The 56,313-nt window shown below is 42.8% G+C and overlaps 2 protein-coding genes across 5 annotated transcripts; one reads left to right on the top strand and one right to left on the bottom strand.

Moving 5' to 3' along the window:
- Window positions 1-10,481: 10,481 nt before the first annotated feature.
- LOC109873104 (tryptophan 5-hydroxylase 1-like) lies at window positions 10,482-21,114 on the bottom strand. Its single transcript, XM_020464640.2, has 11 exons — window positions 20,925-21,114; window positions 17,958-18,113; window positions 17,101-17,293; window positions 16,624-16,724; window positions 16,034-16,101; window positions 15,543-15,739; window positions 15,226-15,361; window positions 12,412-12,538; window positions 12,202-12,297; window positions 11,962-12,095; window positions 10,482-11,825 (listed from the first exon to the last, which is right to left on the bottom strand). Exons 1-11 carry the CDS (start codon window positions 21,024-21,026, stop codon window positions 11,651-11,653), a joined length of 1,485 nt encoding a protein of 494 aa, XP_020320229.1. The 5' UTR covers window positions 21,027-21,114; the 3' UTR covers window positions 10,482-11,650.
- Window positions 21,115-35,965: 14,851 nt separating this feature from the next.
- LOC109888409 (AP-2 complex subunit alpha-2) lies at window positions 35,966-52,770 on the top strand. Of its 4 annotated transcripts, XM_020479579.2 has the most exons (24): window positions 35,966-36,247; window positions 37,559-37,627; window positions 39,414-39,556; window positions 39,745-39,938; window positions 40,115-40,244; window positions 40,514-40,615; window positions 40,759-40,867; window positions 41,012-41,162; window positions 41,287-41,455; window positions 41,616-41,753; window positions 41,927-42,109; window positions 44,858-44,955; window positions 45,246-45,477; window positions 45,871-46,044; window positions 46,306-46,368; window positions 46,738-46,916; window positions 47,059-47,130; window positions 47,329-47,411; window positions 47,533-47,622; window positions 47,771-47,894; window positions 48,070-48,186; window positions 49,378-49,447; window positions 49,756-49,890; window positions 50,051-52,770. In XM_020479579.2, the coding sequence occupies exons 1-24, from the start codon at window positions 36,181-36,183 to the stop codon at window positions 50,126-50,128; spliced, it is 2,970 nt and encodes a 989-aa protein (XP_020335168.1). In that variant the 5' UTR covers window positions 35,966-36,180; the 3' UTR covers window positions 50,129-52,770. The 4 variants fall into 4 exon arrangements, with proteins under 4 accessions (XP_020335168.1, XP_020335170.1, XP_020335169.1 ...); XM_020479581.2 differs by lacking the exon at window positions 47,059-47,130 and having other exon boundaries at window positions 35,967-36,247; XM_020479580.2 differs by lacking the exon at window positions 46,306-46,368 and having other exon boundaries at window positions 35,969-36,247.
- The last annotated feature ends 3,543 nt before the right edge of the window (window positions 52,771-56,313 follow it).

Genomic DNA, 56,313 nt, shown 5'->3' with positions numbered 1-56,313 from the left:
CATCATTGGCATTGAGATGTGTAAGTGAGGGAGGCCGAGGAACAGTTTTCCACTGTTTCCATTAACTCAGTCTGAATGCCCATATTATAAAGAAAAATGCAGTTTGCTGCAAAGTCGTCACATTTTCCTTTTAACAACTCCCAGGGGGATTATTCAACACATTATTTCCTACATGGGATTTCAAAACACACAAAAGATACATTAACCGCATAGTTACTGAAAGTTGATAGAATATGATGGAATATATGCATAGTCTACGTATACTAATAACCTCTTAATTTGGCTCACAAATGCTCTTAGCATAAGATTGCTGCCACAGACAATATATACTGTACACTGCCTGTATAATAAACCATTCAACCAGCGCTCCGAACTAGACATCAGGTTAAACTATTGGGTTTGGTACATAATATCTTTCGCACTGAACAGAAGACCCGTGTATTTAACTATGTAGAACTTGAATTGAGAATATTTGCTATTTAAATGTTACTATTTAATCAGTAAGGGGTTGGGGTGCACATCTGCATAATGTAAAGCGTTTGTATTTCTAAAGTCCGTTTTTAGACCAGACTACTTAGCTCAGCTAACACGATAAAGAGGAACCAGCCATATAAAGACTTTCCTCCTATAGTGAAGTAGTCAACGTGGACATGCGGCTGTATTTACACACTACAACACTGCCATACCAATGCACACTTCTGATCTACAAACACAATCCTATCCAAGAGGTGGAGTGAAGCATGGAACAGTCCAGGCCACAATTATGCAACAGGGAGACTCCTCCCTCTTCAATGGTGCCATATTTAAGGGATCAGTGTGTTTACTAAACGTTTGCTATGGGAATTGCATATATTTTCCACAGTTGTTGTTTTTCTTAGCAGCAAACCACAGTACAGTATACCTTACACTCAAACATCTTGCAAAATATATGACAAATTAGGTAGAAAGATGTTCAGTAGTGAATGCAACGAACCAACCTTAGTGCTGAGGTTGGTTATCGTTTGAAATTAGTGCTTGCGTTAGAAGAGGTTTTAAGATGATAAAAGAACTGCCTGTGTGAACATACGATGTGCATTGATCACACAACTCAGTCTATGTTGGAAGAATGCCAGTTTGTTTTGATTTGTCCAGCCCCATCTGTCGACCAACACAGGTACATATTCTTATGTTCCCTTTCAAGATATGTATTCTAGCTGAGCTCTTCTGGATGATCCTTACAAAAAGAACCACATAAATAACATTTTAAAAGTAATGAAATAACTGATCTCCGTTTGTCTTTGTGCTTATATGTTTTGTTTTAGTGAATCATTTCTTGTTTTTTATCTCTCACATACACACTTCTATATGAACAGCGCATGTTTGAATGTTTATTACATTCATATACTCTCTCTGCATTCGGCTTGCTGCTCTGGTCCTGTTCCCATGGAAACCATCTGCACAGGAGGACACATCAGAACATTGGAGGCAAAAATTACGTTCATACTGGCACACATGTAATCAGATGATTGTGTCAGACCACCTTGAGAGAGGAGAGTCAGTCAGAGTAACCTGATAAACACATACACATTTAGCCTAAGCAGTATCCAGACGAATACGATATGACCTCAGAGGTGCTGCACCTGAAAACAAACAGAGAAACTCTCCCACACATGGTCACACAAACACACCTACAACGGTTGAGTCACTGTTAAAGTTACAAGAAACCCACAGTAGTAGTAAATGTTCCTGAAAAATACATGTGGATGCTGTGAGACAAGCAAAGCATATGCCCTGTATTAACCCATTGAACTTGGCAAGATAGTTTCTATTGTTTAGCAGTCACTACCATCAGCCTATCCAGATGATTTATTGGTTCAGTGTACTCTATATGGCACTCTGACAATGGGCCAGGGCCAGGGAATTACTAGGGTCTTGCCAAACTACCAGGGCTCTGATTTACAGCTACTGCAGCCTATCAAGGCCTGTGAATCACTGCAGTAGAATCAATATCAATAATTTTGTGGCAATTACACTGTTTGTAAATTAGCTAGTTAATCTCATTTGAGTGTCTGGTTCCGTAATAGACATTATTTTCAGTGTGCTGTACTCTGTTCACACAATTCATTTGAAATTGTATAAAAGTTATGTTTCTCTTTTTTTGATTACACTGAGGACATCCACCTGAGGATCCAAGGTTGTCTCGCTGTGTGTTTGCTTGGTTGTTTATTTGGTTGTTTGGTTGCTTATTTCTTTGTGTCATTATCTACTCTGTATCATTGACAAATGTATCCCGACATTATATCACCAATGGACATGCAGGTGCAGTTATTGTACATGTTCCAGGTGTTTGGCCCTAATTTCAATTGAGTCCAGTGAATGGCTGAATACATTTGCCCTGGAGGGCAGCACTGTGCAGTCCAGTGTTATGAGTTCCTTTCTGTGCTGGTGAGCTTTGATCATGGACAGGAAGGCCAGGTCTCCATCACTGGCAGAAATAGGCACCATGGCAACCTAGTTACCTAACAGGGCTTGTTACCAAGGCAACACAAGCATGATCATCTCTCAAGGGCAGCACATTTTCCCAACCCCTTTATTCTACATGATTTCTGTTATCTCTCTCTCTCTCCCCCCCCCCTCTCTCTCTCTCTCTAACTTTCTCTCTCTCTCTCTGTAGATGATGTCTCCCTTCTGTCTCTCTGTGTTTTCACACTGGCTATTGATATAATTTCCTTTACTTTACCCATCTGTGGCTTAGCATTCTCAATATCTTTGTTTGTGTTATGTCATGATTGTGCTGTTGTACACACAAAGGTTTTTTTCTTTTTTTACAAGACCGGAAAGGATTGACAGTGTCAAACAGAGATGTACACACAACATAGACTATTACGCATGTCCCATTAAAACAGGACACCTGCTGTACTGTTGGTAACTCTGTCCACATGGCCGCATATTTGATATAAAAAGATATTGTACCACATGCGTACTGTACGTTCAATAAAAACACAGCTATCTCGTGGGATTGAAAGAGCCACATGTTTTCTGATTCTAAACTGTTCCCATAACTCTAAAAGCACTTTTACCACTTGCATGGCAATTTAAACAAGTTTGTCCCATGTTTTGTAGATACTCTGTGACAGCTACTAAGTGATTGCATTCTCTGGGCTGGAAGGGAAGGAAAGCAGGGAGAGGGAGTTGAGACTGTTGTCTCATCTAGAAGAGACTCTCTCATCCCTTTTGCCTATTTCTGCACTATAAATAACAGACTCTCAGATCTGTATTCCCAATCGGCTGCTGTATACCACATTGACTGTTCCTCTGAGAGGAACATAGGGATGTGAGCCATAGCGATAGAAGACTCATCATGGATATAACCCGTTTTGGCATGAACATTGCCATTGAGGGCTTCCACCATGCTTCCGCCATTTAGAAGTAGTCAAAGTAATGGGTGGGAATTCCTTTGGGTTGTAGCCTCAATGGCATTGCCCATGCTGTCACAGATGCTATAATGTCACAGATATAAAGATGAGAAGGATATTGACCTCATCCCGTCAGTAGACCAGTAGCCTGGTCACTCTTTAAAAGTGCTTTCCTCACCATCTTAAATAAGCATGCCCCATTCAAAAACATCTAGAACTAAGAACAGATATAGCACCAGGTTCACCCCAGACCTGACTCCCATTGACCAGCACATAAACATCCTGTGGCGTTCTGCATTAGCATCGAATAGCCCCCAAGATATGCAACTTTTCAGGGAAGTCAGGAAGTCTAGCTTTTTCAAACAGACATTTGCATCCTGTAGCACTAATTCCAAAATGTTATGGGACACTGTAAAGTCCATGGAGAATAAGAGCACCTCCTCCCAGCTGCCCACTGTACTGAGGATAGGAAATATTGTCACCACCGATAAATCTATGATAATTGATCATTTAAATAAGCATTTTTCTACGGCTGGCAATGCTTTCCACCTGGCTACCCTTACCCCGGCCAACAGCTCTGCACCCCCTGCAGAAACTTGCCCAAGTCCCCCCCGCTTCTCCTTCACCCAAATCCAGACAGTTGTTGTTCTGAAAGAGCTGCAAAATCTGGATCCCTACAAATCAGCTGGGCTAGACAATCTGGAAACTTTCTTTCTAAAATTATCCATATTGTCTGAGATCCCCAAAGATTGGAAAGATGCCGCGGTCATCCCCCTCTTCAAAGGGCGAGACGCTCTAGACCCAAACTGTTATAGACCTATATCCATCCTGCCCTGCCTTTCTAAAATCTTTGAAAGCCAAGTTAACAAACAGATTACCGACCATTTCGAATCCCACCGTACCTTCTCCACTATGCAATCTGGTTTCCGAGCTGGTCATGGGTGCACCTCAGCCACGTTCAAGGTCCTAAACGATATCATAACTGCCATTGATAAAAGACAGTACTGTGCAGCCGTCTTCATTGACCTGGCCAAGGCTTTCGACTCTGGCAATCACCGCATTCTTATCGGCAGACGCAATAGCCTTGGCTTCTCAAATGACTGCCTCGCCTGGTTCACCAACTACTTCTCAGATAGAGTTCGGTGTGTCAAATCAGAGGGCCTGTTGTCTGGACCTCTGGCAGTCTCTATAGGGGTGCCACAGGGTTCAATTCTTGGGCTAACTCTTTTCTCTATATACATCAATGATGTCGCTCTTGCTGCTGGTGATTCTCTGATCCACCTCTACGCAGACAACACCATTCTGTATACATCTGGCTTTTATTTGGACACTGTGTTAACAAACCTCCAAACGAGCTTCAATGCCATACAACACTCCTTCCCTGGCCTCCAACGGCTTTTAAAAGTGTATGCTCTTCAACCGATTGATGCCCGGACCCTCCCGTCCGACTAGCATCACTACTCTGGACGGTTCTGACTTAGAATATGTGGACAACTACAAATACCTAGGTGTCTGGTTAGACTGTAAACTCTCCTTCCAGACTCACATTAAATCTAGAATCGGCTTCCTATTTCGCAAACAAAGCCTCCTTTACTCACGCTGCCAAACATACCCTCATAAAACTGACTATCCTACCGATCCTTGACTTCGGCGATGTCATTTGCATAATAGCTTCCAACACTCTACTCAGCAAACTGGATGTAGTCTATCACAGTGCCATCCGTTTTGTCACCAAAGGCCCATATACTACCCACCACTGTGACCTGTATGCTCTCATTGGCTGGCCCTCACTACACATTCGTCACCAAACCCACTGGCTCCAGGTCATCTATGAGTCTTTGCTAGGTAAAGCCCCATCTTATCTCAGCTCACTGGTCACCATAGCAGCACCCACCTGTAGCACACGCTCCAGCAGGTATATTTCACTGGTCACCCCCAAAGCCAACACTTCCTTTGGCTGTTTTCCTTCCAGTTCTCTGCTGCCAATTACTGGAACAAATAGCAAAAATCACTGAAGCTGGAGTCTATATCTCCCTCTCTAACTTTAAGCGTCAGCTGACAGAGCAGCTTACCGATCACTGTAACTGTACACAGCCAATCTGTAAATAGCACACGTAACTACCTCATCCCCATATTGTTACTTATCCTCTTGTACTTTTGCACCCCAGTATCTCTACTTGCACATCATCATCTGCACATCTATCACTCCAGTGTTAATGCTAAATTGTAATTATTTCACCTCCATGTCCTATTTATTGTCTTACCTCCCTACTCTTCTACATTTGCACACACTGTACATAGACTTTTCTATTGTGTTATTGACTGTACATTTGTTTATGTGTAACTCTGTGTTGTTGTTTTTGTCGCACTGCTTTGCTTTATCTTGGTCAGGTCGCAGTTGTAAATGAGAACTGGTTCTCAACTGGCCTACCTGGTTAAATAAATGTGAAAAAAAGAGTCCTCTATCTATCTCTATGGTGTACTGTAAGGACACAGGTGGCCGTTCGATGGCGCTAGAGAAGAGGAGTACAGAGAGTGCAATAGCCAGGGAGGGAAATAGCAGAAAGTAGAAAAGGAGATGGGAAGAAAGTTCTTGTAGCCCACGAAGAATACCATGGTAAGTAAAGTGTTTGAACCAGACTTGTTACTGTTGGGCTGGAATAAAAACCTGCACACACTTCAGACCTCCAGGACCAAAGTTGTCCTTCCCTGTTATAAAGCGATGAAAAACTCACAATTGAGTGTCTGTGTAGTGGCAGAGTTAGCATTACACCATAATGCTTTGAGCTTTGCGGTTCCAGAACCCAATGCTGTCTGCAGTCACTTCCTCTTCCTCCCCTGCCACACCATGCAGGAGGATGGAACAGAGGCCTCTGAAATGTTAATGCTAGGCAATTAAACCTTCATAACCGCTTAGTCAGGCCGGCCGGCTGGCCGCTATGCAAGTCGGGTGATGGATATAAAGGAGGTTAGAGCAAGGCTCCTAGAGAGCTGGAAGCAGGAAATGTGATCCTGGAGCTATATGAAGAAACCATGGACAGGGTAAAAATAGACCAAAAAGCTCAGACCATGAGCCTTCAGAATCTGACCTGCTGCCAGGGCATGTTTGAACATGTCTGTTTTGATTGCTGTGCTCCTACTTTGGTCTTGTCAGGAGTTAAGATTAGTTAATTCATAGTGAGTGGAAAGAAAACTGCGTTTGTTTAACATTCGAAGTTCTGAAGTCTTTTGTGCCCAGTCAGTCCCCAGTCAGTCCCCTGTCAGTCCCAAGTCAGTCCCCAGTCAGTCCCAAGTCAGTCCCCAGTCAGCAGAATCTTGGATGTTTATGAAGCTTTGAAACACATTTGAAACAACATGTCATTGGGGATTCATATAATGCTCACTCATGAGAGGATAACCTCGACAAGGGCAAATATGGTCAATAAACACATATTCATGTTAAATGTATTGATCAGCGTCTTTCCTTGAGTGTGGAGGCCATGAAGGTTACAGAGTGCTCATTCACTGTTGGTGTCATGTGTTCAGGGCAGAGATGGCGGGAGAAGACAAGGGCAGATCAGTAATGAATATACAGTAGAGGACTTGGACCCTGAGCATCTGTTGTTCATGACCATAAATACCTCACCTCAGTAGGGGGAGGAGACCTGGCAAGGCACACATCAGAGTGAAGAGAGGCCTCTATCTTTAATCCTGTCTGTGTGTGTGTGTGTGTGTGTGTGTGTGCGCGCGTACCTGAGATGAATGGTGATGATTATGGTCTTGAGGTCACGCAAAAACAAATCAGATTGATAATCCACATCAAATCCAATCAAATCAAAGTTTATTTGTCACGTGTGCCGAATACAACAGGTAGACCTTACAGTGAAATGCTTACTTCCAGATTTCTATTTGAGATTTTATTAGAATCCCCACTGGTCTTACTGGTGTCTGACATAATGAAAAAGACATTACAGACAAAAGACTTTCCAATTGACATACATTTAAAAACATTAACATCTAGTGTGTACATCTATCAGTTACACATTCATGTCAGTACAAACACACAACAAGTAGGTCACATGGGAGAGAGGCGTTGTGCTGTGAGGTGTTGCTTTATTTGTTTTTTGAAACCAGGATGGCTGTTCAGTTGAGCTATATAAGATGGAAGGGAGTTCCATGCAATCATGGTTCTGTATAATACTGTACATTTCCTTGAATTTGTTCTGGACATGGGGACTGTGAAAAGACCCTGGTGGCATGTCTGGCGCAGAAAGTGTGTATTTGTATTTGTATTTATCATGGATCCCCATTATTCATTATGAAATGTAGTTGAGGTTTAGGGTTTAGGGAATGATTTGTCCCAAATACAATGCTTTTAGCTTTGTAAATATTTAGGACTAACTTATTCCTTGCTACCCATTCTGAAAGTAACTGCAGCTCTTTGTTAAGGGCTGCAGTCATTTCAGTCGCTGTAGAAGCTGACTTGTATAGTGTTGAGTCTTCCGCATACATAGACACACTGGCCTTACTCATGTCGTTAGTAAAGTTATGGTTATTCGTTCCTTTTTCAGCACAGCAGTCTTTCCAGATCCCTTGTTTTTGCTGTTGTCACCATAGAAATAAAACTAATTCATACTAGTTGTGTGGTTGTCACATTGTGGCATTGCCTACATGTCGTTCTGCTTCTCACTCTTCCAGGTGGCATAGGATCTTCACAGATGTTAGGGCATAACAGTATGGAGGGAGTTGTGTACAGCTATATAAAGCCCTGCATAATCATATGAAACCAATCCACACGTAAAAAGAGAGAACAGTGTGTCACACAAACACTATGGCAAATGTTGATTACACACACACAAGAACATATCGTTTTACTGTCCTCCTGGTCTTCCCTATAGATTAGTCTCTGGAAAGAGGTTCTGTGTCTCTGGATGACATCACATGTTTTGTTTTTCAACTACTAGTGATGAAATCAAATGAAATGGTATTGGTCACATAAACGTGTTTAGCAGATGTTATTGCGGGTGTAGCGAAATGCTTGTGCTTCTAGCTCCGACAGTGCAGTAATATCTAACAAGTAATATCTAACAGTTTCACAACATATACCCAGAATACATGTAAATCTAAGTAAGGAATGGATTAGGAATATATATATGCATATACAGTATTAGATGAGTAATGCAAGATACGGAAACATTATTAAAGTGGCTAGTGTTCCATTTCCTTAAAGTGGCCAGTGATTCCTAGTCTATGTCTATAGGCAGCAGCCTCTGGAGATGGCTGTTTAACAGTCAGTGGTGTAGTGTAGAATACAATACAGTATATACATACAGTATGAAATGGGTGATGCAATATGTAAACACAATTTAAAAATAACTAAGATACCGTAGAATAGTGTGGAGTGCAGTTTATACATATGAGATATGTGCCAAATCAGACACATATCATAAATACAAAGTGTGGAGGAATGTACACACACCCACATGTGCATGCATGCACAAATGCAGACACACAGAGGCATAGGCAGGGCCGTGGACACTGACATGTTCAGTATCAGCTCATATAAATACACACACATTTCACACACATTCTCCCTTTTAAATCAACCTATATGCAATCATCTGAGTTGAGGGCGAGCGATACTTCTCGTTAATTATATTCTCATTCTCTCTCATCGGCACTGCCTATGCAACATGACCAAACTAACATGTCCTCCATGTTTGCAATAGTATATCCTAGGATTATGGGGGAAAAGCACTATCACAGCAGTGAGATAGATGTCTACCCCACCTGATCCTGCATCAAACCACCTTATGACTTCCTGTCCATCCTGCATTCTCAATCTGATCAATACCCCAATGTGTGGGGTGTGTCTTGATAACAAACACTCCATATGCAATTAATGCATATAGTGCCTGTTCTATGTGATGCCAATTGTAGCCTCATCATAACTTTGAAAAACAACTCATTGCACAAATGCTACTAGGCCATAACCAAGGTTGACCCCTCCTGCCACGTGTGAGAGTTAGTATTTTTCCATAAAGTTATACAATCCCTCCCCCCTCTGGCCATTGATTTATATTGCAGCCGGTGAAGAACAGAGCGTCTATGTTAAACAATCGCAATCTAACTCTGTGTTGCTTGAGGCATTTTTGAGCTTACTTTAAAGGTAGTTATACCGAACAAAAATATAAATGCAACATTCAACAATTTCAATAATTTTACTGAGCTACAGTTCATATAAGGAAATCAGTCAATTGAAATAAATAAATTAGGCCCTAATCTATGGATTTCACATGACTGAGAATACAGATATGTATCTGTTGGTCACATATACCTTGAAAAAGGGAGGGGCGTGGTTAAGAAAACCAGTTTCTGGTGTGACCACCATTTGCCTCATGCACATGTAATTTGCATAGAGTTGATCAGGTTGCTGCTTGTGGCCTGTGGCCATCTTCAATGGCTGTGCGAAGTTGCTGGATATTGGCGGGAACTGGAACACGATGTCGTACACGTCAATCCAGAGCATCAATGCTCAATGGGTGACATGTCTGGTGAGTACACAGGCCATGGAAGAACTGGGACATTTTCAGATTCCAGGAATTGTGTACAGATCTTTGCGACATGGGGCTGTGCATTATCATTCTGAAACATGAGGTGGTGGCGGCGGATGAATGGCACGACAATGGGCCTTAGGATTTCGTCACAGTATCTCTGTGCATTGAAATTGCCATTGAGAAAATGCAGTTGTGTTTGTTGTCCGTAGCTTATGCCTGCCCATACCATAACCCCACCACCACCACCACCACCACCATGGGGTACTCTGTTCACAACATTGACATCGGCAAACCACTCACCCACATGACGCCACACACACTATCTTCCATCTGCCAGGTACAGTTGAAATCGGGATTCATCCGTGAAGAATACACTTCTCCAGCATGCCAGTGGCCATCGAAGGTGAGCATTTGCACACTGAATTCAGTTCTGATGCAAAACTGCAATCAGGTCAAGACCCTGGTGAGGACATGAAAAATGTCCTCACCAGTGAAAAATGCTCACTAAAAGGGATGTAAACAAATTTGTGCACAAAATTGAGAAATAAACTTTGTGTGTATGGAACATTTATTGGATATTTTATTTCATCTCATGAAACATGTTGCTTTTATATATATTCTCCTGGATGTGGCTAGCTTTTTATGTGTTCTCTAAGGAAATTTTAATGATAATGATGAGTAATTATTAGCAATCATAGCACATAGTATAACACAGTGTGTGAACATGGAGTACATTTAATGAGAGAAAAACAGAACAAAGAAACTACTGTAAATATTTCCCCATAGCTCAAAGCCCAGAATGCAGACAACCACTTCCCAATGCAAGGATTGGTTTACCAGGGATCTTTTTACACAAATTAAATATTTTCAATAGAAGTACATTCATGTCATCTTCCAAACACTGATACATGCACATAAATTCCATCCTTGAACATCTTATGATAAATAGACAACTGGAGGTCAACAGTAGTAGCAGCAGAAGGTCGATAAGGTACACGCACACGCACACACACACACACAATCATATAATACTACCACATCCCTATGCTTTGTGCAATGTGATAATACATGTATAGACTGTCACTCACTATACACGCAAGCATGTAACTTTACATCCACACTAGCACATTCACAAATGTATTGAAACGGTTTATGCCAATAGAGTACAATACAATATCTATAAGACTCCTGTTGCATTAAGATAGAACCTTCAAAAGAAAAGAAATACAGTATATAAAAAACAAGAGAAGATTAGTAATTATAAGCAAGAGCCAAGGAAAGGTCCGTTTTGGTCACATTCTAATCATCCTTAGTCAATATTATTATTCACATGACAAACCCAAAAATGTATTGAATTTTAAAGTCAACTACTGGTTAATAATTTAATAAAGTTAATTTAACATTTGAATTTTAAGAGTTATTTATTTTGTAGGTAAAAGGCTGTTTGGGGATATCAGTGAGTAGGATTAAAGCAGCGAGCTGCTTGGTAAGGATCAGGTGGTAGACAACTACAGACAGCTGTACAGGGCTGTGTCAGGTATATGGTTGCAACATTTCTGAAAATTCCCATGTTTTCCAAAAATACTGGTTGGAGGATATCATATTTCTTGCTTGTTTCCTCCTGATTCTCTCCAACCGGGATTTCTGGACTACCTGGAAATGTTGGGAAAGTTACCAGAATTTTGCAACCCTTGCAAGTATGAGGGCCAGGCAGGCTGGTCAGACAGCATAGTGTTTGTTAAGGCGCTGTAGGGCGTCGGCCACGATGTCTAGTTCATGTCTCAGATCCTCCACCATGCTGTTGATACTGGATGTGTCCTTCAGCACGTCCACACTGTGGGTGTACGGGTTGTACCTCACTGTAAACGGACGCTTGATGGTTTTGGCAAACTCCCTGTGTGCATAAGAACAGATGATGATGAAAACATAACACAGCCAAGGTTTGGAAAGGTAAAATAATAGTTTATTCGCCCACTAACAGTTTATCTGCCCACAGAACAGCCAGGAATGTAAGGTCACAATTGACCTACCTCATCTTGACTTTGGCCTCTTCAAAGCTCTCTGACACAAAGTAGACGTCTTGGAATGTAGTGATAATGCACTCCTGCTTGCAGGTGACCTTGGGGTCAAAGGGCATGATCTTTGCATTGTCGGAGAGTGCATGCTGTATGAGGGAAAAAAAGTATCTTCGGATTTTTCCTTTGCATCAGATGGTGTTTTTACACTTTAAATGGTGTTTGAATATTAAAATTAATATGAAATACTTTTACCTTCAGCTCACTGATAGAGGAGAGTAGTCCTGCGCCGTAGGCTCTCATCTTTCCCTCCTGTTTACACAGGCCAAACTCTACTGTGAAAAAGTAACACTGCAAAACAAAAACACAAAAAGCCAACAACGTTTGAATATATCAGTTAGACAAGAAAAACAGTTCAATTCAAGCACAGTGTTTGGATATTGTTATAATGGAAACAGCACTTACGGTGGCCAGCGTCTGGACAGACTCTTCTGAGGCCCCCAGAGAAGCCAGACCTATCTCCTGGGAGAACTGGGCAAAACTAGGCTCTGCCAGCAGAGGGACATGACCCAACAGCTCATGACATGTGTCTCTGTAATGCACACATAAACACACACGTACATACAGTATGTTGATTGTTAAGCCAATGGGCAGACATGTGCAACTTTGTGACAGTGTAACCAAGTGTTCTTCCATTAGATTTTTGAAACAATCAACCCCCCTATCCACACCAGGGGGACAGTAGTGGGGAAGGTGGAAAGTTTTAAGTTCCTCGGCGTACACATCATTGACAAACTGAAATGGTATACCTACACAGACAGTGGAAAGCGCAACAGCGCCTTTTCTACCTCAGGAGGCTTAAGAAATGTGGCTTGTCACCTAGCACACTCCAAAGCGTTTACAGAAGCACAATTGAGAGCATTCTGTCAGGCTGTATCACTGCCTGGTACAGCAACTGCACCGCCCACAACCGCAGGGCTCTCCAGAGGCTGGTGCGGTCTGCACAACGCATCACCAGGGGCAAACTACCTGCCCTCCAGGACACCTACGGCACCCGATGTCACAGGAAGGCTTAAAAGATCACCAAGGACAACAACCACCCGAGCCACTGCCTGTTTACCACGCTACCATCCAGAAGGTGAGGTCAGTACAGGTGCATCAAAGCTGGGACTGAGAGACTGAAAAACAGCTTTTATCTCAAGGCCATCAGTCTGTTAAACAGCCATCAGAGAGGCTGCTGCCTACATAGACTTGAAATCATTGGCCACTTTAATAAATGGAACGCCAATCACTTTAATAATACCACTTGAATAATGTTTACATATCTTTGCATTACTCTTCTCATATGTACAGATGAAGTCGGAAGTTTACATACACCTTAGCCAAATACATTTCAACTCAGTTTTTCACAATTCCTGACATTTAATCCAAGTAAAAATTCCCTGTCTTAGGTCAGTTAGGATCACCACTTAATTTTAAGAATGTGAAATGTGAGAATAATAGTAGAGAGAATGATTTATTTCAACTTCTATTTCTTTCATCACATTCCCAGTGGGTCAGAAGTTTACATACACTCAATTAGTAGTTGGATAGCATTGCCTTTAAATTGTTTAACTTGGATCAAACTTTTTGGGTAGCCTTCCACAAACTTCCCACAATAAGTTGGGTGAATTTTGGCCCATTCCTCTTGACAGAGCTGGTGTAACTGAGACAGGTTAGTAGGCCTCCTTGCTCGCATACGCTTTTTCAGTTCGGCCCACACAATGTCTATATGATTGAGGTCAGGGCTTTGTGATGGCCACTCCAATACCTTGACTTTGTTGTCCTTAAGCCATTTTGCCACAACTTTGGAAGTATGCTTGGGGTCATTGCTTCAATATATCCATATCATTTTCCTCCCTCATGATGCCATCTATTTTGTGAAGTGCACCAGCCCCTCCTGCAGCAAAGCACCCCCACAACATGATGCTGCCATCCCCGTGCGTTACGGTTGGGATGGTGTTCTTCGGCTTGCAAGCCTTCCCCTTTTTCCTCCAAACATAACGATGATCATTATGGCCAAACAGTTCTATTTTTGTTTCATCAGACCAGAGGACATTTCTCCATTAAGCACCAAAGTACATTCATCTCTAGGAGACAGAACGTGTCTCCTTCCTGAGCGGTATGACAGCTGCGTGGCCCCATGGTGTTTATACTTGTGTAATATTGTTTGTACAGATGAACGTGGTACCTTCAGGCGTTTGGAAATTGCTCCAAAGTATGAACCAGACTTCTGGAGGTCTACAGTGTGAAGGTCTTGGCTGATTTTCCCATGATGTCAAGCAAAGAGGCACTGAGCTTGAAGGTAGGCCTTTAAATACATCCACAGGTACACCTCCAATTGACTCAAATTATGTCAATTAGCCTATCAGAAGCTTCTAAAGCCATGACATAATTTTCTGGAATTTCACAAGCTGTTTAAAGGCACAGTCAATTTAGTGTACGTAAACTTCTGACCCACTGGAATTGTGATACAGTGAATTATAAGTGAAATAATCTGTCTGTAAACAATTGTTGGAAAAATGACTTGTGTCATGCATGAATTAGATGTCCTAACCGACTTGCCGAAACTATAGTTTGTGGAGTGGTTGAAAAACGAGTTTCGATGACTCCAACCTAAGTGTATGTAAACTTCCGACTTCAACTGTATATACTGTATTCTATACGATCTATTGCGTCTTAGCCTGTGCCGCTCTGCCATTGCTCATCCATATATTTATATATTCTTATTCCATTCCATTCCTTATTCCATTAGGTATTTGTTGTGAAATTGTTAGATATTACTTGTTAGACATTGCTGCACTGCCAGAACTAGAAACACAAGCATTTCGCTACACTCACAATAACATCTGCTAACCATGTGTATGTGACCAATAAAATTTGATTTGATTTGAATGATTATGTATGCAGAAGCACCTTTGAGTACCTATCTCATGCTGGACTGTAGCTGTGGAAAATGCCCTTTTGAGTTGCAATCAGCCGGAAGAGTTAAGTTTGCTTAGGGGTGTGACAGGCCAGGCTTGTTCAATCAAATACAGGCTTTTTGTATGGAATGATACTATGTTCCTCTATGATGGTTTTTGGTATGGTGATGTACTGCTATGTTTACAGTATGTGACTATGAACATCACACTGATATACTCAACATCAGATGGATTTATGTTCAACAATGAAAGTAAATTAACATTTGCCTAGACTAACTTCTCCTTATTAATGTAACATGTGTCAAGGGGTACTTACGGCTCAGGTGTGTAGAGCGGGTTAGAGCTGTGGCGAACATACTGAGTGCAGTGGAAAACCCGGAAAGCCAAACCTGCCAGAAAGTCTCGTGGGGAGAGGTAACCTGCCACGGGCCGAATGATAAAGCCTGTGCGCTCTGATGAAACACACACATACGTTTTTCTCAAGTAAAAGGCCGCGACACATTCAGCAACATCTAATTTGATACCCCTAAATCCACACTTTTCATTTTACAATAGCCTTCATTATGCTGATAAGCATCAGACTGAATGAGACTGTGTGGTGTCATGTACAGCGGCAGACTCTGCCTGTCTCACCTCTGAGGAAGCGTGACACATCTTCCAGCTGGGGGATGTTGTCCTCCCTGCAGTCACAGTGCTTGGAGAGCAGTGGCAGGTTCTTCAGGTACTCCCGGCAAGCATGGGTTGGATACAGCTTATTTAGCTCCCGATAAACCACACCCCAGGTCTTCACCTCCTCCTCTGTGAACTCGATATGCGGAATTGGATCCCCACTAAAAGAGAGGGAGAAAGAGAGAAACAGAAATATAATGAAAGAGAGTAGCACTACAATGAAAAAGGTGTTGTTCTGCCCCTGAACAAGTAAGTTAACCCACTGTTCCTAGGCCGTCATTGTAAATAAGAATTTGTTCTTAACTGACTTGCCTAGTTGAATAAAGGTTACTTTTTTTTAAATACAGTAGAAATGTCTAGCTATACCTGTGTGCATTAGGACATTAAAGTATTAAATACACATAGCATCATAGCTTTCTAAATCAGATCTCACATAGCATGATAATATGACCTACTGTTTGTAGCTCATGGCAAGATCAGCAAAGTGTTTCCTTCTTTTGCGGTAGACATTGTCCTTGAAGCCCTGCAGACAGAAAAGATAAGTAATTGTGGTGTGACAGCAACTCATGCACTGACTTACTGAGTGGCTATTCCGTAAGTGTGCCGCTTATCACAATAGAAGTATTAGTCTAATCCTCCATCTGCCACTCTAATACAGTCAGTGTAGTTCTAACTGGCTTTGATAGTTGTACCATTGTCACAGGTTTGCCTCCTGTTTCAGTAGGTCAGTGAGAGTCTGAGACATAGAGATCCTATATTATGAATTATTGGATATCTTGTGGCCTATGGTGGTCTAGCGGTCTAAGCCGCTCACCCTGGCACACATATATACCAGAGTCAGAAGGATTCAAATCAGGCCCACTGCCCTTTGACTCCCTCTGTCTTTCCAACACTATTCTGTCTCTTCAAAAATTACAAAAGGAGTGTGACTGCCACACTCAATAAACATTTTTATTTAAAAATAATTATAGGATATCTATGGTCAGACAGGCTTGCAACTAGAATGTAAAGTCATTGACCAGAGCATATTAGAAGGTATGCCTACTGGGTGATCAGCATCCAGGTCTAAGCCATACATCAAGACACGGTTAGCACACATGTCCAGGTCTGAGATTTTCTTTGGGAACCAGGGAATATCTTCAGTGTCTGAAACAAAAAAAACATGGGATGATCTGGGATGGCCTCTACACTAGATTTTAGTCATGTCTGGGGCTATTTGGGATCCTTGGGATATCCCTACCTCACTGAAGTTTACATTTAAAATGGTTAAGGTAAGGGTTAGGGTTATGGATAGGTAAGGGATATGATTATGGTTCGGGTAAGGGTAGGGGTTAAGGTTAGGGTGTGGGGTAGGGATGTCCCAAGGATTCCGGATAGCACTGACCCTTCAGTAACCTCATACAACAATCTGGAAGTCTCTCTTTCGCTACATGCCGAGGTAATTAGTCTAGTAATAGATAATAAGCCTACGTGGCTAGACTTTAGGGACTGAAATTATTTCAAAAGTAGCAGCTGGGCCTACCTTCTTCAGGCAGGCTGGAATTGTCAGGTTGGTCATGGTCCATATCAACTACGTTGGCGGCGTGCTTTCGTAGCAGCTCAGTGAGCTCCTTGAGTTGCTCGTGGCCACTGTCACAGTCAACAAAGATCTCAAATTCTGAGCCGCGCCGCCTCGATTTTCGGGACTCGATGTGAACAAGGTTGACGTGGTTCTCCTGGTGATGATTATAATAACAAGACATTTAAAGTTATGTCATGTATCTGATGTGCATGATAATGTCTCTACCAGTGTTGGGGAAGTTACTCAGAAAAAATAGTTTACAAAGCTACCAATTACTTCACACTGGAGGGAGTTAATTAAGCCACACTAAAGCTACCCTTAAGAAAATATAGTTCATTTAACTAAAGTTACTTAGAAAAATGTGTTAGCTACATCCAAACTACTTCTTGATAAATTATCATATCTAAATCTGAAATGTCATAGACTACAAGTTGCAAGAATAGATCACTTTGGAGTCAGATGTTAACAGAATGTGTAATTTAGCCTATTAAACACAAAAACTATGTTTCAAGTGAGAATTAGGCAAGTCCAATACTGAAAAAGAAAGGAAATGATTGCCTACTTCACACATATTTTATTTTTGCAACAAAAAGTAGTCTGTTGTCCCGGTACTTAGCTTCACCGCTACATGCCCCCAAAAAAGTTATTAAGTAATAAAAACACTATCAAGATTTGAATTGAGTTCAACTAACACCAAACTACTGCAAAATGTAGTTAAATTACTAGTTGAACTACATGTAGTTCACTACTTCCCAACACTGGTGTCTACCATCACCCGTTTGGTATGTGATAGCCTACTTTAAAATATTCAACCTTACTTGAAAAAGTTTTAGCGCCTTAACGAGCCCGCCAACTTCATTCTTGAGGGAAAAGGCGATGGCCGTGCGACCCTTTTCTAAAGAGCGACCATTCTCCCAAGATGAACTCTTGTTGTCCTTGTTCTCGTCAATCTTGCTGAAGGTACACTTTTTCATCTGTTGGGAAAGCGAGTGAAAATATTAATGAAAAACAAACCTCGGAGCTGGCAAGGCCTATTTGTGGAAAGTAAGGATTTGGCAGTGTTTTGGGCTGTGATACACCATTTATCAAGGCTGAAAAGGAAGTTAATTGTTTTGGAAAAGCACATCACCTCCGACGACAATTTGTTTGAAAGGGCAAGCTGCGTTTTAGATGGACTGATAGGCCTACGGATTTGTTCAATATCCTGTGCTAAAAGCTGTATTTGAACAAGAGTTTGCTAGCCTCACAAAGAAAGAGCAACTAAATCAAACAATGTATTTACACAACCAAAGCTCACCAAAGTGTAAATTAACCCTCCTGCTGTGTTCCGGTCGAATTGGACCGATTTTCAAGTTTTCTCTCTGAAAAATGTAGTTAATTTAATCTGATTGTCATAAGGTTCCATGACTTCGTCCACACAGCACATCTGAACACACAAAATACATTTTGATAATTTTCCTGACATTTTGGGTGTTTTATTTAACTTTTGTACACCTGTGGCGTTCCCATTAGTAATGAATGGGTGTGAGATTACAATTAGTGTATAAAATTTAGTTCAGGCACATGCCCATTCATCAGATGGACACACTTCCTCTCCCAGACCACCACATGCATGTGTGTTTGAGCACACACACACACACACACACACACACACACACACACACACACACACACACACACACACACACACACACACACACACACACACACACACACACACACACACACACACACACACACCTCACTCCCCTTCTTGGCTTCCATGGCAACCCCCACGGGAATAGAATATTTCCCCCACAGCAACCACACCTGTTGGCATTCTCACAAACAATCGCAACATTGTTTCAATAATAATCTTTAACTTTTCTCGCAGCTCTGGTATATCAATCTTTTTTGAGGCCTTGCTCACAATTCATTCTGTGGCAGCACAATGGCCAAACGATATACTGTATGTGAGGCTCTTGATCATATCTTTGATCATGACACTGGTAAGGAGGAGAGAGGCCAGGAAATTGACAGTGAAGATACATTAGAGGAGAAAGTGTCAGAAGTTGAAGACAACAAAGAGAATATGATCCAGACCAAGAGACAATCGATGTGGAACAATCCAGTGACGAGGTAGAGGGCCCTGCTGAGGTTGTTGTTACATTCCGGTCAAATAATGGGAATTTGTCGTGGTCTTCATCTCCACCAGAGAGGAGAGATCGGCTGAAAATGTTATCAGGATGACCCCAGGGCCAACGAGATACGCCATATCCCGGGTTGATGACATAAAATCCTGTCACTATTTAAAAATGTGAAATGGTTTCAAAACAAATGTCCTTGTTAAACTTTGACACAAAGTAGTCTGTGATATATAGCACAATATGTTTAATCTGAGTATTTGTTATAGTCAAAATAATCCATACATTATGTTTTATTACTCAAAAACGAGTTTTATGAGCTCAGGTCAATGAGGCCTACAGGCCATAAATTTTAAAAACATCTAACACAACATTACGTGATAATATGTATTATTATGAATTTATAATCAGATATAATGGGGCGGTCATTTTGGACCAGGAACACAGAATTAATTAACATGAAACGAACTCAACAGGAGGGTTAAGAGTAAACAATCACAGTATTCACTGCAGCTGAACGCAAACTGAATACCCCACCTAATCAGGCTACTTCGAGATTTCAGCACTGGACAGCGACTACACTTGGCTGCATTCAAAAGGAACTTTAAAACTGTGACTGAAAATAAAGTATAGGGACAAAATAATATCATAATTTAGACTGATATCGTTAGGTCTAAATACCACACACTTAATTAGCCTATAGATTGGAAGCGTTAAACTGTCGATTTTTTTTTCCGTAGGCAAAATGTATTTTGGCAATGCTGAGTTGTGTCTGTCTCATTGTAAAGAGATCTGCAGCAGTAATCGCATTTGGTGACGAATGATAGCGCTCTCCAATCCAAATCCAACCCGGGATTATAGATGGCTACTTTCAGCGCAGCAATAAATCCATCAAGGGAACATATCCTGGACGTATTCTCTTATCATCTTTAGGTGTTCAAATAGTTGATTTTGTCGGTTTCATTTCAGTTGATGCCAAATGTATTTTGGGGCCAGTCTATGTCAATCATCAGAATATTATAAATATTTTTGGAATAGGCTAATTAATCTAAATTAAATGTACATTCATTGACAGGAAATACAATTAAAATCAACATGTTGTACACAAACGTGCACAGTCTTATCAATTACTTGCGTTGTTTTAGTTAATATCTCAATGATATGCCTAAATTAAGATGCAGTGGCTCGTAGTGAACACAGACAAATAACTTATTTTATCTAGTCTGATGTCTGCGAAGATCTGCGGTGTAAGCGTTCTGAAAAGTTATGACTGCGTGCACCTTTATTTCACTTTACTATAATGTATTTTGCAATGACCTCCTTATTGTATGACGTAGGCTACGCATCTCATTTGTCTCCAGACTTAGGTGGGTTAGGGTTAGGTCACACATAAGAGAGCTAGCTAAACCTAACCAGAGTGGTTCTGACATGAACAGAAAGTAAATTAACTAATGAAGTGGAGGGTAAGATTACAGATTGGCGCAACAAAAGTAAATCATTTATGTGTGATAATTGAAGTCGAAAGTAAAATGCATCATGTTTGATTATTCAAGCCTTTGCCAAAAGCAACGTAAAATGACTGTTCATTTGTATTGTTCCATGGAAAATAATTTCGTTTAGTTTAGCCAGTTATTATTTACTTACAATATACATTTAATTTACCTCATTATTCAGTTGCTTTTCCTCGTAACAAGTGTGCAATGAAGAACTCATAGAGTCGAAAGACCTTCCTCTGCGCGGCCCGTCAATCTTGTTTGAATACATGTCAAAGTCCTTTGATTGATATGTTTTAGTGAGAATAAGTAAGGCAGTCCACTGCTGCTGTATCTGCTGTGATATACCTATATACCTCTCACTCAAAGCACAAGGCGCCTCAGTATTTATGAACACTGAGTGGAAGGAGGGGGTGTGGATGGGGTGGGGGGAGGAGTATCACAACTATATGCCTAAATGTAACATGGTAATGGTTATGCAACTAATCTCACATTAATGTCACACACTGATGATTACAAAATATTCACTTTCACGAAGGGAATAAGTAGACTTTAATAATGAGGTACTGTTGGTGTAGTTGTGACTGCTGGCTAATTGCCATGAGGGAAATGTAAGCCTATCATACAGCCTACACCAACAGCAAAACATCCCAGGTCTAAAGGTTTTCATATCGATGTCATATCATATACTGTATATAAACTACATTTAAAAAAAACACAATCACAACTACTCATCCCTATAAAAAGTTCAGCACCACAGCATAATGGACAGTTTCCCCCATCTGGACCGTTCTGCGGCTTCCAAAATAAGAGATCTATCTATACAGCACACACAAAACGTGACCTGTTGTAGACCTTGACATTTTCACATTTGTTTGGTATACAATTAGTCATTGTAGTCTTCCTCTTGTTCTCTTTTGAGTGTGGTTAGATAACGTTTTGAAAGACACCTGCTGAGTAAAGGCCACAGAAAATACCAAACCTGAATTTAACTAAGAGTATATTAAATAGTGGTGACAGATGCTCCTGCCCCGCTTCCCATCGTAGTCTAGGCCTATACAGTGCCTTTGGTAGGTATTCAGACCCCTGGACTTTTTCCACATTTTGTTACTTTACAGTCTAATTCTAAAATTGATTCAATTTTTTAAAAATCCTCGGCAATCTACACACAATACCCCAGAATGACAAAGTGAAAACAGGTTTTTGGAAATTGTTGCACACTTATAAAAAAATAAATACTTTATTTACATTAAGTATTCAGACCCTTTGCTATGAGACTCGAAATTGAACTCAGTTGCATCCTGTTTCAGCTGCATCCTGTTTCCATTGATCATCCTTGAGCTGTTTCAACAACTTTATTGGAGTCCACTTGTGGTAAATTCAATTGATTGGACATGATTTGGAAAGGCACACACTTGTAAGGTGCCACAATTGACAGTGCATGTCAAAGCAAAAACCAAGCCATGAGGTCGAGTGGAATTGTCTGTAGAGCGCCGAGACAGGATTGTGTGGATGCACAGTTCTGGAGAAGCGCTCAAAAAAATGTCTGCAGCATTGAAGGTCCCCAAGAACACAGTGGCCTACATAATTCTTAAATGGAAGAAGTTTGGAACCACCAAGACCCTTCCTAGAGTGGGCCAAACTGAGCAATCGGGGGAGAAGGGCCTTGGCCAGGGAGGTGACCAAGAACCCGATGGTCACTATGACAGAGCACTAGAGATCCTCTGTGGAAATGGGAGAACCTTCCAGAAAGACAAGCATCTCTGCAGCCCTCCACCAATCAGGCCTTTATGGTAGAGTGGCCAGACAGAAACTACTCCTCAGTAAAAGACTCTTGCCAGCCCGCTTGGAGTTTGCTAAAATCATGAGAAACAAGATTCTCTGGTCTGATGAAACCATGATTGAACTCTTTGGCCAGAATGCCAAGCGTCACATCTGGAGGAAACCTAGCACCATCCCTACGGTGAAGCATGGTGGTGGTAGCATCATATTGTTGTGATGTTTTTTAGCGGCAGGGACTGGGAGACTAGTCAGGATCAAGGCAAAGATGAGCGAAGCAAAGTACAGAGAGATCCTTGATGAAAACCTGCTCCAGAGCGCTTAGGACCTCAGACTGGGGCGAAAGCTCACCTTCCAACAGGAAAATGACCCTCATCACACAGCGAAGACAACGCAGGAGTGGCTTCGAGACAAGTCTCTGAATGTCCTTGAGTGGCCCAGCCAGAGCTTGGACTTGAACCCGATCGAACATCTCTGGAAAGACCTGAAGATAGCTGTGCAGAAACACGCTCCATCCAACCTGACAGAGCTTGAAAGGATCTGCAGAGAGAAATGGAAGAAAATCCCAAAATACAGGTGTGCCAAGCTTACAGCGCTATACCCAAGAAGACTGGAGACTATAATCGCTGTCAAAGGTGCTTCAACAAAGTACTGAGTGAAGGGTCTGAATACTTATGTAAACATAATATTTCTGTTTTATATTTAATAAAAAAATTTCTTCTCTAAAAACCTCTTTTTGGATTGTTATTATGGGGTATTGTGTGTAGATTTTTTTTTTTGAATACATTTTTGAATAAGGCTGTAACGTAACAAAATGTGGAAAAATTCAAGGGGTCCGAATGCACTGTACTTCCTGAAAAACTCCAGGACCCAATTGCACATGTTTGACTACTGTATGACGAACCTGAGGGAGCGGGGGCGTTATGTTCCTAAGGGAGCTTGGTGCAACATCATAAATGTGTTAATGAACAGTGGTCATCTTGTAATAATGACGTGGATGTTATGAGCAATTCTTGTGTTTACAAGCTCAACCCGTTAGTAATTGCATTAAAAGTGCAAATAATGAGGGTTTCCTTTAGGAAAATAAATGCAACACATGACTAATCTTTTATTCAGACATTCTCACGCAACCGTTCCTGCTTTATTGGGCTTTGTCTCCACCTCCACTCCTCGCTCACTAGACTGAGAGACTGACGTAGGCTAGCCATGTCTGCCGGTAAACAAGACTGACCACGCGCTGCTTTGTGCGTCTCAAATACCCATCTAATTAGACCATGTGCAAAGAGGCTACTCAGCGCCCCAATTCACTTCTACCTCCGACTGAATTGGAAAAGAGACAGTTTTAACCGGATTAGTGGAAAATAGTTAAATACTGATTGTGTGAAGTGTTCTGTGCAATGTAGCCTGTATACAGTTGTAGGCTACACCCTATTTGGGTGGATATGTGTGTGTGTGTGTGTGTTACATGAGAGGTCTATGACCTCTGTGAGTGAGGGGATACAGAGACCTGAGGAACAGGCAGGGGGGCTATCTAGGAATGAAGATATGGTTTCATGTGTAGCCTTATTAGTATAGATCATCTGAGGGGATGGATATGGTTTGATCTCTCTTCAGTTTGTGGTGGGAAAGGTGCAGTAAGGAGGCCAGGAATCCAGTAATATCCCAGAAATTATTCTAGTTATAGGAAATATTTTTGTGAATCCTACTATTGTATACTGTTTAGCTGATTAGGTTCTCACATAAGACAAACTCACTTGCACGTTTTTTATTAGCAAAACAATATAATAAAACAATTTTACAATTTCACATTTTGCCAATAGGTTTACCATTAAGCAGCCTGACATATTTGACAAATATTTTGTAATGTACAGAGCGCATATTTTTCTGTAGATTATCCTTAGGAAACAGCAGCCACATTCACATTCACATCATCACATCCTGTCTGTGGGAAACTCAATATGAGACCTGGCCCATTCAAATATACGTACTCACAATTCGGAGTCAGATCCATCACTATGATGTCTAATGTAGTTATGGAGCTCAGTCCATCTACACTCCAGGCAATAGAACTATGAAGCCTTGTGTGTATTCATGTTCTCTAAAGTAGCCATGGAGCCTGGACCATCTTCATACAGTCTAATGATCAGTATCCGGTATAATGCAAGACAGCATATTCATCATTATCCCCTCATTCAAGTTAATTTACGCTCATATTGGTTTGCATCAGGTTTCATTTTGTCTTTCAATTGCATGGACCATTGTCTGGACTGGATAGATTACTGCAAGTTGAATTTGGTTCAACATGTTTGTCTATCAGAATATAAAGCCCACTGAAATAAGGGCCTATTTTGACTCCTTTATTGGCAATGCAATGATGGGTCAGGGTGCAATCATATTTAGTCGTTGACGTCTTTGTGTACAACAGACAACCTTGTGATGAATGCTTAGTGACATTATGAGTTGACATTGAGAAGACACAGATTTCAGATAACTGTGATGTCCTGGTTTAGCACCTTGAAGGGATGAGCCTTTTGAGATGCATTGAGATTGGAGAGCAGGATTATTGCACAGCATGAGATTTACTTAATCTGTGTCTCCCTCATCTCTTCCACATCGGCAACAACCATGCTGAGCCATGAGTAACCATGTCAGAGAAGCTTGCGTAACTACCATGACCATCACACTGAAGACGTTTAAAACACTTGTCTGTTTGAATCTTTGCCAAGCATTGAAACATGTATTCAAAGTACAGTTTATTGACTGGTTGCTCAAACCTCTCTTTTCATCTGTCAGATGTTTTTATTGAAGGGAAACATTTGATACACAATAGTCCCCCCCCCCCCCCATCTTTACTGACCCTCAGTTTACCGGACATTCTCACATTACTTTCCAGAAAAGCTCAAGCTTGTCCTAAGCCTTTTTTATACATTGTTTTATCAGTTGAACACATTGGGAGGGATCTTAGATGATTACTCCATACAGAATCCATCAAGATCTCTGATATCTTTCGTCTGCACTAATGGAATGCCCTATTCAATTCAAACCACAGGTTTTTAATGGGTTTCAAGATTGAGATGAGATGGCCATTGCAAAATGTCAATTTTGTGGAATTTGATGTGTGCTTGGTATGAATAATGATAAATATCATACCAAATATCAAGTTTTGTGGGCATGATCTTTGTGCATCTGTAACTTTCTAACTTTCTATCATTATTCATTCACGATGCATTCATGATTATCCGTAATCATGGTAGCTTCCACATTAATATAGAAGTGTTCAAGAACATATTATATTGTTATTTACAATAAAAGTGACTCCAAAATGACATATTACATTATTTACCACTAATTTCTATTGGGCAGAAAATAATCTGAAACACAACCAAAACAAACTGCAAATGTATCCAAGAAGTTTGTAGACACAAGCTTGATGGAGTCATTGTGTGCTAGGAAAATGAGACCAAATACTAAACATTTGACTACATTTAATACACTAAAAGGGTAATTTGTCCAATTACTTCTGACACCTTCAAATGGCAGGACTAGAGGCATAAAGTGCGGTTATTTCTAAACGGTAAAACAGATATGTATATTGTATATAAAATACCAACAAATAAAATGTGACATTCTGTGCTATCGCCTCATACTTTATAAAACATTTGACCTCAAATCCAAAATGCTGGAGTGTATAGCCAAATTAAACATTTTAGCTTCACTGTCCAAATAAATACATACCGGAGAGTACATAGTTCTTGACTAAAACTGGGAAATATTGTCTTGACAAATAGAATAATAGGAACAAACTTCGGTAAAATTACGTACATTTACCCTACTATGCAAAGATTTGAAAATTATAATTAATTGTTTGGTATAGTCCTAGGTTCTTTGTGCTACATTGTCAATGTTTTTTGTATACTTCACATGTAGAGGAGATGTTAATTAAAAAGACTGAGTGTATGCACCTCTCTTTCAGCAGGAGAGTGTCTTTTGTCGGAGCCCTTTTTGAAGAGTCTTCTATTATGGGGGAGGAAAGCTATGCTCACCCATCTGATTATCAGAATACATGCTTTTCATCCTGTGCCTCTGCATCTATCACCCATGTGGCAACCAGAATGAAGCTTATATTCTCCTCCTGTTTCCATTGAAACCTATTTGATAAACATTGAACACCTGTCTGTCACCTTTATAATAAGAAGTAGACTCGTGTCAAACAAAGGTTAAGAAATACTTCTAGTGTAAAAAAACATGTTTGCCATCTATCTAAATCAGATTGCACAATAAGCATGCACATCACTGTTCCATGAACATGGTGTAATTATAGGACTGTTGACACTAGATATGCGGTATGAGCCGACTTCGGAAATACGTAGAGGGACCTAATTGAAGTGTACCATATTTGTCATTGATGTTGGAATGACTGATGAGGTGATGAGTCTGGGTTGATGGGCCAGGGAGGATCTCACGTAGTGATGTACGCTAGATGTACAGTTGAAGTCGGAAGTTTAGATACACTTAGATTGGAGTCATTAAAACTCATTTTTCAACCACTCCACCAAATACTTGTTAACAAACTATAGTTTTGATAAGTTGGATAGGACATCTACTTTGTGCCTGACAAAAGTCATTTTTCCAACAATTGTTTACAGACAGATTATTTAACTTATAAGTCACTGTATCACAATTCCAGTGGGTCAGAAGTTTACATACACTAAGTGTATGAGACCTCAGAAATAAATGTAGACCTCCACAAGTCTGCTTCGTCCTTGGGAGCAATTTCCAAACGCCTGAAGGTACCACGTTCATCTGTACAAACAATAGTATGCAAGTATAAACACCATGGGACCACGCAGCCGTCCTACCGCTCAGGAAGGAGACGCGTTCTGTCTCCTAGAGATTAACGTACTTTGGTGCAAAAAGTGCAAATCAATCCCAGAACAACATTAAAGGACCTTGTGAAGATGCTGGAGAAAACTGGTACAGAATTATCGATATCCACAGTAAAACGAGTCCTATATCAACCTAACCTGAAAGGCCGCTCAGGAAGGAAGAAGCCACTGCTCCAAAACCGCCATAAAAAAGCTAGACTACAGTTTGCAACTGCACATGGGACAAAGATCATACTTTGTCCCATACTTTGTCTCATACCTCTGGTCTGATGAAACAAAATAGAACTGTTTGGCCATAATGACCATCGTTATGTTCGGAGGATAAAGGGGGAGGCTTGCAAACCAAAGAACACCATCCCAACCGTGAAGCACAGGGGTGGCAGCATCATGTTGTGGGGGTGCTTTGCTGCAGGAGGGACTGGTGCACTTCACAAAATAAATAGCATCATGAGGAAAATTATGTGGATATATTGAAGCAACATCTCAAGACATCAGTCAGGTTATATCTTGGTCGCAAATGGGGTCTTCCAAATGGACAATGACACCAAGCATACTTCCAAAGTTGTGGCAAATGGCTTAAGGACAACAAAGCAGCACGGAAAAAGCATGTATGAGCATGGAGGCCTACAATCCTGACTCAGTTACACCAGCTCTGTCGGGAGGAATGGGCCAAAATTCCCCCAACTTATTGAGGGAAGCTTGTGGAAGGCTACCTGGAATGTTTGACCCAAGTTAAACCATTTAAAGGCAATGCTACCAAATACAAATTGAGTGTATGTAAACGTCTGACCCACTGGGAATGTGATGAAAGAAATAAAAACTGAAATAAATCATTCTCTCTACTATTATTCTGACATTTCACATTCTTAAGACAGGGAATTTTTACGAGGATTAAATGTCACGAATTGTGAAAACTGAGTTTAAATGTATTTGGCTAAGGTGTATGTAAACTTCTGACTTCAACTGTGTACATTCGTGTGCAATGATTGACTATCTAGAGAAAATCCGTATCAGTACCCTGGACAATATTTCCCTTCTACTGTAAGAGCTGCAACTTGTCTCGCCATAACTGTTTTCCATGAAAACACTATAGCCATGGCTGAGCCACGTGAAAGCAGGAAGACAGGTTTGATGCAGGAAGGCAGGGGGCGAACATGTGCAGTCAAGAGAGTGGACATGATGAGAAAATATGAATGCATGGTTCAATGGGAATTCAGGCTGTCAGGTCCACTTTGTGCAAGACATGGATCCACAGGATGAATGACGGCTAAAGGAAAGCTCTGGGGCAACAGTGAACAGGAAGTCAAATCATATTATCTGTATGGCCATGAATCTGACGGTGGCCGTTTGATTCAGTCTCTCTTCCTTCTATAGGTATATAGGGGTCCATGCTTTAGGTAGAGGAACAGAGATAGGCCCTACCACGGTCTCTAATTCTAAGACTGCATCATCATTCATGATACTGTGCATGATACAACTGCCCCCAGCCCCAACCCAAAGAGTTTGTGTTTGCATGCAACCATAGACTCTATATAATAAAAAGCCTTTGTAACTTCCAAAAGTGGCGACAGCAGCACCACCATGTGAAGGACCAAGGAAACATTTTTTAAATCTCAACATGGAAACAAATTTCACACATGATGAAACTGGTTGAAAATTCTCTCAATATAAATGCGTACTGAATAGGCCTGCAAGATACAAAAGCGATAACTTGCTCATAGATTGTAGTATCAAGCGGGCAGAATGACAGAATCCACACAAGTGACATGTGTCTGTGTTTATCCATCAATTTATTGTTGTTGTCTCACTCTCTCTGTCTGTCTGCTAGATTATACTAACTAAAATTATTTCTGAAGCAGAATTCACCATGCATCATGTGGCATACAGCAGGTCAGCCACCAGGGGGAGACTCATCGAGGACTGGTGACAGGCGGAGTATACATCACGAGGCGATGGCTCCATCTGCTGGACATGCCAGGTCTCGATGGGCCCTCCGGCCAGGACTAATTGGGGCTGATTGGGAATTGGTGAGTAATCAAGGGCTGATTTCTCACCAGCTGTACAAGTCCCATAAAGCTGCCAGAAGGGGAGCACACAGGGAAGAGTGGGGCAAGAAAGGACTCCCATATAGAGGGGGCGGGTGCAGAGGAAACAGGAGTGAGTTCCGTTTTTGATCCCCACAGGATACAGTAAGACCCGGAGGCAAGAAGACGGTATCCCGGAGAGGGTCTCATCGAGGAGACATATTATTTTCTTTTGAACTATTCTTTTAATAAACACCTTTGAAACTGAGCTAATCCTACTCTGTCTGTGTCTGATCTGTATAACCGTTTTGACCCAACCCCCTGGTCTTCCACAAGTGGTGGAGAATGCGGGCATTCTGATAACGTGGTCAGATCAGGGTTGACATTTACACAGCATCAGCATGGGCGAGTTGATAGCTCAGTTCGTCCAGGCCCAACAAGCACAACAGGCGGTTCAGGAACAAATGCTGGAGGAACAGCGATTACAAAACATCCGCCTCGTTGAGGAAATCAGGAAGCTGCAAGAAGGAGCATCTCCTGAATCACATCCCAACCAGTTTTTAATCAAGCTGAAGGAAGACGATGACATCGAAACATACCTCTGTACGTTTGAACGGATAGCGCTGCGGGAAGGATGGCCAAGGCCGAAGTGGGCAAGTCTGCTGGTCCTGTTCCTCTCTGGGAATAGCCAAAAGGCATATTGGGACCTGAACGACGAACAGGCGGATAAATACGACGGACTCAAATGGGAGATACTCAGCCGCTACGGGTACAACCTGGCCCATCGGGCTCAACTGTTCCACGACTGGAGGTTCGTAGCGTAGCTACGCGGCAGCGTAGCGGCAGCGTAGCCTAGTGGTTAGAGCGTTGGACTAGTAACCGGAAGGTTGCGAGTTCAAACCCCCGAGCTGACAAGGTACAAATCTGTCGTTCTGCCCCTGAACAGGCAGTTAACCCACTGTTCCCAGGCCGTCATTGAAAATAAGAATGTGTTCTTAACTGACTTGCCTGGTTAAATAAATAAAGGTACCCGACGCATCCCCCTGAGCCCAGATGAGGGACCTACTGCGCGTCACCAGGGCAACTGACGTATCCTAACCGACGTATCTACCCTCTCCATCCTTGACAAAGTGGTCCTGAATCTCTTCTTACGGGTGCTACCCCTCTACATGAAGAGAGCAGCAAATCTATGTGCGCCCCAGACCTTGGAGGGCCTCCTGGAAGCAGTGGAGACACATCAGAACACTCAGGCCAAGTCGGTGAACCGTTCAAAGAGACGGAAGGACAGCCCCACCGCTGTGTACCCTGAACCGACTTTGCCAGGGCCAAAGGATCGCAAACCCGTGGAGAGACGGCTGGGGTAGGGCCGACCCGCCACCGACGACCCCAGGTAGATGGAGACCAAAGGAGGTGTTTTGAGTGTGGCGCCCGGGGGCACATTGCCTGGAATTGCCCGGCTCAAGAGGAGTCGATGCCATCAGAAAGCCCCGGAGGCGAGGTGGGTCACTCCGTGAACCAACTGCACCCATGGTCCCGGTGAAGGTTGACGGACAAGACACGGAAGCTCTATTAGACTCCAGAAGTATGGTTACACTCTTAACCACAAGCCTGCTGAACCAGGAGACCGAACGTGGTAGGGAGATGTCCAGTGCCTGTGTTCACAGTGACACAAAGTGGTATCCAACCGTATCGCCCAACATCGTGACGCCACAAGGGAGCTGCCAGATGATGGTGGGTGCAGTACCAGAGTTGCCGGTACCTCTCCTAGTGGGACGGCTCGTGGGGGCACGAGCTGAAGAAAAAGATACGAGCTGGTCGAAGAAGAGGGCGGGGACGACCCATCGCCTGTGCGGCCCGGAAGCAACCGGTTGACCAACCTGTATCTACGGGTCTGGAGTCGGAGTCGGCGACAGAACCCAACCTCCCCCCCCCCCCCACCCCCCGGGGAAGCACTGGAGGAGGAGCCCAGCCTCCCCCTCCTCGATTTCGAGGGGCCAGTCGAGACACCTGCTGGGGGCCAACTGAGGGGACAATTTGGGACGGCCCAGTGGGAGGATCCGAACTTGAAAGCCGCCGCAGCCCAAGAGATAGCGGTGGATGGACAGCTACTTCCGGGGGTGAGAGACTGATGATACACCCATTTCCAAATCAAGAATAACCTTTTGTATCAGGTGTCGTGCCAACAGGGTGAACTTCAAGAGGTATTGTTGCTGCCCCAACGGTACGTGGTAACCGTTCTTCAGCTGGCCCACACCCACCTGTTGGGGGCGCACCTGGGGATGGAGAAGACCCGGGAACGGATCGCCGCCCGGTTCCATTGGCTCGGGATGAGGAGGGCCGTGGAAGACTACTGTCCTGAGTGTCAACTCACTGCCACAAAAGTACACTTCTGAAACCCACTGGTCCCCCTACCAATCATGGGGGTGCCCTTTGAACGCATCGCCATGGACATAGTGGGACCACTGGTAAAAACAGCATGAGGACACCGGTACATCCTGGTGATAGTAGATTATGCCACCCGGTATCCCGAGGCCATTCCCCTACAGGCGGCGGTATCCAAGGGAATCGCCCGGGAGCTGTTCCACCTCTTTAGAGCGGGTGGGAATCCCGAACGAGATCCTGACAGACCAAGGTACTGAGTTTATGTCCCGCCTAATGAAAGAGTTGTGTGCTCTCCTGCAGATCAAGCAGATCCGGAGCTTAGTCTTTCACCCGCAGTCGGATGGGCTCATCAAGCGCTTCAATAAAACGCTCAAACAAATGCTGCGGAAGGTCATTCAGCAGGGTGGGAAGAACTGGGACCAGCTACTACCACACCTATTGTTTTCAATCTGAGAAGTACCCCAGTTCTCCACTGGGTTTTCCTCTTTCGATCTCCTCTACGGGTGGAGGACATGCGGCCTACTGGACCTTGCCAAGGAGGTGTGGGAAGCCCAACCGACCCCCGTACGCAGCGTGGTAGAGCACGTGGAGACGATGAGGGAGCGGATGACAGCCATATGGCCAGTCGTGAGGGAACATATGGAGAATGCCCAATGTGCCCATGTCCAGGTCTACAATCGGGGAGCCCAGCCCCGAGAATTACAGGTGGGAGACAAGGTGTTGGTCTTAATCCCCACGGCCAAATGTAAGTTCCTGGCAACATGGCACAGGCCATACGAGGTGACTGAGAAGCTGGGACCTGTCAATGAATGCGTATGGCAACCGGGGAGACGGAAACCCCAACAGATTTACCATGTGAACCTGTTGAAGAAGTGGCACGAGAGGACAGCCTTGGCTGTGTTATGGTCGGGACCCAGAACGCCAACGGTACCAGTGGTGGTCCTGAGCAATAAGGACCTCGACCCGGAACAGAAGCAAGAGCTCAGGGAGTTCGTCGATCGGAACACGGCGGTGTTCTCCGAGAAGGGGAAATGGTACGAAAGAGGCCATATCAGATTCCGGAGGCCCGACGGAAGGCCGTAAAACAGGAAGTCGAGGCTATGCTGAGGATGGGGGTTGTTGAAGAGTCCCACAGTGCATGGTGCAGCCCCATCGTGTTGGTGCCCAAACCGGATGGTAGCCTCTGCTTCTGTAATGATTTCCGGGGTGTGACCGACATAAGCTTGTTCGACGCCTACCCCATGCCGAGGGTGGACAGGCTTATTGACCGATTGGGAAAGGCCCGGTACATCAGCACCCTTGACCTGACCAAAGGATATTGGCATGGACCGTTGGCAGCCTCCTCCAACGGAGGAGTTTTTGGCGTTTTTGACACCAGACGGATTCTATCGGTACCGGATGCTCCCGTTCGGTCTCAACGGAGCCCCACCCACATTCCAATGACTGATGAACAGAGTGCTTCGACCCCACCAGCAGTACGCAGCGACCTATCTGGATGAAATCATCATCCACAGCCAAGGTTAGGAAGAGCACCTGACGCACCTCCAGGCGGTGCTGGACGCGCTCGGACAAGCCTGGGTTGACCACAAACCCCAAGAAATGCAAACTAGGGTTCGAGAAGGTGGGGTACCTGGGGTATTTGATGGGACGGGGGAACGTCAAGCCCCAGGAGAGGAAGGTTCACGCGGTACGTGACTGGCCAGTTCCATGCATTTTGACACAGGTCAAGTCCTTCCTGGGACTGGAATAGTGGTTTATCCCCAACTTTGCGGCTATAGCTTCCCCCCTCACCGATCTAACCAGGGCCCGCCTCCCAAAAACAGTGAAATGGACTGACGAGACAGAAGCAGCGTTCAGCCGTCTGAAAGAAGCGATGTGCTCCCATCCGATTCTCGTAATGCCCGATTTCCAGATGCCGATGGTGGTCCAGACGAATGCATGTGATACAGAACTAGGGGCCATTCTGTCCCAGATACACGATGGAGAGGAGCACCCCATCATGTATATCAGCCAAAAGCTGATACCTAGAGATAAAAGTAGTCTATTGTTGAGAAAGAGTGTCTAGCAGTGAAGTGGGCGCTAGACACTCAAGTGTTACCTGTTAGGTACCCATTTCACCCTGGTCATGGACCATGTTCCCCTGGTCTGGTCTTTCCCCTTTCTGGCCAGGGGAAAGGACATAAACGATCGGGTCACCAGGTGGTTCTTGTCCCTTCAACGCTTCTCTTTTTCTGTTGTGCAGAGGTCAGGGGCGAAGCATGGAAACGCGGATGTGCTATCGAGAAGGGAGACAGACGTCGCACTGATGACAGTCCCCTCCCCGACAGAGTTAAGGGGGGGTGGCGTACAGCAGGTCAGCCACCAGGGGGAGACTCGTCGAGGCCTGGTGACAGACGGAGTATACATCATGAGGCGATGGCTCCATCTGCTGGACGTGCCAGGTCTCGATGGGCTTTCCGGCCAGGACTAATTGGGGCTGATTGGGAGTTGTGAGCAATCAAGGGCTGATTGCTCACCAGATGTACAAGTCCCATAAAGCTGCCATTAGGGCAGTACACAGGGAAGAGAGTGGGGGAGAAAGGACTCCTGTATAGTTGGGGACGATTGCATAAGAAACAGGAGTGAGTTCAGTTTTTGATCCCCAAAGGATACAGCAAGACCCGGAGCCAAGAAGACGGTATACCGGAGAGGGTCTCATCTGGGAGACATATTCTTTTCTTTTGAACTATTATTTTAATAAACACCTTTGAAACTGAGGTAATCCTACTCTGTCCATGTCTGATCTGTGTAAACGTTTTGACCCAACCCCCTGGTCTGCCACAATCATTAACAACCCCACTCACTGTGCTTGAAATGAGTGGCCTACTGCACCACTTTTCACACCCTGGGAATCTTGGAGTTGGCTCATTCACTCTAAAAATTCCTGTCCTCTGACTTTTACACATCCTGAGCTCTCTACTGGGCAAGACAGATTCGGGTTGGATCTTCGACAGATATTTGCCAGTAGTTTTCCTTACATTCACCAACAGCAGTTAGGGACCGTCAACATAGTGACAAATCTCATTTTTCAAATTTCAATAGTTCTTTAACCATTACTCTTAAAACGTTCAAAACTGCCATCGGGTTAGCTAGAACCATAGACACATTGCACACACTGTTTTGTTGGTTTACATCACACACTATTTTAAATTATTTAAAATTGACATTCAATAGCGCCTTGGTCATGTGACCCACACCTCAAACAAGGTTCATAATGTACACTCAGTGGGCCTACACATTGCATACTCTTTTGTCTGTCCATTTGCATCTCATTTTTAAAGATTCAAATGTCAATAGCTCCTTAGTCTTATGACCTACAGCCCTCAAACTACTTTCAGAACATCCAGTCACTAGCCTTATATATTGCACATCCTTTAGTTCATCCATTTTCATCTCAGGTGATTTTACACACATTCTTCTATGTTTTTCATTGTTTCTAATTTCAATAGCTCTCTCCCTTCCCTTGGCGTTGGTTCTTGGTCGGGAGGGTGGCTTCGGGTTCGCGGGTGGGGGAAAGAAAAAACGAATGGGTGTGCAGTGTGTAGGCCCACTGAGTGTACATTCTGAAACTTAGTCAGTAGGTCACACGACCAAGGAGCTATTGAAATTCTAAAGTTGACAATATTCATGTGAATCACCTGAAATGAAAATGGACAAACTAAAGGGTGTGCAATGTGTATTGAGTGTACATTCTCAACCTTGTTTGAGGTCATTGGGTCACATGACCAAGGAGCTACTGAAATGAGAAAGTTTGAAAAATGTATGTAAAAACATGTGAGATTAAAATTGACAAACCAAAGGGTGTGCAATATAGAAGGGTAGTCAGTGGACATTCTGAACCTTGTTTGAGTCCAGTAGTTGACATGACCAAGGAGCTATTGAAATGTTTAATTTTGAAAAAGTCATGTAAAATCGAATGAGATGAAAATTGACAAGCAAAAGGAGTGTAACAGAGAAGGGTAGTCAGTGGACATTCTGAAACTTGGTTGAGGTCAGTAGGTCACATGACCAAGGAGCTATTGAAATTAGAATGTAAAAAAAGGTTGTACTTTGTTTACGCTCCCTAACTAATTCAACTAGGAATACAAAATGCTGCTTACATTTACACATGTTTATTAGCTTTGGAAAGCGAATTCGTTTCCAAATTGAGAAAATAAGACATGTGCGACATTTTTTCAACATCATGACACTTATTTGGAGTCTGTGGCTCAAGTGACCCCGCCTCTTTAACAAAAACCTACTCCCGAACAACTGATATAAAGTGTATTTACGGTCTGACTGCGGAGAACAGGCTAAAAATATATCGTGGAACAAAATGCCTGCAGTCTCTAAAGGAGATGGAATGCGTGGCCTCGCTGTGTTTATATCGGACATTAGGAACTGTGAGTATATGATGTTGACTTGCTGATTAGCAAGCTACAGTTAATTTGGGATGAATGCAAGGCTAGCTATGAAACAAGCTATCCAACGTAAAGGCACACGCGCGCCATGTTTAACTAGCTAGCTACTTAATTAACAGAACAAAATAACGTGCGGGTAGTTCGTTAACTAACTAGTTAGCTAGCAAATAGCAAACCTGCCGAAGTCAGTTAACGGTAATGTAACTAACAGAGCTAACAGTTAGCTAGCAAACTAACGTTAGCCATTATAGCTAGCCAACGTTAGCTAGAGATTGAAGCAAAAATAGCACGCAAAGGACGGTAGCTAACTATGTCTTCCTAAACAAACGTCCAGTCTGTGAAATAAAGGTAAATGGCTAGCTACAGACAGCAAACTTTTACTGTACTAGTTATGCTTAACTAACGTTAGCTGGTTTAATGTCATGCTAGGCTAGCTAGTTTAGCAAACTAGCCAATGGGCGTGGGTCACACAGTCAGGAAAAAAAAAATTATGGTGACATTCATCATTTTGGCTGGCTGGTGTCACACCGTTGTAGATTGATAATTTGCACATTTGGTGCTGGGTATATCTGTAATCTAGTAGTAAACTAGTTGCCTCTACAAATGTTGACTGGCTAGCTAAGATAAAAAAAAAATGTCTCTAGCAATTATCAACATGCTCTATGAATGAGTGCGTATTCCTCCGACAATAACAATACTAGTAGCTGGATTGCGAATACTACCATCCAAGAAACCCAGCTGCAGTGCAGGGTTTTATGGTGGTGGGACTGGGAACTTTCACCTAGACTAGAGCCATTGAAGTCTAAATGTGCTCTGTGAGCAAATCTATTTAGAGCACTAGTTTCCCTGCGTAAATCAATAGCAGAGACAGTGAAGGTTACCAACGTTCCATAACTTCAATGTAGGTGTGAATGAGGCATGCTACAGATCCATGCAGAACAACTGATCCTAGACGTAGGTCTGGGTCTGATCCTCCCGACCCAGGTATGCTCTCCTGACCTAAATCCATGCCATAATTTAGACATCTTACTACTAAGACCATTGCTCCTGAAGGGTATCCAATTTCTTTCCTGACCTCACCTCCCTAGTTCATGGTGCATAGGCACATCAATACACATACTTTGCAGAAAACAAAATAAACAATCAATAATTTAGCCCAATCTTTTGAGTACTGTGGTACAGCCAAACTGTTCCAATCCACAAGTGCTGTCATTCAGACTTGCATATGGCCATATTGCATATGGCCCATACAGGTGACATTGAACATATAACATGTTTTATTTTCCATTTCAGGTAAAAGTAAAGAAGCAGAGATCAAGAGAATTAACAAAGAGTTGGCCAACATCCGCTCAAAATTTAAAGGTAAGCCAAGCAAAATCCCTTTAAATCTGGGTGTGAACACACTTTGGTGTCTGATTGTTCCACATAAGGTTTGTGGACACTGACACTAGTCATTTAGCTTATTAACAGTGCCCTCACAGGAGATCACCATGCAGCTATGCTGAATGTCAGGAATATTCTCTACCACCTGCTCCATCTAGCCTAAAATAAGTCAGCTGTTCCAAAGTGAAAATGGATATTGGCATATATAAAATTGGGTGACTTGTGTTTTGGTGGGTAGAAAACATGTAGGGCCTATCTGCAAAGTTGCTTTTGAGGGGCTTATGAGCCAGCTCATTTTTATCCCGTAACAACACATTTGTATGGAAAGGCTTGACTTCCAAACTGATGGAGTACTTAGGCTACGACTGAGGCAGGCTATTTGGTTAAAGAACGACTGCACCCAAAATTAAACTTAAAAATGTACTACATTGCAAATAGGATAATTTTGGTTATGAAGTCAGTCTTGTCCAAAACTGAGATTTGCGAGATGATAGTAAAAAAAAAAATATATGTATATGAATGAAGGGTACTGTAACAATTTTCTGTGGGTTGGGTTTATTTTAATCCTGCCCACAGTTGGCAACACCCAAGTAGGCTAATCATCAATTTGGAGCACAGCTGCACATGACCCGATTGTAACACCCATGGTAAATTTGGTTTCACATTCGATATCCCTATGGGACAATAAAAGGTCAATGCCTCCACATTTCAATGACTTAAAAAACACAACCCAATTATAAATGTATAAAATATTGTCCCATTTACATTGTATAATTTATTGACGGTCCCTAACTATCCCCAAAGATAGGCTATATTAAAGTTCAGTGAGGCAGGGAGAAGCTAAAGGGCATAGCCGAACAGGGAGTTGTTGAGTCAACTGTTCTGTCAGGAAACTGAGGGGGGCACAGTATGTTAGCAGGCTGGAATCCTTTCCCTTGTTTCCTGGGGAACTTCCTGTGGAGCTCTACAGAAGATCTCTTTCTTGCTGTTCCTCTCTCTTCCTCTCTCCATGTTTTATGATTGTGATGTAAACATGTTTATCTTACTTTGAATGAGATAATACTTAGTTTATGCAGAAAGTTCAGAAAATAGAAAATGATTGCCTTATCTTAGAGAAACTGTATGCATTGTCCAACTAATCCTTAATGTAGAGCCCCTCCTAATCTCTCTCACGGGACATCGTCCCACACACAGTGGAGGTGGGGTTCAAGACAGGGGTGGGGGCTCCATTAAACTCCCACTTTCAGAATGCTGTTGCAGCTCTTCAAGCTATAATGTGCATTGGTCTGCATTTGTAAGTGCACTTCCAGGTTTCCTGTAAGTGGCATTGGACATACTTTATTTATTTGTGCAATGTTCTGAATCCGTCATTATTTTCATTGGCCTCTTACCATTTGTCCTCTTTCACCAAGATGAAAAAAGTGCTGCACTCAGCTTCCTGTCTTGTGCTGCTGACTCACTCTCTCCTCAACTACAGTCAGTTGTGGGATTGATTTACCTAGCAACATGGAATGTCGTACTTTTATCTATTCCTAAGTGGGTTTCACGTTTTTCTTCCCAGAATAGGAGTGGTTAGCATGTTGCTCTTTTTAGGCCTCCGTGCTTCAGATTATGATTCATTTTAAAAGGGAAGAACACTAAAGTTCCATGCTCTCAAACACTTAATCACTCATTGTGACTTGGCTTGCCTTAAGTATTCTTTCCTTCCAGTTTTTTTCTGCTTCTAAGTCATAGTCATGACAACAACCTTTCTGTTTTGCTGCAGGAGATAAGGCACTAGATGGCTACAGTAAGAAGAAATATGTGTGCAAGCTGCTTTTCATATTCCTTCTTGGCCATGACATCGACTTTGGCCACATGGAGGCAGTCAACCTGCTCAGCTCCAACAAGTACACAGAGAAACAAATTGTGAGTAGAGAAGCCGGTCTTTGAATTTGTTTGCGTGACTGTAAGTGAGTGGATTAAGTTATGTATCTAATTGGACAAAACACTGTGTTAATTACTCTATTCTCAACGTTTATGTTAAACTATTATGATAACTTCCCTTTAATTCCTTTCAGGTTTGATGAACTGTTTATTTCTATCCAACTCCACAGGGTTACCTGTTCATCTCAGTGCTTGTCAACTCAAACAGTGACCTCATCAGTCTTATCAACAATGCCATAAAGAATGACCTGTCCAGCAGGAATCCCACTTTCATGAACCTGGCCTTGCACTGCATTGCCAATGTGGGCAGCAGGGAGATGGCGGAGGCTTTTGCAGCTGAGGTGCCCCGCATCCTGGTGGCTGGGTAAGAAAGGGTAGTAAGTGTGGAGCAGACTTAGCCTAATGACCGAGGTACCCTCTCTGTCAGTTTAACATTTGCAGCTGTAACTTTGTCAATCCTCTTTGTAAAAAAAACTGAAGCTATGTGCCAGTTAAGTGATGCTGATGTTCTGTCATAATTTGGCAGGGTTTGTCTTGCAGGGACACCATGGACAGTGTGAAGCAGAGTGCTGCCCTGTGCCTGCTGCGTCTCAACAGGACCTCTCCAGACCTGGTACCCATGGGCGAGTGGACCACCCGGGTGGTTCATCTGCTCAATGACCAGCACCTGGTACGGCCTGCCATGGGGTTATTATGAGAGGACTGTGGACCTTTGGTTTTAGTGAGGGAGATTTGGATCGGTGGGGTGTGGATGAGAGGATTCTTTCACCATGACCTGTCTTCATTGTTAGGGCTATGTTTGAGCCAAAATAATAGGTTGTGGGCGTAATGAGGAAAAACATTTCATGCAAAAGTTCTCTGATTGGTTGGTGTATAGTGTAAAATAAATGATTAGCGGTTTGTGTGTTATGGCATTTGTATTACTTCCCTTTTCCACAGGGTGTGGTGACTGCTGCCACCAGCCTGATTACCACACTGGCACAGAAGAGCCCAGAGGACTTCAAGACCTCTGTCTCCTTGGCTGTAGCCAGACTCAGCAGGGTAGGCATATGGCTGTGTGCAGGACATTTATTTCTTCTTTCATCAATATGACCATTGAATGTTATTATGACCCTTAGTTATTAGTCAGTTGTTTGCTTGAGGCGTAATGTGTTAGTCATGTCTCATGTCCTCCTGTTCTCTAGATCGTCTCCTCGGCCTCCACTGACCTACAGGACTACACCTACTATTTTGTTGCAGCTCCCTGGCTTTCTGTCAAGCTCCTGCGTCTCCTACAGTGCTATCCTCCGCCTGGTAAGAAGCTGTGTGAGCATGATGACATGCGTGTGGGTGTTTGACTATATGAACATATTACTCAAAGGTCTGTAGTGTTGCCGGGATGAACATGGTTGTGCTTTCATCTGCGGCCCCCTTCCTCCCCCTTTCCTGCCCTCTCAGAGGATGGTGCGATCCGGGGCCGTCTGACGGAATGTCTGGAAACCATCCTGAACAAGGCCCAGGAGCCTCCCAAGTCGAAGAAGGTGCAGCACTCCAACGCTAAGAACGCTGTGCTGTTTGAGGCCATCAGTCTAATCATCCACCATGACAGGTGAGGGGCTGCCTTCTCCCAGTTGCAGCAGCTACAGAGGACCAATGTATTCAAGAAATGCAGTTTGTGTTAAGTTGGACTGCCCTGGTGACAATGGCACCAATGTCTGTCTTTCTCCTCACAGCGAGCCCACTCTGCTGGTGCGGGCCTGTAACCAGCTGGGCCAGTTCCTCCAGCACCGGGAGACTAACCTGCGCTACCTGGCCCTGGAGAGCATGTGCACCCTAGCCAGCTCCGAGTTCTCCCATGAGGCTGTTAAGACGCACATCGAGACGGTCATAAATGCCCTCAAAGTACACAAACGCATTTGTACCTGCATTCACAAGCTACATCTGCCAATCCTAGTATTCAGTGTCTTCTTGAGTACATAGTGTATGTATGCCTGTCTGTTTTGTTCCTGTTAGTGTGACTGCCTTAGTCCTGATGTTTGTTTGACCTGGTTGAATCCTGCAGTCGGAGAGAGATGTCAGTGTGCGTCAGCGTGCTGTGGACCTGCTCTATGCCATGTGTGACCGCAGCAACGCCAAACAGATTGTAGCAGAGATGCTCAGCTACCTGGAGACAGCAGACTACTCCATCAGAGAGGAGATAGTGAGTTCTAGTCCAGTATCTAACCATTTCTCTAATAATTTCACCAATCAAAAGTTTGATAGCTTCATGTTTTAAATGCCACTGAGGTAAATTGGAAGAATACGTTCCACAGACCCAAATAAAAACATGAATGCCATTGTTCTTTGATCTGATAAGACTACCTCTCACCACAGGTGCTAAAGGTGGCCATCCTGGCAGAGAAGTATGCAGTTGACTACACCTGGTATGTTGACACCATCCTCAACCTGATCCGCTTCGCTGGGGACTATGTCAGTGACGAGGTCTGGTACCGCGTCATCCAGATCGTCATCAACAGAGATGAAGTACAAGGTTATGCTGCCAAGACAGTGTTCGAGGTGCTTATTTTATTTTTGTGAATAATCTGTCTTTAAACGAGCCATGGGGGACTCATTGTAACCTAAGGTTTGTCTGTCTGGATTGTTCTTTTTAAATGTTTTAACATTTTCACCTTTATTTAACCAGGTAGGCCAGTTGAGAACAAGTTCTCATTTACAACTGCGACCTGGCCAAGATAGAGCAGAGCAGTGCGACACAAACAACAGTTATACATGGGATAAACAAATGTACAGTCAATAACACAATAGTTCTGATGTAGGTGTGTTTCCTTAATCATATTTGTTTTAAGCAGCTCACTTCCGATGCTCATCACAGGCGCTGCCTGCCTGAATGTGACCTGTGAGGTCAAGGGGATGGAGAGCGTCATTCACTATTCACCACTAAACCTGTCTTCTCAGGGAGAAAACTATGAGCCCGCCTTGTGCTTTGGTACAGCAATATAAGATGACTTGATTCTCCCTTCAGTCTCTCTGCTTGTGTCTGTCTCACTGGCAGGTCACTGTAAGATCCTGAAACAGACCCATGCAGATTGCTGCTCCAAACAGTAAGCAATGCAGATGTACTGTAGAATCATGGAGGCTAGGAAAAACTCCCTAGGGAGAAACCTAGAGAGGAACCAGTCTCTGGGGGTTGGCCAGTCCTCTTCTGGCTATGCCGGGTGGAGATTATAACAGTACATGGCCAAGATGTTCAAACGTTCATAGCTGACCAGCAGGGTCAAACAATAATAATCAGTGGTTGTAGAGGGTGCAACAGATCAGCACCCCAGGAGTAAATGTCAGTTGGCTTTTCATAGCCGATCATTCAGAGTTAGCCATAGCATGTGTGGTAGAGTTGAAAACAGCAGGTACAGGTAGCAAGTCCGGTGAACAGGTCAGGGTTTCATAGCCGCATGCAGAACAGTTTGAAACTGGAGCAGCAGCATGACCAGGTGGACTGGGGACAGCAAGCATTCATCAGGCCAGGTAGTCCTCAGGCATAGTCCTAGGGCTCTGGTCCTCCGAGAGAAGAGCGAGAGAATCAGAGGGAGCATACTTCACACCGGATAAGACAGGAGAAATACTTCAGATATAACAGACTGACCCTAGCCCCCCGACACTTAACTATTGCAGTATAAATACTGGAGTCTGAGACAGGAGGGGTCGGGAGACACTGTGGCCCTGTCCGACTACACACCCAGACAGGGCCAACCAGGTAGGCTATAACCCCACCCACTTTGGTATGTCTTCAATCACTAACTTCCTACACTGAGACAAGGCTTACCCTAGTAATGGCACAAAGGCAGGGTGGAATGTACCCTAGTAAAACTGACTATCCTACCGATCCTCGACTTCGGCGATGTCATCTACAAAATGGCTTCCAACACTACTCAGCAAACTGGATGCAGTCTATCACAGTGCCATCCGTTTCGTCACTAAAACACCTTATACCACCCACCACTGCGACTTGTATGCTCTAGTCGGCTGGCCCTCGCTACATATTCGTCGCCAAACCCACTGGCTCCAGGTCATCTACAAGTCCATGCTAGGTAAAGCTACGCCTTATCTCAGCTCACTGGTCACGATGGCAACACCCACCCGTAGCACGCGCTCCAGCAGGTGTATCTCACTGATCATCCCTAAAGCCAACACCTCATTTGGCCGCCTTTCGTTCCAGTACTCTGCTGCCTGTGACTGGAACGAATTGCAAAAATCGCTGAAGTTGGAGACTTTTATCTCCCTCACCAACTTCAAACATCAGCTATCTGAGCAGCTAACCGATCGCTGCAGCTGTACATAGTCTATTGGTAAATAGCCCACCCTTTTTCACCTACCTCATCCCCATACTGTTTTTATTTATTTACTTTTCTGCTCTTTTGCACACCAATATCTCTACCTGTACATGACCATCTGATCATTCATCACTCCAGTGTTAATCTGCAAAATTGTAATTATTTGCCTACCTCCTCATGCCTTTTGCACACATTGTATATAGACTCCCCCTTTGGTTTCTACTGTGTTATTGACTTGTTAATTGTTTACTCCATGTGTAACTCTTTGTTGTCTGCTCACACTGCTATGCTTTATCTTGGCCAGGTCGCAGTTGCAAATGAGAACTTGTTCTCAACTAGCCTACCTGGTTAAATAAAAAAAATAAAAAAATAAAAAGGCAGAGACCACGAAGATCTCCCCCAGGGCATGAACCAGAGGGGGGCACCAACCCAGGCAGGAAGATCACGTCAGTGACTCAACCCACTCAAGTGACGCACCCCTCCTAGGGATGGCATGGAAGAGCACCAGTAAGCCAGTGACTCAGCCCCCGTAATAGGGTTAGAGGCAGAGAATCCCAGTGGAAAGAGGGGAACCGACCAGGCAGAGACAACAAGGGTGGTTCGTCGCTCCAGTGTCTTTCCGTTCACCTTCACACCCCTGGGCCAGACTACACTCAATCATAGGACCTACTGAAGAGATGAGTCTTCAATAAAGACTTAAAAGGTCGAGACCGAATCTGCGTCTCTCACATGGATAGGCAGACCATTCCATAAAAATTGATCTCTAGGGGAAAGGCCTGCCTCCAGCTGCTTGCTTAGAAATTCTAGGGACAGTAAGGAGGCCTACGTCTTGTAACCGCAGCGTACGTGTGTACAGAAGGACCAAATCAGAAAGATGGGTAGGAGAAAGCTCATGTAATGCTTTGTAGGTTAACCCACTCACTCCAATCCATTATGCTATTTCATACTTAACTCTGACTCTCTTTCCTTTCCACAGGCACTCCAGGCCCCAGCCTGCCATGAGAACCTGGTGAAGGTCGGAGGGTACATTCTAGGGGAGTTTGGGAACTTGATAGCAGGAGATTCAAGGTCAAGGTTAGTAACTAATCAATGCCATATATTTCAGTGATCCACTGTTCTTAGTTGGAGAGAGTGAAGGCTGCTGAGGGGAGGACTGTTCATAATAATGGCTGGAACAGAGTCCATGGAATGGTATCAAAAGCATGGTTCCATGTGGTTGATTCCATTACATGGACTCCATTCCAGCAATTACGAGCCGTCCTCCCCTCAGCAGCCTCCACTGGTTGGAGAAATGTGCAGTCAATGATATCCTTTGGAGCTGAGGACAGACGTCATCCATTGTCCTTCTTGCTCTAACTCCTTAGTCCACTCATCCAGTTTGACCTGCTCCACTCCAAGTTTCACCTGTGCTCAGTGCCCACCCGGGCTTTGCTGCTCTCAGCCTACATCAAGTTCATCAACCTTTTTCCTGAGGCGAAGGGCACCATCCAGGAGGTGTTGCGCTCAGACAGCCAGCTCCGCAATGCAGACGTTGAGCTACAGCAGCGTGCTGTGGAGTACCTGCGCCTCAGCTGCATTGCCAGCACTGACATACTGGTCGGTGACATTCCACCCTGCCTTTGTGCCATTATAAGCTTGATTGATTGCATTTATTAGGTAATAAAAATTAGTAGTATGCTCCAGCTGGAGACATTACATTCTTTAGAAATGAACTAGCATAAAAAAACAACCTGAATGCTTATTTCCATTGTGGTCCTCTATGGCAGTGAGCTAGCAGTTGGACAAGATTGACACTTTTACATTTAATACAATTTAAAAACGGTTTTATATTACACTTAGCTGTTTGGTTTTTAGTTGTTCAGAATACAACTCACAGGAAATCTTTGTTGGTAGAGAGACTGTAATTCAGAAAAGGACACTGTAGAGCCTCCAGTTCCTTCACCCCAGGTCATGCTCTTCATTCCCCATTTATTCTGTGCTCCCCTCAAGGCCACAGTGTTGGAGGAGATGCCTCCCTTCCCTGAGAGGGAGTCCTCTATACTGGCCAAACTCAAGAGGAAGAAGGGACCAGGAAACCTGCATCCCGATTTGGATGAGAACCGCAAAGAACGCAGTGTCAACGGGGGTACTGCAGACCATAGCAGCACTACCTCAAATGCCAAGGTATTACTGTTGTCGTGTGTTTACTTATTAGAGCCTCCTATTCCTTTCCTCTCAGGTGTGTACATTTCCTATTTTTCTATGCTGGTGTTTTCTGTTCTTTTCAGTAACTATCCTCAGCTCTCTCGTTCTGTCCTGCCTTCACTGTTTCCTCCTCTGTTCATTAGAGCTTTCCTCTCTTGTTTGTTGGGATCTTCTGGCCCCCGCCTCGACCGTACCCCCACCAACCGGCCACGTCCGGGCTCCTCTTCCTACCTCCTGCAGGCCCCCATGCCCCCCCAGGCCTCTGCTGTCCCCGTGCTGCGCTCTGCTGGGCCCCTCTTTCAGGTTCTGGTTGTTCTGGATGCTCATGCTGGATTTTTCACTTGTCACTTCCCTAACCTTAATACACTGCCCTAACAACAACATGTAATCTGATCTGCTTACGGAATAAAGACAATTCCAGATGCTAAAATGATGCATTGCTTTTGTGTGAGCTTGATTACTTAGCACTATATATTCTTAGGTTTTTAAATTTTTTATTGTTGAGTCCTAAGTATAGTCCTAATAATTATAGATCCTCCTACAAAGGTTTGTTTTGCATGGTGTTTGTGTGTTGCTCTGTACTTTCATTAGCGTAAGACCAATTAGAGCGGTTGATTGGTTCAGATCCTGAACTTCCGAAGTGAAGTAATTGTGACCGTTACCTCTCCTAAGGTGTTCGCGTCCCCCACTACCTCCACAGACCTGCTTGGCCTGGGCAGCACCATTGCCACTCAAAACTCTGCCTCCAAGGGGGCAAGCCTGCTGGTGGATGTCTTCTCTGGAAACACAGCAGCCTTTCCTGTAGAGACACCAGTGGCAGTGGGGCCTGTTGCAGATGAGAACTTCTCCAGGTAAGAAAGAGTGGGTCAAATATCAGAGGGAGGCAGGGGCTTGTTAACTGTATTGATCTTTCATGGAGCTTACTAAAACCTGGTGTGAATGTGCTCCTCTCGCCCTTTACATTCTCGCTGTGCATCTCACTCATGGCTTCAGTTTCCTGCCGAATACTCCACAAGTAGCATATGCCAACGCCACTCTGCCCACTGCAGAGGAACCTGAAGACAAGTAAGATGTCATCAGTGGAGTCTGTTCAAAACACTTGCATGCTCACAGCAGATTGCGCTGGTGAAAAGTGCATTAGTTACATCCCTACTGTATGCTGGGGGACTCTTGGCATCTTGGTTGGAATCCCATCCTGGGGGTCAATGCAGTATATTAAGCCCAAGATACCAGATATGAGATTCTTGCCCCATTCCCTTCCAGGTTTGTTTGCAAGAACAATGGTGTCCTGTACGAGAACCAGCTCCTCCAGATCGGCCTGAAGTCTGAATTCCGACAGAATCTGGGTGAGTACCCCTCAGCAAAAATACATATGCACCTAAGTGTGATTATGATCATGGTTTGACCCTTAGATCTCAGGGTTTAATTAAGTCTTTTTTTTATTTTTTTTATTTTTTCAACATACAGGTCGGATGTATGTGTTCTTTGGTAACAAGACATCAACCCAGTTCATGAATTTCGCTGCCTCTGTGGTCTGCCAAGATGCTCTGCAGGCTCATATCCTTTACTAGATGCTATTATGTAATTTTCTAAAATAATTTCCGTATGCTGTTTTAATAAATCCCTCCCAGTTTATATTATTTATTGTCTAGGGGTGGCCTTTTACTGCTTCCTATTGTGCCTTTTTTCTTAACTGTTCCCCTACAACTGAATGTCCATGCCAAGCCTGCAGACCCCACTGTGGACGGGGGTGCACAACTCCAGCAAATACTCAACATTGAATGTGTGTCTGACTTTGTGGATGCACCAGTGCTCAACATTCAGTTTAGGTAAGAACTTATTTTCCTCCTTTATGTGCTTTTATAATACATTGCATATCAGTGTGTTTCAGGGTGCAACTATTTGCTAGATTGGTGATTAATGTTTGCATGAACATTGTTGGAAAAGCTACTGTATCGGTTTCCCAGTTATTTAGCGTTGTTTTACTCCTGTTTCTACTCACAGGTACGGGGGAACTCTCCAGAACATTGCTGTTAAACTGCCTATTACTTTAAACAAGTTCTTCCAGCCTACAGAGATGACATCGCTGGACTTCTTTCAGCGCTGGAAACAACTTGGAGCGTAAGGAAACATGTATATAGCAGAGAGATTTGGTCATATATATAAATAAAAAAAATGAACCTTTATTTAACTAGGCACGTCAGTTAAGAACAAATTATTATTTACAATGACAACCCACTGTTCCTAGGCCAACTTCCTTGTTCAGGGGCAGAACAACAGATTTTTACCTTGTTAGCTCGGGGATTCGATCCACCAACCTTTCAGTTACTGGCCCAACCACTAGGCTACCTGCCGCCCCAAAAAAGATAGTCCTATCACATGTTTTCTCTCTTTTGATATGGCACAATATTCCCCTCTGACAATGTGCCAGTTTACTCTTCCTTGTATTCCGAGGACACAAAAGGGCTCATTCATTTAGATTGTCCTGCATGTGTAAATATTGATATTAATAGTGTACTGTCTCCCACTGTATATTTTAAATGTGAAGGAAATCCCAACAGAATAGGTACACAGTGTCTTGTGAAATTGTTCCATTAGAGCTTGAGCAACATTGCCAAGAGAGAGATCAATGTTTCCCTAGGAGTGTGTAAAGTCTGTGGTGACCAATGAATAATACACTGGTATTCCAGATAGCGCTTCTACCAAATATTGATTTATGTAGGTGGTATAGGTCAGTGAAATACATCTTAGTCTAATGCATTTTAATTAAATGCAACTAAATGTGAAAATTGTGCAACAACGTCAACATGTTCACATGGAAATACATGTATCTATTTTCCATCATTCAGCAACAAGGTGAAACTTAGTGTAGTTACACATCCTTAACAGCTGAGGGTGAAGCTGCTAGTGACTGCTAGCTGCTAGCCACTAAAATGGCACCGGAAGAAATGGCAGCAGATTTACGGGCCCCCAACCAATTGTGCTATTGTTTTTTTGTGTGTTTTTCCTGCATTATTTGTAACTTATTTTGTACATAATGTTTCTGCAACTATCTTATGGCAAAAAATAGCTTCTTGGTATCAGGACAGCGATCACTCACCACGGATTAGACAGATTTCTTCTTCAACAAACAAGACGCACAAGACATTCTCCAAACACCTGGCAGGGCCGACGTCCCCGTTATTTGCATGAGGAAGCAGTGTGTCCCCCCAACCCCTCTTTTTACGCTGCTGCTACTCTGTTTATCATATATGCATAGTCACTTTAAAGTCACAAGTAAACTTTGATTTGACTGACTTTCTCTACCCACAGCCCTCAGCAAGAGGTACAAAATATCTTCAAAGCAAGGCATTCCATGGACACAGAGGTTACCAAAGCCAAGGTGAGATCCCTTTATGATTAGAATTGCTATGGAGATTGTCTTGACTTGTGCTGCTACTAGGAAACCAACATCAGCCTTTTCTTTATTAAATGACCATGAATGTTAATGACCATGAATGTTAATATAGTTAATATAGTTGGTTCAGAGTTCATTTTGATATTTCAACCTGCCTGTCCTGATCGCGTCTGATTTGAGTTGACTAAATCAATATGTGTGCAATGACGCATGTGCGCGCCCGGTCTAGTCAGCATGTTGGCTGTTTTGTCGATAGTCTTAACCTTGATCTGGTGTCTGTTTTTGTTTTCCAGATAATGGGGTTTGGTGCTGCTTTGCTGGATGGGGTAGATCCAAACCCCTTCAACTTTGTGGGAGCTGGTGTCATCCATACAAAGACCACCCAGGTTGGCTGCCTCTTGAGACTGGAGCCTAATACTCAAGCACAGGTATGTAGCCCTCGCCTCCCTCCAGTGAGAATTATTCTCCACCCCAGGACCCTGTCACCAACTCTTTCCTCTTTCTTAAATGGTGGTTGAAAGGAGTTTTCAATATCCAGACAGTGTATTTGACCCACCTATTTAACCCCTCTCTCCTTTATTTTCTCAGATGTACCGCTTAACACTCAGGACAAGCAGAGATACTGTGTCACAGCGCCTGTGTGATCTGCTCTCAGAACAATTCTGAACTGTTTCCAGATCAGGTCTTCTTACTTGGCATACCACAGAACTGTACAAGCTCCCCCTGCCACTTCTGAAGACACCACATAGTTCATAACAAACAGGTCACACTTATCCTTCCTGTCTGTTTCAATTAAATTGGAATTGATAGTGTAAATTCTTTTTTATATTTGACTTATTATAAATGTACTGTATCATTTTTCACTCACTTTACTAATATTTCACTGCATTAAATCTGCCTTATGTCCTTGTGCGCAAAGAATATTTACGTCTGTGCTTTTGTTGTGGAAAAGGCTTTGTCCTCTCCCTGTACTTTAAAGACATATTGACTGGAAGAATTAGAGTTCAGGGGGACTGGCAAGAAAATGCCTTAATTGTCTAATCCAACTGAGTAATGATAGTCCATAGACGTGCCTATTTTGTGTTAGTTACACAAGCATACATGAAAAGATCTCATCTTATTTAGTTCTAAGGATGGCAGCTGTCTTCTGCTCTTGTCTTACCTGGAAACAAGCCCTGTCCCTGAACACGTCATGACCCTATTGCAAACCCTAGCCATTGTGATTTTTGTTTGTTTGTACGGAGGGGAGAATTTAAATTGCAGTGGTCATTATGTAGATATTTCCGTCTGGTCTTAACAGTCAGGTAAAGGGACTGTTATGAGAAATCATCTTCTTGTTAGTAGTGTGCGTGTGTGTGTGCGCGCTTATGTTAAAAAACAAACCACTAAGGAATAAAGTGCTGTCATTATATTCAGATATTCATAACTTTGGTTGGACACACAATTGTATCTGTCCCAAATCAGGGGGCATTTGGTATCTGTCTCTAGAACATGTTTTGTATCCAAGGAACATTTTTTTTTTTTTGTACAAATGACACTGGCTGGAATACGGTTTTAACCAATCAGGATGAGAACTACCTGTTGTGTAATCTATGATTATACAAGCATACCGGTATCTGTCACCACTACGGATCCCTTCTAGAACAAAGGCTGAAATTATGTATTTATTTCATTGGTTAATAGGCTATTTACACAGTTGGCTAAGGTTTTATGTTGATAGTGTACCTTCAGAACATTCACCAGATTATTTTATATTTTTGCAATTGAAATGGTAGAGTGCAATATATAATACATACAGCCATTAGGTATGCATAACCCAGTTTCTTCTATATGCCAGAGAGGGCACTTTTATGCTCATAATATAGGTGGTCGGCGTGTTGAAGACATTCAATTACAAACTCTGGACATGTTGATGGTTTCAATGATTATCAGAATTATGAATGTATTCTTGTTTTTGGTAAACTGGGTATAGGACCCTAAACTTATCCTTGATGGTAAAACAATCTTTCCTGCAGCACATAGTGGTTTATTATCTCTTGGCCTCTAGCGAGTACTCTTCACACAGCAGTTGAATGATGTTTCAGGGTTAGTCCTATGCTTGTACACTTGGAATATGTTGAATGAAACTTGACTTATAGTGGAATATGTGATGACCACAATTAGTTCTGTAATGTGTAGGGAGGAGCCAGTTTTTTTTTATTTTTTAAGCATAGATATTTACCCTGAATCAATAATATAATTCTGATTAAATTACGGCGTAACTGGGCAAAATGTCTTTTGAGTATAACTATAAGATGTTACCCTACTATTACCATGTTATTAGCACTTAATCCTGTGCTGGAATGTAAAATTGTATTATGTTTCACCATTATATTTCAAATGGGTTCTACAGTACGGGTATTTGGTTATAGAAAATGCAATGTAATATTGAAGGGGGAAAAAATCAATATTAAGGAATTCTCTAGGTTCACCAACACCGGAGAGGTATGCTACATAAGCAGGCTCAATGAGTTGGCCAGCTAACTTTGATAAAACAACTGAAATGACTATTGAAAGCTAAGCTTAAATATGTGTTTTTGAATCAATTAGACCATGCCCATGTCAAGCTTCTTTTCAAAAAATAAGAATGTAGTTCAGAATATTTAGGCAAGTTAGCTGGCTAACTCATTAATCCTGCTTTGTAGTATACCCCTCAGGATAACTTGTCAAGATTCCGTTAAACCCCAGCCGGACCTAGGCTTTTAGCCACACCCATCTGTGGGTGTGGTTCCTCCCTGGTCCCCATTTACACTCTGGCACCACTCCTGTTTGTTAAATAGTGCATACCCAATAGCACAATGCTGTCCAACTTTTGCATTGTGCTACCTCTGATAGATTAATAAAGTTTGTCTTTTATATCGCAGCTGTAGAATCAAATAGGAGGGGATGCCCACATGAACATGCACAATGTCAGACGCATTCACTACATGTGTTTCTCAATAGCACAAGATACGATCCCCAAGCACACGTGTGGAAATGCAGTATAGGCTTGCACATAATATTTAAATAAAAATATTTAAGATATCTTGTCTCTGGGAACAGGGAAATCCCCTTAACCCAAACGCAAAAACATTTACTACAAAAACAAAACCTAATAATTATGATAATCCCCTCAAATCATTTGTTTTAAATTTCCTTTATGTTTCATGGAACTCATTCAGTCTTTCTCCAAATTGTCACCCCAAAATACTTTATACCCTGCCATTACACTCAAACAACTGTGATAAACGTGCACTGTCCCTTTAAAATAAAACACTACCAGCCAGCAATACCACTTGAAGACCTTTGATTGTTCCCTGTATTGAAAACAGATGTTTAGAATACGTTTACTTCTTGTTCGAATTCACTGGCGCTACCTAACCAAAAATCAATACCCGGGAAACAACCACAACTTTTTACGATTGAACTATTCTTACCTCCCTATATTATAGCCAAATATAGCCCAATGGACCGCCTAGCAATTCTGTTGCTAGCTGTAGCATCTTTTCAGACTATCCTGATGATATTCAGCTACTTTTAAAAAATGTATTTGGAACTTTTAGCCACTTTTCAAAAGTGACTCAAAGCTATAATGCACGCATTTCCCCTCTAAATGCCACAACTCATTTTCTCTGTCATAATTTGAGGAACGTTATTGTGTATTCAACGTAATGACGCCGCAAGTCAGCCTGCCTCTTGTCAAATATATATCCCCTATTCAGATTGAGTTCTGCTTTAAAGTCTATCGAAAAAGTAAAACCAACCGAACTTCCCAGCTTTCTATACCCCAAAATTTAAACGTACCATGTTCTTTGCTAAATGTATATCGTATGTCAGTCGATTCATAAAAGAGTATAACATCCTGAAGGCACAAAACTTTATCGTATCTCTCCATTATTCCTTAAAATTAATCAGGATTAGGTGACTTTCTCTTCTATGATACATTTATTTAAATACGACTCCCATCTCAATACATTATTCCAGCAGATCATTTTGGGCAACATAACGTATTCCATCGAAATTGTCTCGCCATTATTTTGAATGAGTTCTTCTCTCAATTCAACCTAAACAACATATTAAAAATGTACAGTTAATATCTTATACAGACAGTAGTGACCGTATTTTTCCAGGCAAAACATACAAATAGCTGAATTACAATCTAAAATCAATTTTAGTCTATCGGTGTCAAAGCTGAGATACGAACCTCAGTGTCCCGCGTAATTTTACTGTTGGCGTCTCAATTGCTTTCGCTGTTCCTGCTCCCTCCTGGTGAATCAGCATCCTCTGTGTCCTCATCTCTATATGGTTGTGTCCTTCTTTCTGTTGGGACTCAGGTGCAGTGATTCAGATTGTACCACATCTGGCTTCCTTTCACTTGGACGGCCGTGTTTGTTGCTGCAGCCACCCGGTAGGGTCCTTCTCTCCTCGGTTGATCCCACTACCTCTGGAACATTCGAACATAGACTAGATCTCCTGGTATCACTGGGAGAGGTCCTTCTGGTCCCCTTGGATCATCAAACGTGGAACCTCTCGTCCTGGTTCGGGTTTCTGCCTTTCTGTGAGGCATTCAGACTTAGAGACTTAAGGCCTCTGTTCTATGATTATACCATACATCCTCTTACTTCCATCAGTCATCAAACAACAAACTGACATTCCAGCTGAAGCTGGCGAACCCTTCTCCATCTGGTTTCCTAAACATAAGACTTGGAAAGCAAAAGACAAAACATAACACTGTTGACAATGTTATATGTTATGCATGAATATATTCATGAAATCTGAGACCATGACAATTCCCACGCTCTCTTCACCTGACTCTATGCCTCCAGGATACTTTTCTGCTGGACTCCACAAAAGTAAAAGCCCTAAAAAGCTTCCTCATGCTTCCACCCAGTCTTCCCCTTTCTGCCCCAGGTTCTGAGAGGTGTTCCCAAATCATGTCATTTTTTACTTAGAGCAAGAAAGGAAACTATTTCAACTAATAAGCATATATGCATAACCTTAATCAACATGATTTATTCTTGAAGTCATTCAACACTGTATACGCTTTCACATCAATGCCTTCAACTTGTTGTTTAGAGTACAACTACCCTAACATCTATCCCTTTTTACATGATGCATTAACAAATAAAACAAGTAGCCCCCAAACTCAACCCAGTATGTCTACAGTGGAATCTAGTCTCTCTCTCTTTCTCTGGTTCCATGTCCTCTGTCATGGTGTTTTTAAGCTCACCCATTATTCAGCTGGACCTTACTTCTTGTGAGACTTATGCACCCACCAAAGAAAGACATGACGATCTTTACCACTGCAGGTGCTGTAAGAAGTATACCCCCAGCCTGGTGTATCTTGATGTACACTCAGTCTCCAGAATTCAGCCCATGCCCTTCCATCTGGCCTCTTATGTGCTGTTCTTTTCCTGAGGACATACACTAACACATGGGTTATTTCCTTTCTTCTTATAGCAAGATCACTAAATCTTAATTTTTAAATAACAGCCCTATGTAAACATTCTGTCTCAAATACCTGGCCTCCTTTCACAAAAATATTCATAATGATAGCCAAATTATGGTCCCTACAGCAACTGCTGTAAGAATAACATGTAATCAGTCAAGTGTCTTCCAGTTGGAAGAATATCCAATCCTAACAAAACTAAATCATAAGTTTCTTAAACTTTTGCTCTAGTGTTCAAAATGCCACTACTTATTACTTTTACCATAATCTAGGTACAGTGGGGCAAAAAAGTATTCAGTCAGCCACCAATTGTGCAAGTTCTCCCACTTAAAATGATGAGAGAGGCCTGTAATTTCCATCATAAGCACACTTCAACTATGACAGACTTATTACTTTTACCATAATCTAGGTACAGTGGGGCAAAAAAGTATTCAGTCAGCCACCAATTGTGCAAGTTCTCCCACTTAAAATGATGAGAGAGGCCTGTAATTTCCATCATAAGCACACTTCAACTATGACAGACAAAATTATTATTTTTTAATCCAGAAAATCACATTGTAGGATTTTTAATGAATTTATTTGCAAATTATGGTGGAAAATAAGTATTTGGTCACCTACAAACAAGCAAGATTTCTGGCTCTCACAGACCTCTAACGTCTTTAAGAGGCTCCTATGTCCTCCACACATTACCTGTATTAATGGCACCTGTTTGAACTAGTTATCAGTATAAAAGACACCTGTCCACAACCTCAAACAGTCACACTCCAAACTCCACTATGGCCAAGACCAAAGAGCTGTCAAAGGACAACAGAAACAAAATTGTAGACCTGCACAAGGGCTGGGAAGACTGAATCTGCAATAGGTAACCAGCTTGGTTTGAAGAAATCAACTGTGGGAGCAATTATTAGGAAATGGAAGACATACAAGACCACTGATAATCTCCCTCGATCTGCGGCTCCACGCAAGATCTCACCCCGTGGGGTCAAAATGATCACAAGAATGGTGAGCAAAAATCCCAGAACCACACAGGGGGACCTAGTGAATGACCTGCATATAGCTGGGACCAAAGTAACAAAGCCTACCATCACTAACACACTACGCCGCCAGGGACTCAAATCCTGCAGTGCCAGACGTGTCCAGGCCCGTCTGAAGTTGGCTAGAGAGCATTTAGATGATCCAGAAGAAGATTGGGAGAATGTCATATGGTCCGATGAAACCAAAATATAACTTTTTGGTAAAAACTCAACTCGTCGTGTTTGGAGGACAAAGAATGCTGAGTTGCTTCCAAAGAACACCATACCTACTGTGAAGCATGGGGGTGGAAACATGCTTTGGGGCTGTTTTTCTGCAAAGGGACCAGGACGACTGATCCGTGTAAAGGAAA

Source organism: Oncorhynchus kisutch, linkage group LG3 (genome assembly GCF_002021735.2).
Source record: "Oncorhynchus kisutch isolate 150728-3 linkage group LG3, Okis_V2, whole genome shotgun sequence".
In the NCBI taxonomy this organism is placed as follows: domain Eukaryota; kingdom Metazoa; phylum Chordata; class Actinopteri; order Salmoniformes; family Salmonidae; genus Oncorhynchus; species Oncorhynchus kisutch.
Note: the sequence above shows the minus strand (reverse complement) of the source record. Positions and strands in the feature narration are given on the sequence as shown.

Excerpts from the sequence above, each read along its gene's own strand:
- LOC109888409 (XM_020479579.2), top strand. The coding sequence starts at position 36,181 with ATGCCTGCAGTCTCTAAAGGAGATGGAATGCGTGGCCTCGCTGTGTTT. Across the intron at positions 41,456-41,615 it reads CGGTCATAAATGCCCTCAAA|TCGGAGAGAGATGTCAGTGT; the intron begins GTACACAAACGC and ends TGAATCCTGCAG. Across the intron at positions 49,448-49,755 it reads CAGAGGTTACCAAAGCCAAG|ATAATGGGGTTTGGTGCTGC; the intron begins GTGAGATCCCTT and ends TTTGTTTTCCAG.
- LOC109873104 (XM_020464640.2), bottom strand. The coding sequence starts at position 21,026 with ATGTATTCAAACAAGATTGACGGGCCGCGCAGAGGAAGGTCTTTCGAC. Across the intron at positions 16,725-17,100 it reads TTCCAGCCTGCCTGAAGAAG|ACACTGAAGATATTCCCTGG; the intron begins GTAGGCCCAGCT and ends TTTTTGTTTCAG. Across the intron at positions 12,096-12,201 it reads CCTCTATCAGTGAGCTGAAG|CATGCACTCTCCGACAATGC; the intron begins GTAAAAGTATTT and ends TCCCTCATACAG.